Consider the following 67,630-nt stretch of genomic DNA (forward strand, 5'->3'; position numbering starts at 1 on the left):
ATTTAATAATAAAGATGGAATATACTTTATTAGCATTATCTTTCACTATAAAAACCATTTGAAGCCTCTTTACATTTCAATCAAAAGGCTCATTATATACTTCAATAGCTTTCCTTCAATTGTTGTATTAGGAAAATGGAAGGTAGCAAAATGGCTATGGTTTTGGTTGCTTATATCACTGTTCTTGTTGTTTTTGCCACCGGAGTGGCGGCCACCAGTGTGAGGGAAGATCAAGGGGCAGTTGCACCGTCGCCAATGGAAAGCGCTGGGGTGGCTTTGGGTGCTCCCGCTGTGTTTGTCGCAGTAGTTTCAATGCTTGCATGGTTCTTTTGAAACTTTAATTTATTTTGTATTTCTTTTTATGCTCTCCAATTTCGTTCTTGCTTGAGATGTTTTTTCTTTAAATTAACATTAATAAAACCTCTTTAAAGAAATCATTCATAGTATTAATAAAATCCAATCGACCCAAAAAATGGTATCAAATCAATTGAACCAACTAAAACCCAATTGAATAGATTTTTTTTATTATAATTTTTTATTAACTTTTTAATTGAACCAATCGTTCCAATCAAATTAACAAACGGATGATTGAACCGATCCAACCATCTATCTAATTCTAATAACATTGGCATTTAACAATTATAAAAAAAAAAAAAAATGCTCCCACAGTATAACACTTTGGTTCTTACAATTTAACTCGTGATTACTTCAATAGCAATTGTGAGAAGTTACAAGATATTGTCTGGTTTGGTAAAAAGTATGTCATGTTAGTTTTATGGAACCAAAAAGATCCTTGTAAGAACGTTTGGGAGCATCAGTACGAGAAACAATCTCCACTACTTTGAAACATGATTCAGGATGAACCAATGACTCCACTGCAACCTCTGCAACTTGGTCCCTGGATATGCTCCCTTCATAAAGTGTGTCCTAAATTAGGAAACAATACCCAAATGTTACTCGGGTGTATGTCAAATACGAGTATGTGTCAAATACCTAAATTAGGAAACCGGTACACGATGAACAATTCGAAAACAAATATGAATTGTAGTGCTTGGGTTTGGATAAAAGTAAATGAATGTGGTTAGGTTTAGGATTTTTTATTTATAAGTTTAAAAAACTACGATAATTTTAGTTTTTTTAAATTATAATATAATAAAGATTGATATATGATGCACTACGGATTAATAATAAGATGACACTTCGTGTAAAATAAAAATATAGAAGGACTTGAAAAATAAATGCTATTTTTATTTTACACCAATGATGATGTGTCATTTTATTATTAACTGATGATGTATGAGACCTATGCAGTGACAATGCATCAAATATTCACCTTAAAAATAAACATTTTATTTCTGAGAAGTGAAAAACAATTAAAAATACTATATAAAAAAGTATTTTTAAAATTTCAAAAACTTGATTGAACCAAAACAAGCCAAACCAATATCACCTTTATTAGGGGGTCATGGACTCATATCTCCGTACACATATTTTGATATGAACCTCAAACACGAGTATTTCAATAAAAATGAAGAGTCGGAGCAATATAATGGTCGTAAGGGCAAGGTTTTTTTCCCTTTGAAGAACGGGCTCAAGAGGGGTAAGTTTTTTTTTCGTTAAAATTTTTGGGGTAGAAGTAAGCAAAAAACACATCCCATCCCACCTCATACCGGTCCCTATGTGTTCATACTATGAATCAAACGGAAAAAATGAAGAGTCGGAGCAAACATAGAATGCCAACCTACATGAGAAAAGATGAAAAGAAAGTTGAAAACGAAACTGAAATGGTTTACCTCAGGTTCCATCACAACATTTCCGGTTGGCGGATCATTTCTCAACCCGCCAGGCCTTATGATTGTGTAGTTAATCCCAGATTTCTTGATATATTGCTCAGCCTGGAGTTTTGCTATCAAGGTGAGTCCGAAAACATTGAGAAAAATATAAGCGGGATTAAAAACCTGCCCCATTGCAGCTCCATTGACCAAAATTGAGCTGATAAGAATGAACCGGTTTACACCAAGTTTTCGGCATGCTTCGACGAGGTTTACCGTGCCAAAGTTATCAACCTGTGTGACATAATAAAACTTACATAATTGAAACTATCGAAGGATGGTGGCACAAAATTCACAATCATACAACTTTTAACACTATCAATATATAATAGGAAACAAGAATCAAGGCACTAATGAGGACAAATCAAATGGCAAAACAGGATAGAATCACAATATCCATAAACACGAAATCTGTCGAGGTCAGATTAAGGTCGTCATTATTTAGGTGGTCAGAGTGGCTGAAAAGTGACAAGGGAAGAAAGGGGTTCAAATGGTGCTGGAGATAGACATCAGCATGCACCCCAGAGACCTAACTCCGGTGCTGTAAATGCCTACATCATTCACAAGCCTAGACAAATCATGCTAGTAAAATACAAACAAATGATCAAACAGCAATGAACTTGCAGACGTTATCCGAACATCATCAAAAAGTAGGCTTAAGAAATTGTTTCCCTAATGAAGATAGCTACGTTATGGTTCCGTCCAAGCTCGGTCAATCTAGACTCAGAAAATGGTATCACGAGTCAAAAGTAAACTCAGGCTAAGGGGTTAATTGGTCTCAATATCTAAAGAAGTGAGTGTACTTCAATACATTAAGGAAATCATATCCAAAATGCATACACAGATTTTATGAACAACAATCAACAAACAAGAGAATCATCATACAACTCCATTTTAAAGCTCAAACTTCGGAAAAGGAAACCGGAAGAAAGCAGCGAGGATATGGATATATGTTAACCATGTCATTCCAACTCGGATGTGAGTTTAGGAAATGTATATATTTGGAGGATCGTAGCCCGTATCAATAATGAAAATTGCTATATGTTCAAATGAAACCTGACCTTCCAAGGAGCAAATAAGTCCCATCCTGGTCGAAATCCAGTGGCACATATTACAGCATCTGAATCTTCACCAATGGCTTCTGCTAGCTTTGCTGATCCCTCAGTCACATCTGCTTGCACCTGCAAAACCAGCCATTCACAGTTTCTAAAACCAAATAAACTCGAATAATCTCCTTCAACTTTAATGTAAGTAACCGGTACGGATATCCAAAATTTTCATGCATTTCAAACATTCTCAAAGGATCATACTATCGAATACATGGTAGACACTAGTTACGAACACGAATAACATAGCTATAAACACCCAAATTTCTCTCAAGCAACAAAGATCACGGAAGCTGAAGAACCTTTGATTCTTTAGTAAATTTCCCTTAACTTTATCCAAAAAATAAATAGCCTACCATTTGTAGCCATCCATTGAAGTTTCAGTATTATATCAAGGTTAAAACACATTCAAAACTTTAAAGAAGAGAAAAGAACTAACAATATGAAGAGATGGGTTGTCGTTAGAAAGCAAAGTTTTAGCTTTCCCCAAATCACGAACCCCGGCTTTGACTGAAAATCCCTTAGAAAGTAGCTGTTCAACGACCCTTTTCCCAGTACTACCCGTTGCTCCAGCTACAAATATAGTTTTCTTCTTTGTATCCACATTTACTGCCTCTTTGGTTTCAGAAACTTCCTCTGTTATTTCACTTCCTCTCATCTAACAGAAACATTAAAAAAGCAAATTCAAGAAGGGATATCACAAAAGGTAATGAAAAGGGAAAAGTGGGAACTTGTTATGGGGATTACCATGGTAGAAGTTAGAGGCCTTGATTTAATGGAGGAGGGAAATGAAGGGAAAGAATATTTGGGGAAGGGAAGAAAGGAATGGTGGAGAGGAGGGAATAGAGAGTTTCTGAGGAACAGAGGAGTGGCCATAAGATTAGAGAGAAACGGTGACTGGTGAGTCCACCTTCGCCACAAGTTTACCTTTCTTTTTCTCTTTAAATCTTTGCTCAGTTGATGAAGGTAAGTTGTAATTCTGCCATCTGCCGAATTCTCTTTTCATTAATTTATTCATTTTTTTTAGTATTATATTTAGCTCTTTCTATTATAAAAACTGGAGGAAATTAGTTTGTATTATTGATTCTTTGTTAAGTAATAAATATTAATTATTTTTATATTTATTCCGTGAAAAACAACTTAGCCAACGAAAAATAGTTTATAACTCAATAGGAAATAAGTGTTTTTTTAAATGACTTTCCAAGCACAAATCTTTTAAAATAAAAACTTATTTACGAATGATTTTATTTTATACAAAAATTAACTTAAGTCAAGCTTAATTATTATATTAATAATTTATTTTTAAAACCATATAAAATTAATAAAATATTAATATAAAATATTATAATTTTCAATATTATTAAACATACCTATTTAATTATCTATATATGATCATATAATAAATTATTAATAAATTATTTTTTAATAATAAATATTTATTACAATTATAAATATATTAATAATAAATATTTTGTAGCATAAAGGTTAAAATATGTCATAAGTCTATTTACTATTCACAAATTTTGAATTTAGTCCTTATACTTTTATTTTTAATAATTTAGTCTTTCTATTTTTAGATTTAAAAATCAAGTCCAATTGTTAACATTTTTTTTCAATTTTGTTGATGTCGCACTTTTAAATAAAAAACTCGGTATTAATGTAACTAAGAAATGACGTTACAATGAATATGAACTTAACAAATTATTTTTAATAATGCTAACAACTAAACCTAAATTTTGATATTTAAAAAATAGGACTAACCCAAAAATAAAAGTACATTGACTGAATTTCAAATTTACAAAGAGTATAAAGTCTTATAACATATTTTAACCTAGTATAAAAATATGGATATTTTAATTATATAAATATGAGTATTTGTTTAAATAATGCTTAGCTTCATTTGTCCCTTACAACTGTAATGTGTCAATATGTACTCTCATATATATAATATATGTAATTTAAATTAAGTTTTAATTAAGCATTATTTATTAATAAATTTATATATGACATTGATTATTACAAAATATTTTCTTATTGTAACACCCCTAACCCTTATCCGTCGCCAGAACAGGGTTACGGAGCATTATTGGGCATTTCAGATCATTTACGAACATTTCATATTATTTAACATACATATCAAAAACTAATCATAAATCACTCATATTGTCTCTTATATGAGTCATCGAGGCCCAAAATACTCTTTAGAAATAAACCGGACTTAACCGGAAACTCAAAGAATTTTTTACAAAACTTAAAAATTTAACTTAGGTGCAGGGGACACACGCTAGTGTGGCCAGACCATGTGGCTCACACAATCAAGAGACACGCCCGTGTCTCAGGCCGTGTAGGCATTCGAAATGAGGCACACGGCTGTGTCCCAGCCTGTGTCCATACTCGTGTAACTCTCTGACTTGGGTCACACGGCCAAGCCACACGCCCGTGTGCTAGGCAATGTGAGCATATTAATTTGTGAAATTAAGGTGCAGGGGTCACACGGCCTAGCACACGGGCCAAGCCACACGCTCGTGTGCTAGGCCATGTAAAAATACTTGAGCATTCTGTTTCTCAATTTTAAAGATGCAGAGGACACACGGCCAGACCACATGCCCATGTGATAGGCTGTGTGTCACATACGGCTCAGACACACGCCCGTGTCTCTGCCTGTGTGGATGAAAATAGGCTCTTTTCAAGCCATATCCCTTACCCATTTTTTATTTCAACCTAAACACTTCATTTAGCACACTCATGGGCCATAACAAGGCCTTCAATACAACCAACTCAAGCTCTAACACATGTCATATTATCTTATATATATTATAGCATTTAAAACTTATCATATTGATCAAAACACATAATTTCTACCTATTGTACAATTATCTTATTTACCAACATGCCTATAAACTATCACTTAACCACATCAATCATATGTCAAGCATGAGAAGACCACACATACATATATAAGTTGTTTACAAATATAAACAAAATGTAATTCATAATAATATTTACACAAACCAACTTTGATTAATTCCATACCAACCCTATACATTCCATATAAACTATAATGTTCGTTGCAAAAACCACCGGAATAAGCTGGATAGTGTGACTAGATGTGTTGATCCGATCTTCCAACTTCACGAGAATCTACAAGGGCATTAAACAACACAAATAAGTTTAATGAAGCTTAGTAAGTTCATTAAGTTAAACATAAATCTTATCGAACCTAATATAACAAATCAATAAGTAAATTATTCATGCAATCTCCCTGTCAATCACAACTTTAATCGATGAACACACTTATTTCAAATCAATACCAATAATAACAATAAGTATTTCAATTTCAATTATATAAGTCACTTACTAAATCTTACCAAATCGAAGAACGGTTTACGGATAAGAGTACATTGTTTACAAAAGCCCGAAGGCTAAACAAAAGCACATAAGTGCTAAACAGAAACTCATAAGGATTGAACGGAAGCTCATAAGAGCTGAACGGAAACCTATAAGGGTTAAACAGAAACTCATATGAGTTGAACGGAAGCTCGTAAAAGCTAAACGAAAAGTAAACACGAAATTTGCAACAAATGCTAAACCTCGGTTTACTTGGGTAACTTTCCATCAACTCCTCCTTTGTTGTCTTGCTCCACACGACGATTGTACTCAAATCCCGAGTTCCATTTATCTCGGATATTCACTTCAATTTTATAACTTAGCAATAATTCCATTTTCAACAATATACTAAATACATAATACCATTCATAAATTTAATAGAAATATTAATTTTTAACCATACGAACTTACCTGGGTTAAATTGTAAGATTTGTAGAAGTTCAGGGGCTATTCTGCTAATTTTCCTTTTTCACGAGTATCTACGGCTCTTGATCTAAAATATAAAATTACTCATTCATTAGCATATATTTCAGTTCCATTCTACTTCACAATTAATACACCTCAATTTTTCAAATTTACACAATTACCCCAACTTTTACAACTTTTGCAATTTAGTCCCTTAACTAATTTGTCTATCAAATGAACTATTTTTCTCAATTGATAATTTATCTAAATATTCTAGCCTATCATATATCCCTTGATAAACAAAAATTTAATACCAAACCCTAATATTTAACCTTTTCACGATTTGGTCCTAAAATTAATATCTAAAAAAATTACTATGTAAAATCATCATACAACAAAATTAAAGCTCTAAATCCATGTTATTTCATAAAAAATATATGGTATTCATCAATGGTAACTTTCAAATTTTCCAATAAAATAAAAACTAATGAAATAGCTAGTTGGACCTAATTGTAAAACTCTCATAAACATAAAAATTACAAGAAAAGGGCAAGAATTAAACTCACATGAAGCTAAAATATGAAAATCAGCCTTAAGAGCTCTTAAATGGTGTTTTTTGGACAAAAAAATTGGAGAAGAAATGGTCTAGAAACTTTTAGATTTTCAATTTGATATTTTAATTTCATTTATTTCCAATTTTGCCCTTGAATCACATCATTTTATTATTATTATTGTGCTTATGCGGCCTCAACCATTTCCTTTAGGCTAATTTACTCTTTAAGTCCTCCCTATTTGCCATTTAAGCCATTTAATCACTATTTCTTTTAATTAGCATGTTTTGCATATTTTTTAATTGTCCTTTTTAATTAATTAACTATCAAAATGTTAAACTTTAATACTACCTTAATGACACTCCGTAAATATTTATATAAATATTTAAGGCTCGGTTTATAAAATTAAGGTCTCGATACCTCGTTTTCTAAACCACTTAACCTAATAAATCCTTATAAAACACAAATTACTAATTCAAAAATATTTTTAAAATCACATTTAACTCATAAATACTAAATAATAAAATTTACGAGCTTACTCGTCGGATTTGGTGGTCTCGAACCCTTTATTTGACAAGATCTTGAAAATCGAGTTGTTACACTTATTATAAAATAAATTTTAATTGTTAAAAGTAAATTGCACTATAATATTTTATAAAAAATATGTTTATGTTGTGCTTGTTTTACAAAAAAATGTAAAGTATAAATTTATAAATATAAAATAAATTCAATTAAACAATGAAAAAATAAGAAAATCTCAAATATATGTTTGTTTCATTAAAACAGCTTTTATAAAATATTTTCAGGAAATCTATCAAATAATAGGAATTATTTTACACAAATTCATCTAAACATTAAAAATATTAATTTTTTCAAAGAAATAAATTATTTTCCAAAACCATTTTAAATGAAATAAAAGGAGCCTAAATTAATTCATAATTAACCAGCTATTTTCATCCTACCAAGCGCGCTAAGGTTTAAAATGTCCATATAAAAATTAGAATTCTCCCAACAGCGAGTCATGAAATTTATATACTTTAGGGATTAAAAGGAATTATTATTGTTTTATGCTGCACCCTTCAAAAGAGACTCCATGGCCCAATGGATAAGGCGCTGGTCTACGGAACCAGAGATTCTGGGTTCGATCCCCAGTGGAGTCGTTTATTATTTCTGTGTTCCAGGATTCATTTTTTCTTCAATCATTGATTTAAAATATAAAATTTATATTAATGTTTGTTGCAATTAAGAAATATTATAAAATAAAAAAATTTGTGACATGTCACATAAAGTCAAAGTCGGGTATAGTTTTGAGTTTTTGAGCGGGTAATTTCAGGTGGGATCGGTGAGTATAAAAATGAGATTCTAGGTACAATTACCCCGGTTTAATAATCCGGCTATCTGTTCTGACTTCAATAAAATCATTACCCTCATAAATCAACTAATTTAAATAGGGGTTCACAATTTTCTTAGGGTAGCTAATATCCAAGTCAAAATTATAACAAAACTAATGATGAAAAAATGGCTCTCATGAAATGTTACAAAGATTGAAGCAGTCCCTCAGCTGTAATGAACAAAGATTCTATCTTTTCCCTAATAAATGATGAAACTTTCATGGCTTGAATGCAGAAAATGCCACCACAGAGTTGTGTCCACCAAATCCGAAAGAATTCGATATTGCTGAATCATATAGAGATCAATTAGAACTTTGGGTTCAAGGTCGAAATCAACTAATATTTAAGTAAAAGAGGAGAAAGAAATGTGATATGAACTTGTCACTGAACAAGTATATCTGATCCCATCCAGATATGTCCTCCGAGGATTATCCGAATACTCAAACAAATTGTGATAGGAATTTATCATTGAACAAGTATATCTAACCCGTATCCAGATACGGGTATGAGGATATATCCTCCGAGGACTCTCCAAATACGTAAAAGAGGAGAGACAAATAAATTGTAATAGGAACTTGTCATCTAGCACGTGTCTGACACATATCTAGATATGAATATGATATGATCTTCTGAGGACCTTAAATATTATAATAAAATTGAATATACCAGTGCCAGAGTCACATACACCTATATCTGAGTAACATAGGTCGAGAGTCTTACCAACGTTAACCTCATGCTGCTGCTTTTCATTGGCAACAGTGTCGAACTCAACTGAAGGCTCTGGATTCTGCATTGAAAAAAGGAGGCACTTCAAGCATTTACCGAGTACATATACAAGAAAACTTTATGTTAAAAAGGCAACTAGAAGTACATACAAATTGATTAATGGTTGGATGAACCCATCCTGTTGTAATGGCTTTCACAGTGGCAATGGCTTCTAAACCACCTGCTGCACCCAGACAATGGCCGATCATAGACTGCAAAAAAGAAACAAAACAATTAGCAATCAGCAAACGAGCAACATTACACATGTTCATCTTCAGTTTTGCGAAATTCTTGAGAGAAAAAAGGAAGGTACCTTTGTTGCATTGATTTTGATCTCTGATGTATTCTTGAATACCTTCTTAATAGCGTTTATCTCGGCCAGGTCACCAGCAAGAGTTGAAGTCGCGTGTGCATTGATGTAATTAACCTGAAATGAGAAAAAACTTGCTTAGTTTGCTACTGTGTCGCCTTTTTAGGTAATGAGAAGCTAATTAGATATGTATTTGTACGAGATTCACCGGAGAATTCATTGGTGATATTGAAATTATTTTTTGGAAACAAAAGTTTCTAAAGTTAGCAGCAAACCGGGAAGAAATAATTGAAGATACAACATAACACGGGAAATGAGAAATATCCTAGATACCAGACCAAGCTGGGTTACTCCTACTGTATTCGTAAAGAAAATCAAGTTAAAAGGCAGAAAGAATCACCTCCTCAGGGGACACACCGGCATCTTCAAGGCTTCTCTCGATGCATGAAGACACCCCGAGACCGTCGGCTCTTGGATCAGTCATATGATAAGCATCACAATTAACAGCTCCACCTAAGTACTCGGCGATAATTGGTGCACCTCTTTTCATTGCATGTTCCAAGCTTTCCATCACCTGGAAAGCAGAAGAAATAACTCGTTATAAAAGGCCAACCAAGTATGAATTAAACCAAGAATCATTATGCAAAAGTACCAATCCATTAACTCAAGACTAAGTCGCATTAACCACGTAGTTCAATGCGATAAAAGAGAGCAAAGTATGTATGCATAACTTGAAACCTTTTCTCCATTCCCATATCGGTGATTATTTATACTTACATTCCACCAAACATCAAATAATAGTTAGGCTCCATCTGTATCAAACAACATGCTTCGAGGGAAAAAATTTCGATATTACAAAGGAGATAGTCACCCGTGGAAACAAAACAAGACGCTAACCAGAAATAGGCAACATAATAACCAAAAAGAAGTTAAACAATGCATATATAGGATTAGTGTGTAACGAATGCAAGCTTACCAATACTCCAGCACCTTCACCCATAACAAAGCCATCCCGCTCTTTGTCCCATGGCCTTGAAGCAGTTTGTGGATCTTCGTTTCTTTGAGACAATGCCCTACAGGCGACAAAACCCCCCAACCCAATAGGAATAATTGCAGCTTCAGTTCCACCAGCAATCATCAAATCAGCCTCACCTCGACGGATGTGATTGGCAGCAGCATAGAAGCAATAATTGGACGTTGCACAAGCGGTAGAAATCGAATAATTGGGACCCATGAAACCAAGCTCAATTGCAAGCAAGGCAGATCCCATGTTTGTTATAGCATAAGGAATGAAAAATGGTGTTATTTTTCTATGACCCTTCTCTATTAGATTTTGAACACCATCAGAGAACACAGTAAGACCGCCCATACCAGTTCCAACAAGCACTCCGGTTCGCTCTTTATCAATCTGCAAGACATAAGCAACCATCCATTCCATTGACATCATAAATTTAACCGATGATGTTAAATCTTTGTAAACTTTCTTTTGAAGGCATATTTCTGGTGGATACGTCACATGATCAATGTAAAAGTCGTAATCTAATGAGTCCGGAGCTTAGTTCAATTGGTTCATGTAACAAGGTGGCATCCAACTGGTCTGGTGTTCATATTATAAATATAACCAATAATTTATCTTTCTAAATACATTTTTAAAAGGCATACTTCTGGTGGATGCATCACAAATTGAATGTTTAGTAATATAAGAAACCCAAAGCTTAATCAGGGGCAGACCGAAATGGAAGCTAAGGGGCTTGGTCCCCCCCCCCCTCAAATTTTTTGAAAATTTCATTCTTTTCCTTGAAATTTGTTGAAAATTTTAATTTGACCCCCCAAATTTTTGAAAGTTTTCATTATGCCTTTTATGTCTTTGAAAATTTTAATAAACTCTTCTAGTTTTTTTTTTTTTCCAAATTCTCATTAATCTCATAAAATTTTTAAATATATTAATTAGACCCCCCCCCCCCCAATTTTGTTGATAAAATATCTCATTAACCTCCTAAAATATTTTGAAAGTTTTAGTTAGGTCCCCCAGACTCAAGATCCGCCACTGAGCTTAAGTCAATTGGTTCATACAATCATCCTTAAGAGAGAGCCTCCAAGCAGTCTAGAGTTATGCAGCAATCATTTCTAGGTTTAATCTACAACCTAGGTTGCTTGTACTCTTCATTCTTTTTCTACTTGTGACATAGATACAAAGGTATGACCTTCAACTATAATACATATTATGCTTACACCCGAATCCGAGTAACACAAACAAGCTAAGATTCAAAATATTTTCAATAATTCAATAACAAAACATGAAAAATTACAAGCAAAACAATCCAATCAAACAAAACCCAGAATCTAAAAACATTACCTTAGATAATTTATCACCCCCAAGATCAGCATCTTCAAGTGCCTTCTTACCAGCAACAATGCAATACCTCAAGCAATCATCGAGTCGCCTATCGTTCTTTCCATCAATATACCCTTCAGAAGTAAACCCCCGGATCTGACCGGCGAACCGAGTCGGAAACTTGGAAGCATCGAACCGGTCGATGAGTCCAATCCCACTTTCCCCAGACAACAATTTATCGTAATAAACATCAACGTCGTTCCCAAAAACGGATACCAAGCCCATACCCGTAACAACGACCCGTTTTTTTGGGTCCTTCTCCCGCTTGGGAGCCGAAACGGTGGTGGATGAAGCGGTGATGGAAGTGAATCTCTTGGTTGGCCGATGTGGGAGAGTGAATACATAGCGAAAATGGGGATTTGGGTTGGGTTTTTTGAGAGGGTTTAATGGGGAAGCTCGAAGGGTAGGAGCTTGAAGAGCTTGCATTGTTGATAATGGCGGAAAGAGCTAAGCTAAAGGGCGATGATAACTAAGTACAGAAGAGCAAAGTACACAAGTTAGAAGACAAAATAAGAGGATTAAATTCAATACTTATAATCAAAAATCAAAGTTAGGCAAAAAGAAAATTGCAGTAAAGCATAATTGTTTGGTGGTAATTGTTCAATAATATAATGATGGTTGAGATAATTTTGACGTTAATTATCAAATTCAACAAAAAATCTAAACAATTTATAAGAACTAAACGTGAAATTATATTTGGTTTTGCAGATTTTCTTTGAGTAATTTCATGTTTCACACTTATCCTCCAAAAAGTGAAACTTTTAATCATAAAAGTGGAAGCTTTAACTTCAACTCAAAATAAATAACTTAAGTAATGCGATTATTTGGCAAAGTTGAGTTTAGAGTTAAATTTATAAATTTTCGAGATCACTCCTAATGAAATCTTAAAAATGTTACAATAAAATAAAGTTAGTCTGTTTTATTTTTGATTAAATCTTTGATGTAATTTTATTTTATCATTCAAAATAAATTATTAATTAATCTGACTTCGTAATATTTAAGTTTAAAATTAAAATTTTAATATTAAATTAATTAAATTTAAAATGATACGATTAAATAACTCAAATTTAGAGTTAATCATCACTCGAATTTATATTGACTTAAACTAATCTCATTTAACTTGTCTAATTGATATGTAAGTCGCACGTGAATGTATATACTTATAACAATTTTATTTATTTAATATTTTTTATTTCATATAATTAATATAAGTAATTATTGGTATTGGTTATTATTCAAATCTTCATTTTTTATATAAAATTTACATAAATAAATTAATTTTATTATTAATGTATTAAATAATAATGTTATTTTAAGTTAAAATAAATTATTTACATGTATTTTTTATAGTTAAATCTTCGGGGAATTTACCAATAAAAGCCCTATTTTTTTAAAAATTACCGAAATGAGCTCATTATTTTATTATTTACCGGAATGGTCCAAATACCGCGAAATCGAGTCCACGTCAGCGCGATGTCAGTGCACGCGCCAGGAAATCGCGTCCACGTCAATTTCGAGTTGACGTTTCTGATAAAATAATATAAAATCGCTTCTACCAGGATGGTATTTGAGAAGAATTTGTGAAATCGCTACCGTGGGCGCGCTTTTACTCTGATGAGTCACGGAAGAAATAATTATTTTTTGACATTTCTGAGCAAATAGTATAAAATCGCTTCTAGCATGATGCTATTTGAGAAGAATTTGTGAAATTGCGGCCTCGTCAGCGCGCTTTTGCTACAGTAGGTCATGTAAGAAATAATTTTTTTGACGTTTCTGAGCAAATAATATAAAATCGCTTATACCAGGATGCTATTTGGGAAGAATTTGTGAAATCGCGCCCTCGTGGACGCGATTTTGGTACAGTAGCATGTTTGGGCTGAGGCTATAAATTAGGCAGAAAATGTTCTCAGAATGCATAAGTCACAGCAGAAACAATTTAGAGAGGCTAAGAAGGTTAGAGTTTCAAATATGAGTGAACGTATTAGAGCTGTTATTTACTACGATGGTGAGGTTTGCCACACTGAGAATGGTGTTGTTTTTTTGTCGAAGAATACGGTGCAACTGGTTTTTAACCAGAACATGATTTGACAGAACTCCGTAGAAGGATTAAGCGTAAAATTTTTGGAATGACGCCAATGAAAGTTCTGTCTATCACGTATCGATTTTGTTCTTCTGTTGATCCGGTTACATATGCCTCGTTCGACATAAAAGGTGCTCGTAGCTTAGAGGCAATGGTGCAGACTCATCTTGCTAGTGGAGCAGCTTATATTGAGTTATATGTACAATTTACATCGCCAACTGATGTACCAGCGACATGTGTTCGAGATGTATACACCACCCCTGGCCGACACACGGTCAGCGGGTTACAAAATACGGAACAGCCCATGTTCGATAGCGGTGTCGATTGCACATCCCCTACAAGACACTCTGTCGGTGGATGGGACATGTACGTCGGTGGCTCGATGTTTGATGCTGGAAATACATACTGGGGAGCAGCATCAAGTTCTAGCGGGTGGCAATCTACATCCAATTGGGGACGTCATCAAATGCCCAGAATAAGGGATGATGTACTCCCTACGACGTCAACCGGTGAGGGGACCTCGTACACTGCAGATGATTGTGGGTTAGAAGATGACTCGGATGTGGATCCACCTCGAGAGCTCGAGCCGGATGGTGCAGAAGTTGGCTTATTTTCTGAACCGGAGCCTATTCCAACAGAGGCTAAAGATGCTGACAGGAGTTCAGATGAGGAAGAAAATCCACGATTCAGAGCATACTCACCTCCAGCCCACATGCATAATGTCGATCTGTCAGCAGATGATGCGTTAGAGTTTCCAGATCTACCACACCGGTTGCGTGATCGTACAAGTTCGGGGGTAGATTTATGTGAACTTGAAGTTGGTAATCAGTTTACCAACAAGGATAGTTTTATTGGTGCTTTGAAACAACATAGCATCAAAAACGGCGTTAACTACCACGTCGTTAAATCAAAATCTGATAAGTTTGAGGCGAAGTGTGCGGTGTAAGACGGCACATGTTCATGGAAAATCTACGCCTCGTTAAGGAAAAGGACAGGGTTGTGGGAGATAAAAAAGTACAAAGGTCCACATACATGCGCTGCAGGTACAGTATTGATTGTATCTGAATAATACTTTTATTATGCAATTATTAATTATTTAATGTACTCCATTTGTAGGTGTTTCACAAGATCATCCGAAAATAGATTCAGCTATGTTAGCTAGCTTGATACTACCAACGATAAAGACAGATCCTAGGACTTCAGTGCTGGTGTTAATTGCCAATATCCGTAGCCAAATGGGGTACACGCCCTCTTACCGCAAGGCTTGGATAGCTAAGCAAAAGGCGTTGGAGAAGATGTATAGTGGGTGGGACGCCTCATATAATGAAATATGACAGTGGTGTCAGGTGCTAGAGAGATACGTCCCCGGTGCCATCACAGACCTTGAAACGGAACATGCGTACTACAACGCCCGATTGCTACGTGGATGCCAAGTGTTCAAACGCTTGTTTTAGACCTTTAAGCAATGCCGAGACGCATTTCCACACTGTAAGCCGTTGGTACAAATTAACGATACCTTCATGTTCGGTAGGTATACTCATCAGCTATTGCTTGCAGTGGTACAGGATGGCGGTGGGAGAATTCTTCCAATTGCTTTTGCAAAAACACCGGGGGAGTCGTCTGATGACTAGGATTTCTTTCTCTCTAGGTTAAAGAGGAATGTATGCCCCCAACCTGATATCTGTGTTATTTCAGATCGGGGCGCCGGTATCAAGTGACCAACATTGATATTTAGTCTATATCTGTGTTATTTCGTTTGTCAATTTGAATTAGTTTTATTGGTAGAAGTGGTATAAATTATTCGCTATGATATTATATTGGCAGGGTATGAAATAAATAAAGATCGTTTTCACGAGATGTTGGCAATTTTACGATCCCAAAACGGCGAAGGGGTGGACTACATTTGTAACATACGTTTCGAACAGTGGGCACAAGCATACGACGGCAGCCTACGATATGGCTATATGATGTCGAACCTGGCAGAATGCATAAATTTTATTCTTAAAGGAATGCGCCATCTACCGATAACATTGATAGTGCAAGAGACATATTTTCGTTTGGCGGCGCTATTTCCAAAGCGAGCAGCAAGTTATGCAGGCCAGATGCAGGAAGGCCATGTATGGTGCAGTAATGTAGTTCAAGAAATTAACAAGGCCAAGGCGAGGGCAAACACCATGCACACAGTGTGTCACGATCGAGACAATTTATGGTTTCGCGTGATAGAGTTTGACAGACTGCACCAAGGTGTTGTTGGCGGGCAATATCGTGTACACTTGCGAAATAGGACTTGTGACTGTGGGATGTTTGATGCACTTCGGTATCCATGCGCTCATGTTATTGCAGATTGTCAGAAACTCCGTCTGGATCCGATGAGTTATGTGGACGAAGTGTACAAATTAGAAAACATGTACAACGTGTGGAACACGTTTTCCCACGGTCCCAGATGAGCGTAAGTGGCGCCGTATCTCTTGCTCCTTTTAAGTCATTGCGGATAGAGAATTACGTCAAGAAACCAAAGGGTCGACCTTGCTCGACTGGAATACGTAACAATATGGATATCCGAGAAACAACCAGTCAAACGAAGTTGTGCAGATGGTGTAGGAATCCAAGCCATACAAGTCGATCATGCCCTAATCGCAATAGTTGAATGTAATTGTAAAAAAATTAAGTTTGTGAAATTATTAAATTGATAAATTGTATTAAGTCAAAATATTGTATTAATGGTTAGTAAAATTATCAAATTATGTAAAATTATTATTTGTTAGTACCAATCAAAACATTTTTCCAAATCTAACATTATGTGAATGTAAAATTATTAAGTCAAAAAATTGTATTAATGATTAGTAAAATTATCAAATTATGTAAAATTATTATTTGTTAGTACCACTCAAAACATTTTTCCAAATCTAACATTACTTTAAGGTTAGGGTTTTTAATTAAATTAGGTTAGGGTTATGGTTTTTATTTAAGGGTTTAGGACTTTTAATTAAATTAGGCTAGGGTTAGGGTTTAGGGTTTTTAATGAATTAAGTTAGGGTTAGGATTTTTAATTGAATTATGTTAGGGTTACGGTTTTTTAAGGGTTTAGGGCTTTTAATTAAATTAGGCTAGGGTTACGGTTTAAGGTTTAGGGTTTAAGATTTTTAAATGAATTAGGTTAGGGTTAGGGTTTTTAATTAAATTAGGTTAGGGTTTTTAATTAAGGGTTCAGGGTTTTTAAATGAATTAAATTAGGCTAGGGTTTTTAATTAAATTAGGTTAGGATTTTTAATTAAGGGTTGAGGGTTTTAAATGAATTAAATTAGGCTAGGGTTTTTAATTAAGGGTTTAGGGTTTTTAATTGAATTAGGTTAGGGTTGGGTTTTAATTAAATTAGGTTAGGGTTTTTAATTAAGGGTTTAGGGTTTTAAATGAATTAAATTAGGTTAGGATTTTTAATTAAATTAGGTTAGGGTTTTTAATTAAGGGTTTAGGGTTTTAAATAAATTAAATTAGGTTAGGGTTTTTAATTAAATTAGGTTAGAGTTTTTAATTAAATTAGGTTAGGGTTTTTAATTAAATTAGGTTAGGGTTTTTAATTAAGGATTTAGGGTTTTAAATGAATTAAATTAGGTTAGGGTTTTAAATTGAATTAGGTTAGGGCTAGGGTTTTTATTTAAGGGTTTAGGGCTTTTAATTAAATTAGGCTAGGGTTTTTAAGACAATTAGGCTAGGGTTTTTAATTAAATTAGGTTAGGGTTTTTATTTAAGGGTTTAGGGTTTTTAATTGAATTAGGTTAGGGTTAGGGTTTTTATTTAAGGGTTTGGAAAAATTAATTAAATCAGGCTAGGGTTAGGGTTTTTAATTAAGGGTTTAGGGTTTTTAAATGAATTAGGTTAGGCTAGGGTTTTTATTAAATGTCATAAACTTATATTTTATTACATCAAATAATATCAAAATAACTCAACAAATTTATACTTTTTCACATATAGTAATATCAAAATATTCAAAATATTTGTACAAAAATATTAGGCTAAGCCATCAATGTCTATGCCCGGGATTCGATTGCCACATGGCGGCCGATAAATGATTCTGTATTGGATTCCTCCTTTCTCTAGCTTTAATTGCGATTGTTCTTCCTCCGGTGGGGATTCTGGCTCTTCCAGTTCGGCAGCTGGTTGTCGGACTTGAGACGATGATCCACCTTCAAAGAATAGTATATGTGGAGGTGTTTGCATCAGGAACGACGACAGTGTTTGAAACTCATACTTTGGTGGAGATTGGTAAAAAGGAAAGCTCCCCGATGTATCAGAAAAGGATACATATAAGGGTTAGGGTACATATAAGGGCTAGGAAACGCACCTGGCATCATCTAAAAAGGCGGTTGCGTGGGTATCATCGCTGCAACTGCTGTGTCAGGTGGGGGCGTCGGTGCTCTCATTGGGCCTGGTGATTGCATGGCCGCTGATGATGAGTCAGGTGAATGTCTGGGCCTCGTTGAGGGGCTGCCTTCGTCTTGGATTTAGAGGCCCGCGCCTTACCCTTTCGACACGTATTTGCCGCTGCCTCTCCTCTGACGTCAATAAATACGACTTGCAATGGATCCTAAACCATGACATGTATTCTGGAACGCACGATAACTCCTGAACGATGATTGGTTCCCGAGTAGGTAGATATTCATACCGATCTTCCCACATTTCCGTGTACTCAGACCAGTATCTCGACCAATTCGTATTCAATTGCCGAAGGTCGATTTTGTGTTGATTGTCAAACACCTCAGGATCCACCGGAATCGGTTGTCTACATCCAAACTGTCGTAGCACTCTGTCTGTCTGGTGCGGCTCCACGGTTGCGTAGTTGACCAACACGACTTTCACGTGCCAAGCTTGAGGATTTTGTAAAAACTCTTCCGGGATTACTGCTCGAATTGCCGGATCCTCGTATGGTGTCCATTGAAACTATATGAATATGATAGAAATATTAGTTATATACATACATAATACTAAATACTAAATATCAATCGAATAGCGAATGTATGGAAATATCTATTTGTAATAATACTTACTTAGCGAATGTATGGAAATATCTATTTGTAATAATACTTACTTCTGCTTCCAACCGTTAGTCTAATAGAAGCCGTATATCTTCAAGACAGGACGGTAATCGAGCATAACTTACCGGATGGTTTCACCTAATTAAACAAATTTTTAGCATACTTTTATTTTTAAAAATCTACCTAATAATTGTAAAATGTAATATAATAAAATTTACCTCGTTATGAGTGGGAATGTATATGGGTGGTTCACTCGAGGACGTAGAAATGGAAACCAAAATCGTGCCCATGACTACAGTAGTGACAGGCAACCTCTGATGTTTGCTCTCCTTGGTCGCGTCGCCCCACACATGTCCCGATATAATGTTGCCAAGACGGCAGACCCCCAACTAAATTCACCGCCAGCTCTAAAATCAACGAGTTTTAGCAGCCATCTTAGATGTACGCGGCTCCGTGACGTGTCAGGCATCAGATAACCTCCAATTAATTGAAGAATGTATGCCCGAGCATATCGAATTCTTTCAATTTCGGTTGAATCTTCATCCGTATCAGGGAATGTGTCACGTAACTAGCCCATCTCGACCTTACCTCCTTCCATTTTCTCCGGAATAGCGCCCAAAAGCTCGTACCACACCGCCTCCCAATTGCTAGATTGGGCAGACCCAGTGACTAGGTACCCGTCCACGGCAATCCCAACTGCAGACTAACATCTTCTAAAGTGATAGTGCACTCTCCACATGGAAGATAGAATGTGTGCGTCTCGGGTCTCCACCTCTCGACCAACGCACTGATCAGTTTCGGGTCCAACTTGCATCCCCGGCCCACCGTCGCCACGTGCTAGAAACCCGCTTCCTGCAGGTAGTTCTCTACCAACGGTGATGGAGGAGCATGCATATTCCGGATATTGCATTCCAATACCCGATCTACAGCCTTTTATAACAAATAATAAATTAATAATTATCTAAAAATGCATAAATAAAAAATTCTTAAATAATATTTAAAATTTAAATTTAATACTTACCATTGTCATTTGTTCCACCGATATGTGATGCCTATCCAAATGAGTCAATGATACGGCCATTGATGAAATCGGACAAATTTTTACCGTTGGGGGGCAACGGTCAAATTTTTATAGTTACCATTGTCATTTATAGTTTTTTTTACCGTTGGGGGGCAATGGTCAAATTTTTGACCATTAGGCACTATTCACGCGCGGGTGACATCGCGTCCACGTCAGAGCGAGTTGCTGACGTGGAAGCAAATCGCGTCGCGATGTTCTGGCGCGTGCACTGACATCGCGCTGACGTGGACGTGATTTTCAGGAAAAGGACTATTCCGGTAAATAATAAAATAATAGGCCCATTTTGGTAATTTTTTAAAAAATAGGGCTTTTATTGGTAATTTACCCTAAATCTTCATGTACGTCTCGTTTTCTATATTTTTGTTGTCTAAATCGATTAATATTGATCCCTTTAGATAATACAATGTATAGTTGTTTATGATAGATAACATAGTATATCAAATACACTTTTACTATTGATATTGTTTATCCTAATTCTATAAAGATATCATCACAAATTTTTAAAGTGAAACTACTCTATCTATTATTATTTTCGTTGTACTTATTAAAAGATGTAAAATTTTATAAATCAATAGTTAGAGTGTGTGACCCAAATTTTAAGAGATTGCTTGCAAGTCAAGTTAAACAAAATATATTTGCTTTGTAGAAGATTTAGTATTTATTAGTACAATATATTTAGCATTTATTAGCATAATTTATTTGACATACTAATTTAACTTATAAACAAGTTCTTTTACAACCCTAGAAAATACACCTATTAGAGATTAGAACTCATAACATATTTAGAGAATTTTGCGTTTATGTTTTGAGAGTTCTTTGTTTTTTAGGGTTTAGTTTTTTATCTCCATCTTTTGTACTCTTCGTTCTTTTGCCATTATAGTAAAATTATATTTGCCCGTTGTTTTTTTATCCTCTTTGGAAGGGTTTTTCCACATTAAATTTGTGTGTTCAATTTTTCAATTTATTCCGCTATTTTTATTACTTGTTGCTTAATCGGATCGATCCTAATAAGTGGTATCAGAGCTAGTTCAATTTTCATAGATCAGCCCATTCAAAGATGGCAGCAACAAGGTTTGAAATTGAAAAGTTCGATGGTGAGACAAATTTCAATTTGTGACAAGTTTAGATTATGGCAGTTCTAGTTCAAACCGGATTAAAAAGGTTGTTACCGGGAAAAAGCCTGAGAATCTAAATCAAATAGAATGGGATGAGCTTGATGAAAAGGCCTTATCTACAATCCATTTGTGCCTCACGAATACGATATTGCAAGAGGTATTGATGGAGAAGACCTCATATGCCTTGTGGAAAAGGTTAGAAATTCTTTATGCGACTAAGTCTCTGACTAACTGTTTAGTGTTGAAACAATGTCTATTTACGTTTCACTTGAACGAATGTGAGCTTCTTAGAGGTTACAATAGTTAATTCATTACTCTTTTAAATGATTTAAAGAACTTTGATGTTCATATTGACGATGAAGATCAGACAATGCTATTATTGTGCTCTTTACCCCATTCATACAAGTCTTTCAGGGAGACCCTGATTTATGGCAGAGACAAACTCTCATTCGAAGATGTGAAGGGTCATTTGTTGAGTAGAGACAAACTTGACAATGAGTTTGGTTTGGATAGCAAGGCAAATAGACAAGCTTCCGTTTTGGTAACATCAAAGAAACGAGGCAAAAAGGTGTCACTATTGTAAAAAGTTAGGCCACATCAAAGTAGATTGTTATAAACCGCGAAATAAAAGAGCTACTGAGAGTAACGAGGAAGATATAGCTGGTGCGAATTTGGCCGATGAAAGCGGTGATAATTTCTTGTTAGTGTCAACGAGCGATAACTTCAAGCTCACATCCTAGTGAATCCTAGATTCGAGATGTTCTTTCCACATGTGTCCCAATAGAGAATGGTTCTCCACATACAGTTCGGTTGAAGGTGGAGTTGTGCGCATGAGAAACGATTCATCTAGTAAGGTAATTGGTATTGGTACTGTTAAAATTAGAATACACGATAGGACGATTAGGACACTCTCAGATGTCAAGTATGTACCTGATTTACGAAAGAACCTCATCTTCTTGAGTATTTTAGACTTGAAAGGATGCAGAATCAACATCGAGTTGAGCGACATTAAAGTATCTCGTAGAGCTCTCATTTTATTAAAAGGTAAAATAACCGACAGTCTTTATATTCTGGAAGGTTCTACAGTGACTGGTGAAATCGGATGTCCCTCGTCCATTACGGAGCGGAGACAACTTGGTCATAGGAGGGAAAAATGTATGACTGTTTCGTTGAAGAGAGGTTCTCTTTTGGATGCAAGTTTGAAAAGTTAGGGTACTGTGTTTGTGAAAATCAGATCTAGGTTAGTTTTGATTTGGCAGTGCACAAGTCGAAGGATAGAAGTCTTTCAGCTTCTAAGCACAGATTCGACTCAGTTAATTCCCTGTATAGTTCAAGATAGGCCCTTGGCGGGCTTTGGCAAAGATGGCGTTGTAAGAATTCGTGTCAAGGTGGAGATTGTTAGAGTTGTGTGACCCAAATTCTAAGAGATTGCTTGCAAGTCAAGTTAAACAAAATATATTTTTTTTCTAGAAGATTTAGTATTTATTACTATAATATATTTAGCATTTATTAGCATAGTTTATTTGACCTACTAATTTAGCCTATAAATAGGTTCTTTTACAACCTTAGAAAATACACCCATTAGAGATTAGAACTCATAACATATTTAGAGAATTTTGTGTTTACGTTTTGAGGGTTATTTGTTTTTTGGGGTTTAGTTTTTTTATCTCCATCTTTTGTACTCTTCGTTCTTTTGCCATTATAGTAAAATTATCTTTGCCCGTGGTTTTTTTATCCTATTTGGAGGGGTTTTTCCACATTAAATTTGTGTGTTCAATTTCTCAATTTATTCTGCTATTTTTATTACTTGTTGCTTAATCAGGTCAATCTTAACATCAATAGTATACCTTATACCATACTAAAGAAAATTACCACATCTGGTAAAGCACATTGAACTTTTAAAGGAGAATACATGTTCGAACTTTAAAGACGATATTGTTAAAAATTTAAAAATGTAAAATAATTCCTATATTTAAACAAGAATAAATCAATTATGTAAAATAATTTATTTTTATTATATATATTTAGTTATGTATCAACTATAGCTTTCAAATTAATTTGGGATGCATTTATAAACTTTGTTGAAGGTTAACAAATTCATTTATATTCATTTAAAGAAATGAAATAGAAAATAAAATAATATACGGTGTTTATATATACATATATATTAGATTGTTGATCTAAAAAGCGCTGCATAAGTATATGTATTGTTCTAAGTAGTATAAAATATCAATCCTACGTAGATTTATTATTAATTGAAACGGCAATCATCAAATATTACTCTAGAACCTATCTAAATTAATCGATAATAAAAATTTCTAATTAATTTAAAAGTAAATAAAATAAGCAATGCAAATTAGATCAAATAAAAAATCTATAGTAAACCCTAATATTACAATTTCATCCAATGCGTTAGCTAATTGATCTATTTGTTCCCGATTTATCCTAATAGAGTTGATTATTAACTTGGAGAACTAAAATTCCCTTAATTCTCTTCTGAGCAATTAAATAACTAATTTAACCCAACTATTGAGTTATATGATCCAATTTCTCAAGCTTGGATGTCCGAAAAATAGCTCAATATGAAGAATCATCTTGAAATGGTTCAAACAGTGGAAACGTTGACTTGAAGTATTTGAATTCTTTAAGGAACCGTAGCTATTTTAAACCTACGACCCACTTAAACTTGACAAAATACCCGAACCTTGGTGTATTAAAGTCGCCACACCCCAGGATGGAAAACGAATTGATAAGACAATTTTGAACGTCACAAACTTAGAAAGTTTGATAAAGTCAAAAATAGTTGAATGAAGAACCTTAGAGAAAATTTTCTTACAAAAATTCTAATTTTTAAATTCAAGCAAAAAGTCCTTTACAAATGTTCAAATTCTAGTTTATATTTTCTTATAGATGACCTTTTACATTCGGCACCATTACGAGCCATTAACACATTCATCTAATGCAATTAAATTGAGCCCATAACTTATGGTGAATAATTGAAAAAGCATGTCTCTTCACTTAACCATGTGTAATTGAAATGTTATGTTTCTTTACTATTCCATGTGTAGCTTAAAAGTCATCTTATTCATGAGTCTTTAATGCTCATTTATTGTGCTAGTTATGACCCTTTCATTTTCCACTAAACTGAATGTTTTAATGCTTGTGTTTTTCTCCCTTTAATTGGTGTCATGAATAAGCTTTAAGTAAACCAAAAAATCGAACAGAATTTAAAGAGCCCTCCTTAGTCCTTTCACTAGTCACCTAAACAATAATAAATGAATATTTAAACTCTATCAACAATAAAAAGAGATGGAAATAGATAGCATTCAATTAGCTAAGCATGACCTCTATTCTAACTTTAGAGAAGAGATTTAGTTGATGGAAAACTTGGGAAACATGTTAAAATTAAAACAATAACTAAACATAATAAAAGGAAACAGGAAGGAAAAGCAATGAAAAAACTTTGTCTTCTCATTGAAATCCATCGATTCTTTATGCGTGAAAATTTGGCTAGCTCCTTCTTTTTTTTTCCTATTCTCTCCCATTTTTTGATTTCTTTTTACCCCTTTAATAACCCCTAAAAATTGTAACTTTTAAAAAATTATCATATATATGCGTCGCTCTTTCCATTGGCGTAGAAAGTCATCTATTTGCTTTCATTGGGGCAGAGACATTTTCCGTTGAAATGGAGAGCTGTATGCCTGCTTTTGTTGAGGTGGAGACATTTTCCATTGAAATAGAAATCTGTTTATGTCAAGTTATTTTTCCCATGTTTTGTTGAACCTATATTAGATAATAACACATTGAAAATTAGTCTAATTTAACACTATAAATATATAATTAACTTAAAAAATTAATGAAATAAAATTCTTAAAATCTAATAAAATTAACTTATAAAATAAACTAAAAATCATACTAAAATAAACAACAAATAATTTTAAGATATTAGAGTTATCATAAATAATAAACAATATTTATACAAATATGATAAATATAAAATTATTTTTACTTAGGTTCTATTCAAGTTATCCACTTTTAATATGTTTAAATTAATTTGCAGAATAATTATCGAATTATTTTGGTGTTGCAAATGAACTAAACAACTACAAAATTAGTATAATAAATGATGAGAACTTGTCATTATAAATTGAATATATTTATAAAATTATAATAAAAGTAAAATTATTTATAAAATTATAATTATAATAGTAATTAAAAATAAAGGTTAATTTTGTTATTAGTCCTGTACTTTACAAAAGTTGTGGATTTAATCCTATACTTTTTTTGGTATTTTTAGTCTCTATACTTTTTAGATTGTAAAATTTCCGTCCTCGAAAACGATAACTATTAAATTAATTAAATTTTACTATTTTCAAAGCCCGATGCGATAAATATGTTATCATATGTATAATGCCATGCCAACTTGTTGTTTCAACATATTATTCAATAAAACTTAATTAATAAATTAACGGTTGTCATTTGCGTAAAGATTAAAATTTCACAATTCGAAAAAGTATAATAGCTTAGACTAAAATGTAACCATACGCATAGTAATTGAATTTAACCAAAAGAATTTAATTGTTACGATTGAGTGAAGTCTAAATTTTCAAATTTCAAAAGTATAAAAATTAATATCAATTAATTCAAAAATATTAAGACTAAAATTAATAAAATTAAAATATAGAAATTGAATCTACAACTTCTATAAAAAATATGAACTAATACTAGAATTCCACCTAAAGTAAATTAAAATTAATAAAAACATATTATTGTAAAGTGAAAATTTGATATTATAGATTTTCATCAAAATCATTTTCAAAAATTAATCATTTTCAATAAGATTTTCACATTACAACATTCTAGATTCAAAATTTATATAAAGTCTAAACAAATGATTAATCATTACAATAATAAATTCTCTTTTATTCACTTTGATTTCGTTTTTTTCAATAAAATAATATATAAATATTTAAGACTAAATTTGTTAAAATTTTTAAAATATTATTAAATTAATTAAATATATAACCATTAAGAACTAAATTTATTATAATATAATAGACATAATGTACAATTAAAGGAAAACATAAATATTATAGTTAACTATCTTCAATTATTCACTTTTAAAATATATAAAATTATTTTTACAAAAACTGATTTATTTAATATTAGACTTGAGAGACATTCGAGAGATTTTTTACCTTCAATTTAATCAAGTGCAAATGTAAAAAAAGGCTTATTTAAAAGATTTAAGTATAATAAACATACTTTGGCAGAAAAAAGTATAAATTTAGTAAAATACCTCTTATTGTTATAGAAAATTTAATAAAACAATAATAATAAGTAAAAGTGGATGAAAAATACGGAGAATTTTCATTATTTAATTTTCACTTACAAGGTGCTATTTATAAGCTCATTTACATTCAATTAATAAATGTATTGCATTCAATCAATAAATGTGAATTAAGCTTTCTTAATTACTCCGTTTTCATCTCTTGATTATAAATAAAGTAAAGAGTTTTATCTCATTACTTTAATATGTTTAAAGGGTTATAGACATCCATTTATATTTTCAACACTTATTAATATGTTAGTTAAGTTAACGAGGTAGTGTTGGCAAAGATTTAGATAATAGGATTAAGTATTTAGATTTGAGTTTTATTATGCAAAAATACAATATTAGATGAACTGGATCGAATCAACTAGGGTACTCGTCGTGTGACACCCTACATTTAATTTGATTTTTGGATTTGAATGTTTGATATCACATTACGTTGCCAAAACAATTCAAACTTTTTCAAAACAATACAACAAGAATATTGACATTCAAACATATATAATTCCATACATACATTCAAACATGTTTATTCAATACTAAAGGATCTCACATAATGTATTTTAAAATTAAATGGGATCAGCTATGGAGCTAGGATTCGAATCTGAACTCAATTTATCCAATTCAACAGTGTGTCTTAAGACATGCTCTCTAATTTCAATTTTTTTTTACTTCGATGAACAAATGTCTCGACACTACAGGTTTATGTCTCGAGACTCAACTTGCAACACTCTGATTTTTAGGGTTAGAAGTTTGAGATTCTAAGTAAGGGTCATGAGTAGGTCATGCATTTGGGATCGTGTCTGTGCTTTAGTGTTAGAATGGACTTGTTGTCTTGGTGGTTGGTTGAGTGTTAATGTACTTTTGGGTTCTGGGTTTTATTTCTCATGTGCGTGTGTTTTGGAGAGGTATTTTTATTTTGTAACTATTAGATTTGTTTAAAAAATAAATAATTTTTTATTTTTATTTTTCTTAATGTTTATATTATTTTCTTTTTCTTTTTTTTTTCTTTTTGTCTTTTCTTGTGTCTTTTGAAAAGAAAAAAGAAGAGAACGATTTTGTTTTTGGTTTTGAAAAGCATCGGGTTCGTATCGAGGTCGTCAACATGTGTCGATTGGTTTCTAAGCGTCTTGATTGCGAATCAGGTGTGGGATTCGAAACTTCTCATTTTCTTTTATGATTTTTTTAAAATTTAATTCAGTGTAATTTGGTACGGGTTTGCTGTGAAAACTAGTCAATCTCTTTGGGTGTGTTTGGTTAATTGAGCATTTGAGGTTTGTGTTGGTTTGCAATTATCTGAAAGTGGGTAGGTTATGAATGGGTTCTAAAATACTTTGATTAGGGGTCATTTTAGTGATAGGAAAACGGTACTTTTAGTCAATTTCGGTGTGACCACACGAGTGGCCACACGGGTGGTTCACACGGCCGTGTGCAATTGGAATTTAGGGTTTTTGGGATAAATTGGGTGCCACACGACCATGTGGTTGATTTGGGGAAATTAGTCTATTTTCACATGGTCATGTCCCCTGGGCATACGGGCGTGTGTGCTTGGGAATTAGGGTTTTAGTGATTTGGTACCACACAGCCGTGTGGCTAATTTAGGGATCTAGGGATCCTACACGGGCGTGTGTTTTGGAGACACGGCTGAGTCTGGTGGGCACATGGGCATATGAGACCCTCACACGGCCGTGTCTGCCCTGTACTCTATTTTAGCAAAAATGGACAAAGAGTTACATGGCCTATTCACACGGTCATGTCCTTGCCTTACATGGGCATGTGCCTCCTCCCACACGGGTGTGTTGACCCCCCACATGACCTAGGCTTTTCCAAACGGCTAGAGCACACGACCGTGTAGCCCTAAGCCACCAATTTTAGTTATGTGTATGTTTTTTATCTGAAAATGTGTCTGTGTGTTTCGACCCTTAACTAGGCTTTAGTAGGGGTAGTTAAGACTCTGATCTGGGGTTCGGGTTATGTGTTATTTGTAACTGTTGTGCGAGATATCTGATTCTGAACCCGGTTAGTTGAGTGTGTGCATGCCTGATTCTATCTGACTATCTGTCGATGTGTTCATTGTTTCCGTGAGGTTGTAAGCATACATGCACTTGTATAAAGTAATTTTGGGTTGGTTGTAAAGAGAAGGAAGACTGATTTTGATCTGATCTGCCAGTTTAACTGCAACTTATGGGTATAGCGGTTTACCGTACTGTACCACTTGTATGTCAGCTTTGCTGCATACTATTATATGATTTGGCAATTTAACTATAACTTATCGGTATAGCGGTTTACCGCACTGAACCACTTGTACGTCAGCTTTGCTGCGTACTATTATCTGATCTAGTAGTTTAATTGTAACTTATCGGTATAGCAGTTTACTGCACTGTACCGTATGTACATAGCTTTGCTGCGTACTATTATCTAATCTAGCAATTTAAACTGTAACATGTTTGTGCAACGGTTTATCGCAATGCACTGTATTGTACTATATATACGCCAGCCTTGCTGTGTATTATTATCTAAGTGGCTTAGTCCACATACATGGTGTGTAGGATTAGATGGGCCTTTCGAAGTCCTATGTGGTGTGTTTGGTTGGATGAGCTTAAAAAACTCTTTTGGGGTGTGATCAGGGGACGGAGAGATGTTTTGGCTAGATGAGTGAGTTTTTAACACTTGACTGCATTCATATGCATTTGGTTGTGAGCTACTTTTCTGTAATCTATCTGTTCATCATAACATTTATGATTGATTCTGCGCGTATTGAGGTGTTAGCGTAGTGACATTTTGGATTGTGATGATAAGTATTATTGTATCGACCCGTTGACAGGTTTATCTGTTGAGTATTCTGTGTGTGATTTGGTGTGCTTTGACTGTTGTGTATTTTTGGGATATTGTTTCCGAGTTTACTTTCTATTTCTGCGTATCTCTGTAAGCACTTTTCAGTATCGAACTACTGTTTGGTTTCTGATATGTAATTCCATTGTTAAATGCATCTTGACCTCACACGAAGCTTGTGTAGCTCACCCCTTAGTGTTTTCCCTTGTAGGTACATTTTTGAATTTTGATGCTAGATTCGATATGCAAGGTCTAGGACAGTCACGGTTAAAAACAAGCTTTAATTGTATTTTAATAATTTCTGAGTTTATAATTAAACACCTTGAATTGTAAGTACTGTTTTGAAAACTATGGTACGAAATTTTGTGTTTTACGCACGTAAGTGTCATTGGGACTATATTTTTTTTGAAATATCAGGATTTTATAACTAAGAATTTTACGTAACTTAAATACTGCAATGTTTTTCTATTTGTTAAACTAAAACTTTTCTACGATCACTTCGATGATCAATGTGACCTCCGAAATTCGGCCAAAACTTTTGGGCCGATTTTGGGGCGTTACACAACTCCCTTGTTTTAGATCTCTAGCATCAATGTTGATGTGTCTCCAGACAAAGGGAGACCTAAAATAGGGCAAAACTATTTTAGGTTTGATGTTTGTTAGTCTTGAGACCTAGCAATGTATGTCTCAAGACATGCTCACTATGTCCTAAGACAATTGATCATAATCACTTTAAATAACCAATTTGTTCTTGGTGTCTCGAGACAATGACCTTTTTATCTCGAGATCAAATGGTAAAATATCAATATATACAACGAGTCAAGCATGGAAATAAGGCCTATGATGAACCTAATTCATACCCATACGATGCGCACCAAATGTACTTCAAATTGATTTATAATAACAAAATCAACCATCTCAAAATTCATAGCATTCCATGCATTATCAATTACTTAAACTAGCATATAACTAAGTAAGTTGAACATATACTTCTAATAATTTCAACCAAACATCATAATTATCATTACTAACACAAGCGCCATAATAACATTTACAATCCAAAATACCATAAAGACGCCAAAATACTACTTGACATCTTAGGTACATGTCAATTATAACTAATCAAAATTAACACATTACAAATATTGTTGAGCTGTAAGTGTTGAAGACTTGGATGTTATAGAACTTACAAACACTTCAAGAACCAAAATATAACTCGTGCACGGAAGTAAACAAAATTGTACGCTAAGTACTAACATAATTTGGAGTTCAAACATAAGATCATGAAAATAACAAGCATGCTACTAATGCTTTATATCAATTTACAAACAATTTCATGATATCATTTCATTTAATCAATCGCAATGTCAAGAACATTCCACATTCATCTCAGTATGACCATTATCATATTTTATAATTAGAATAACATTTCATTATCAGAACTGGGATGACATTTGATTATTAGAGTCAGAGTGACATTTTATTATCAAATCAAAATGACATATCATATTCAGAATCAAGATGATATTTATTCATTAAAATAAGAATAACATTTCATTATCAAATCAGAATGTCATATCATAATTTACTTTTAGCCCTTATTAATTGGATGCAGACACAAGTATGGGTATGCAGATTAATCCTCTAACACTCTATAATAAACACCAAAACTCTGATCAAGTATAAATGCACTGATCCCTCTAACACTCCACAAAATGAATCACACCAAGGTGCTAGAATGTATTGCACTAATGTGACAGAATGCTCCCACCAACAACATATACAAATCCTATGACAGGCCAACTATACCCTGACTATATCTAGCATTGTTTAATAGGACGGTTTCATAATTCCATAGTACCATTACATGCAATATTCATAGTTTCGATCTTTTATACCAACCATACACATATAATTTTTCTCAATATCATTCTATAACATTTAATCAACAAGAACACATAATTTCACATATTACTCGTCATAATGCCATAGTGTTTAACATTATAATTTCATAGTAAATTCTACATGCACATACCTAGCAAAATTACCAAATGTGTCGAAGGCCACCAAAGCATAATCAAACATACTCAGAGTATCATTTATCACTAGCAAATCAACAGACTTAATTACTTAATTAAATTCATGAAAAATAAAACAAATTACGAAAGTACAGACATTACTTCATTCATTTCATTATACTTTCATAGTGTCAATCATATCTTATACATCTACTTAACCGTCTTAATAGTAAATGATATTATAGTCAACTAAATTTATCATGGTACAACTTATTTTATAATACAAATATGATTTAAGCCTTCATTTATAATTAAGTCCATTTATAGTTTATCACCAATTAATCATTCATGTTCATTTTTCAATAATAAACACTTAATTATTATTTATTATTTATTAAAATCATCACGAATAAATAACACACCCATCATTACTATAAGATTAGATACTTAGTAGATATGTAAAGAAGGCAAATTATGTTAGCACAAACCAATTTCGCTATCCTAGGCCCGTTTTACAATTTAGTCATGATTCTAAAAATATTGAGCTTAAATTTGTTGAATTTTTAGAATTAAGATCAAGTTGATAAAATATGTACACATAATTGGCTAAATTTATTATTTTACTAATAGAAATTATGTACAATTGACCTTGATTAATTGTCCTTGTTCACTTTTGAAATCGGGAGGATTAATTTGTTACATTTGTTTTATAAGAGATCAATTTGCTCAATATCAAAATTAAGAAGGGCTGGAGAGGTGTTTTTACCTTAAATAACCATTAAAAAATAAAAACGCCGTGGAATCGCGGTAAGACCAGGTCTCCACCCAGGGGCGGCGGAGCTTTTGTATCGTTGAATGCAACTTTATAAGCATTTTTTTCTCTTCTCATTTTCTGTCAAAATATTATTCTTAATTGAAATAATATAATTTAGAATAATATTTTCAATTTCACTATATATATTTCAATTCCTTAATCTCGGTTCACAGTTCATCCAGCACGTAATTTCATTGAGAAAGATCAAGAAATGGAGAAGAACAGTAGCTTTTGCTTTGCAAATTTATCTTCAAATCTTCCGATCACTTGTTTGATCACTTTCATCACCATTTTCCTACACCGAGTTCTTAACGTCATTTACCGAACCGGCAAGCCACTAGGCAAAAGAGTTTCTCCGCAGCGGCCTCTCAGCACTCTCATTGTTTTAGGTTCAGGTGCGCTTTTTTGTTTTTTCTTATTTGCTTTTGATTTTACGATGTTTGATTATGATCTTCAGATCGTATGATTTCTCGGTATAGGAGGTCATACAGCGGAGATGATTAATCTCTTGTTAGTTTTGCGAAAGGAAAGGTTTACACCGAGGTTCTATATCGCCGCTGCTACTGATAATATGAGTCTTCAAAAAGCTCGTGTATTGGAGAATTCTTTGGCTGATTCGGTAACTTCATTTTTCTCTTCATTCTCTCATAAATTGCTATTAAGATTTTGTTCATTGCCTTTTGTTCTTTTATTCGTTGGATTTCGATTTGTTTAATGTGATTTTGTGTTTGTATGATTACTATTTATATATTATAGTTCAATGAAATCATCTGTCATCTTATGTCTGGAATCATGAGTTTGGAAATTTGGATTTGGATTGCATTTGCTTATATGAATTCTGAGAATGAGATGCATGCATTATGAATAAATTATATATGTAAAAGATAGAAAACATTTATTTCAATTTCATAATCCTCTATAGGAGTTTCAAATTCACAACTAAGTTGACATCCAGCAAATATATGTACTTGGTGAAGTAATCATGAATGTTACATTTATATGTCTTTTACCACACAACTTACGATATTTTTGAAATTCAAGTTCTCAAAAGCCATCTTGAACCATTTATCTATTATTTAGATTTTCTTGTTACTTCCTTTTTTGCCCCCTTGTATGTGAATGTAGTTAACTTTTTACCTCTTTTCTTGGAAAAATCACAATTTAATTTCCATTGATAAGCAATGTTCTAAATCTTTCACAACAGAGAGCCTAATTTCAGACTTTCATGTATGATTTATTGGACAATCACCGACCCTAGACTGTCCAAGAAACTAGATCCAATAATTTCTTCCTGGCATAAGTATTTTTCAGAACTTCTTTTTTGCTCTTATGTCTTCGTTTTGAATGATCTTGCCAGATTTCTTATATTAGTAGTACTACTATTTTGCTGTTTTTCTATCTATTTTACTCTTACACTTCATTTTTGTTGAGGCACCTGCATTCAACACCTGTGTTTGTCGCTTATATTGATGAGGATACAGGGACATAGCCTTCCAAATACAAAGAAAATCTTGAACAAAAAATTGAACTTACCTGTGTTTGTCACTTATATGGATGAGGAGATAATTGCTGCAGTTCTGCTTCTTAAGAAGCAGAACTGTGGTTCATAATCATGTTCCTGTTTTTTCTGTTCATAAAAGAGGTTTCCTTAACTTTATTTCAATCACAGAGTGAGACCAAGGGACTCTCTGCAGAATTTATGGAGATCTATAGAAGCAGGGAAGTTGGTCAATCATATGTAACTTCTGTTTGGACAACTTTAGTTGCCATGGCTCATGCATTGTGGCTGATGATTAAAATCAGACCTCAAGTGGTATTTTTCTGCCTCTGTTCTGTTTTTCTTCTCTTCCAATTTTGTTGCATTTGCTTAAAAGCGATGTTTGCGCTCAAGTTTCTTTCTAAAAACTTTGTTCTTCATTACAGGTTCTTTGCAATGGCCCTGGTACTTGTATTCCTCTATGTGTAATTGCATTCTTTTTCAAGGTTTGCATTTTCCTTCCTAACCCATTTTATTTTGTATTCCCTTTCTCCGTTGGGATTTTTCCAAATAGGAAAAAAGAAGATAAGTTCAATGCATACATTTCTACTTCTAAGAAAATTGGAGGTTAGCCATTTTTCTTTCGAATTTTGCTTGCAGGTGGTTGGAATTCGATGGTCATCCATTTTTTATGTTGAGAGCATTGCAAGAGTAAAAAGACTCTCTTTAAGTGGTTTGTTGCTTTACAAGTTAAGGATTGCTGATCAGTTCTTTGTGCAATGGCCGCAACTGCAGAGAAAATACCCTCGGACTCATTATGTAGGTTGCCTGATGTAGATAATTAAGTCAGCTGCTGATGGGTACTCTCACTTAACTTCTTAGATTATTTTCTTATTATCATATTCTACTATATAAAGTTTCTTTCCCTCCACTAAGATTTTTGTATTTTTGTGTTGAGTTGGGTTCATTACTACAACATGATTTAATGTAGACTCTGATATTTGGCAAAAAGAACAATAGGATGTTATATAAATCAGCTCAAAATTTCAGTAGTAACATTACAATTGATCTTTTAACAAAGACCATATATATTAAGAGACTTCCAGCTTATTATTTCACAGCCTGAATGTGAAGTCTTTAGGAATAAGTTTTTTAGGCATGCAGGTCCTAGGGTCTATACCCGGGTGTAAATAAGGCCTAATTTAACTCTGTTATTTTATTATTTATTATGTATTTGTATTTACATTATTGTCCCTAGCATTTGAGGATGGTTTTTGACTTTTTGTGTGTTATTTGTATTTAAATTATTGTCCCTAGTAGTTAATGACAGTTATTGTGTGATATTTGTATTAAAGAAAGGTTTACTATTTGATGTATTAACAGTGTATATAATTCTACACCATCAATGAACCAGATGATACTGCATCATTAGAAATGAAATTAATTGATTCTAGTTCATTGATAGTGTATACAATATTAGTGCATCAAATATAAATCCTTAAAAATAAGTGAAGACAGGGGTGGCCTGATGGTTTGTAGGAAAGGTCCTAGGTACCTTGGGAGTCACTGTATTTCCAGTATTGTTAATGCGCTTTAAGATTTACAAAATCTGTTGATGGCAATAAAGATTATTAGATTGTGTTCAGTGTTCTGTTTGGTTTTTGTGTTTGAAGGGTTCATGTGATAAAGTTAGGAAAGAGTTTCTGGTTTCCTAACAAAGTTCTGGATCAACTTCTGTTTCTGTGATTTTGTAAAGTAGATTAGTTAATATGATTAAATTCCTACATAGCTTGGTCCAAATTTCCTATCCTTTTTCTACTATTTTTGCCTCTAACTTTATATCATTTTTTGGATGAGAGCAAGCAACATTGCATTATTTGTTTAGGTTCTTGAGCTATCTTGGAGATTTGGCTTGAATAATCATATATATTTTTTAAGCTTGGATTGAACATTGAGAATTCTTACGTATATGTCACAAACCAGCCAGCAAGGAACTAGTGTGTATGACTCACTGAAGTTTGACTCATTTCCAAGCATTCTCTCTCTAGTTTGTGATATAGTACCTATATTCAGGGCGAATGCACCAGTTTCTAAGATTTAAAATAAACCTGATAAAGAGCCTTGACTTGGCTTATTAACTATGAGCTTCAATGAACCCTATTGACATGTTGATCATTAATGGCTGTTCATTTAGCCGAACATAAACATGTTTCTTTCTTTCTTTTTTGCACATCAGTAATGGGTTGATTCTTAGATTCATTTGTCTAATCTTCCCTGTTGTTTTTGAACACACCATTGTTTTATGGCATCTTTCTTTTCTCTGTTTTTACTCCCTCCTGCTTTTGCTTTTATACACACTGTTACAGAATGGGGCTAGTGGAAACCAATTAGATAATTATTTTCTTCTCCTATACCAACTAGCATGGTCTAGCTTGGTGCTTTAGTTAAGCTGTATCACTAGCCATTTCGGATGAAGTTATATCCAAAACAGAGAATACGTGGGCATTACTGAATTGTATTTAGTTTGCTAGAGCTATTTTAGAGTTTGGTTATCTATGACTCTGCATTGAGAAGGATGAAGAAAGATTACTTTTGGGGTTGTATTTCTTGTTTTGCAGAAAATGACAATCTCATATAGAACTGTGGAAGCCATACTTAATCTGTTAACTAGCCTCTTCGAGTAAAGGACTCTTCGAAACTTCACTACCGTTTCGATATTCATTCTTAGAGCTTTGATTGTCAAGATAACACTGGTAAACATATGAAACAAAGCCCCATATCGCCAAGACCATGGCAATTGCCTTCACTGCATCCATTTTGTCATGGAAAAAGATCACAGCTAGAATTGGAATAACAGGCAAACCCAAGACACTTATGGCATTGGAGAAGAGCGAAGAAACTTTGAAAATCAATCCCATTGCGCCGATGACAAAAAGCTGTGAAGCTATAGCTGTTTCAATCAGGGTCATTGCATAGGAAAACTTACCGAGTTCAAACTCTTCTACTTCTATTGACAAACCTTTCCATTCTCCGCTGATGAAAAGTCCCAGAATGGCAGCAGAAGTCGCAACTAGTGACTGATATATAACCATTTCGAACACCTTTGCGTGTGTTTCTCCTTTTAGAAGCTTTCTGAAGGTGAGTTGTGTTAGAGAAAGCATCAAACCGTACCCAGCAGAAGCACCAATGGTGCAAATGAATCCGATTGCATATTTTCCTTTAGGGACTTCAACATGGCTTGCTGGATTGGTTTGAAATATCAGGAGGGAGGAGGATATTGTTAGTAGAACTAGTGAATTGATTATAAATGGAGTGAACTTTTGTGAATGTAGGAAGAATGAGAAGAGAGCATTGAAGGCCAATTGGGATGCACAAATGAGGGAAAAAGTCGATACCGGAAGGTGTAAGAGTCCAATAGAATACATCAAGCTGTATGCCACTAGGCAAATACCGAAAGAGAAATAGACCAATGCCAGTATGACCGCTGATGGCTGCCGTATCTGCTCATTTTTGGTGCAACTTTTTGGTGGTGCTAAGCAGTAACATAGTATGACAATTGGGAAGCCTGCGAGTTGTGCGAGTGTAGCAACCCATACGCTCTTCCCGCCTTTGTCATAGTATAGGCGCCCCAAGAGTGTTGATGCCGACTGACCGAAGATTACAAAGAATGCATACATGATGATGTTGATCCACCACTTATAGTTCCTTGGTTCATGGCTTGCCAGTTTCTTGCTATTCTGATATTGAGGTGAGTTTTCTTCCTTTACTTCTTGAACTGTTAGAAAAACATTTGAATAATTGTCAAATGGGTTTCTTTATCTGTTATATTTTGCAAACCTAAAATGTCTGCTTTTTCTCTATGTCGTTTCGACTCATCATTTTTCTTGAAGAATTAATATCTAACATTCATTCCGACATTGCAAACCTAAATGCATGAATATAACATGAAAAAAATAATAAAAGCATAATACGACATGACAACAAAACAAATCTATAATATGTATAAAAACATAAATGTAAATAATCTTTTGAACTGATGAAAATTATTTTTATTGCTTATTGTTTACTAAATCGATATCAGGATAAAATTTTAATATCATTAAAATTTAATATAGGTTCAATTATGCTTGGTATATATGTTAAATTATACTTTCAATGTAATTTAAAATTATTCAATGTTGAATTAAAATTTTGATGGGTATTTTAAATATATACTATAAAATTAAAATTTATTACTATAAAATAGATGCATTGCATTTGGGCATTTTCATTCAAGTGGTAGCTTAAAAAATCACTAAAATGGTTTGGCTTTCATTATTTTTATTCTATTGTTTGAAAATTTTTCATTCTATAATATTTTAATTATCAAAATAATTTATAAATTTTGATCATTTTGGCAATTTGAATGAAGTAAAAATATATCATTTAATGAAATAAAAATTAAGAATGTAAAATCACATGCTAACATGTATGATATTAAAACTTATATAACACATGAATTTGCCAATATCTATATAAAACAAACTATTAATATATTGAAAAGAATTATATAAACATTACTACTTTAAATGCTAATATTATATGAAAAATAATATCAATTGTCAGATTTGTTAGAAACAAAAGCCTAGATATGCAAATTAAACATATAACTTCATCATTGTAATGAGTAAGAAAATTATTTTGATAACACTTTTAAAATAAAACATCATAACGCTTAAAAAGTAAAATTAAGTTGTAAAAAGCAAAGTGATAATCAGATAATAATTCTAATTAATCATGTTGCATTATTTCTTGGCATCTCTCTACATCCATAAAAGGAAAAAATAAAGAAACAAAAAGCCGTAAAAATGATCAATTCCTTCTAAACTCTATAATATTAAGGCTTAACTACAAATTGGTCCCTAAACCATATCATTTTTTCCACTTAGGTACTTAAGGCCTTTTTTAGTCTAAAGTGGTACCTAAACCATCAATTTTGTTTCATTCTATCCCACATACGAAGTCAAAGAACATGCCACATGCCATGTTCTTATTGGCTGGTATAATGTTTTGGGTAAAATGAGACGTTCATTTTTTTTACTATAACGAGATTCATAGTTTAGGTACCACTTTTGATGATAAAGAACTTTTAGGTTACTAACTGAGAAAAGTGGTAAAGTGGTATAATTTGAGGTTTAATTTTATATTTAAGTCTAATATTAATTGTAAAATGAATCAAATAGGCAAAAAAAAATGTTATGTTCAAAATTCAATCCATTTTTCAATCAGATCTTATTTTTTGTTTAAGCCTTTCTCTAAGCCTAATAAATTGTTAATCTTCTCAAATATCGGACAATTTTTTAGCATAGGCAAAAAAATCCGACCCTCAAAAAGCTGTAGTGCTGTTAGAGACATATTTGATTGGCCGATTGAAACAGAAAATAGTAGTTTGACCGGTGTCATATGATCGAATAGGGAGAATCATTGTGAGCCAGTAAAAATTGGAAAGTGAAATAAAAAAACCGGTCTGATTCTTACAACATTGCTTCTAGAGGTAGAGATTGTTGCTTTGACTTTGAAACCTAAAACATAGTGATAGAGCATAGAGATTAAACAAGAGAGTTGGCTTGATTGCTATCTTTCTGTAAATAACAACAGAAATATAGAGAACTCTAAAATCCATTTTGTAGTTTGCTTCTCTGATATTCATGTGTGCTTTTTCTATGTTGGTCCCTTTATTTATATTTGGTATTTGTGTTCGACTTATATGACATGAGAATATGATCCCATAAAATATACTAGAAGAACTTTTATATAAGATACGTACCCGTATTTGATATATGAATTTGAGTAAACATAGGAGTCTACTTACCAATGATGTGGAGTTGAACTTCTTGAGTTTTTCCCATATTCAAAACATGAAGAGGTTCGAAAAAGCAGCCCCCGGTTAGAGAAGGAGAGAAAAGAGGAGATAGTTTAACAAAATAGGGATGTATGTATGTATGTAAAGTATAGCAGCTAATTGTGAATGGCAATTTAAGTATCCAACGGAAGAAAAAGAAAGGTATCCAGTTCCATCCATATGAAGCATGAGGACGATGACGACCGCATCTTGTTTCTTTCTTTTTTGTCTTGTCGTCTTTATTGTTTGTGATTGAGTATGTGTTCAATACATGCATGTTCAAAATTCATTACATATTTTTCGATTTATTTGAAGGGTTATATTTCTTCACTCATGTCCGAATGTGTGTCGTATTTCAAAGGAGGAAGCAACATAAAGCATAACCATATTATCATCTGTCATGAATCTTTTTTTACAAATTTGAGAATGGTGGGTATGTATATGTACATTGACCTTGTGCAGAAATGAAACATGTGCATGGTTTGAGTTTGATGGGGGCTTCTTAGTTTGCAATAAATAGTTTAGTTTATATATCAATTGCAATATCTACATCTTCAATAACAGGAAATGCACATGGCTTATCAAATGCATCACTCATGATCACGCAATTTAGTGCCTTGGATTTTGACCATTTTGTAAAATGATGATGATGCTTTCTTTTTGGTGCTAAACTTGAACTATCTCATTTACACTAGATCTCCATCACAAAGGAGATGGCTTTTTTCTTTGCTCTTGCGGCTTCCTCAGGCCTTAGAGCGCAGCATCGCCTGGGATGCTATGCGTCGAGTCTTAAGTGTATTTGGGTTTTATGACAATAACAATGTATCTTTGCTTGGTCCTACCTTGGAAATTATCCACATTAAAATGGATCTTGTCATAATGGCCAAAAGCCCAAGTTACCGGCTTGATTCCTTCTTTGCTCTATTGTTGGATAACAGAAATTTTGATGTTCCAAAGTGACGATTTGGATGTCCTTTTACCTGGTTAGGCGGCTTCGCCGTGCCTTGGTCGTCGACCCTTTGCTATTTCCGGATTCTCCGACTCAGTTTATTAATAAAAAAAAAAATCTATATGAACATTGATAAAATAAAGGTTAAATTGTGCTATTAGTCCATGTATAAAGGCTTAATATAGTAGAATTTGACCTTAAATGAACTTTTGCTTTGGTCGACTGAACCAAAAACTGAAATAATAATTGAAAAAGAAAATCACCAATGGATTAACAGAATAAACAGATTTAATAAATTATGATTTTTTTATTAATTCAAATACAGCTAAAATAAAACATGACTTAATTTGTTTAAATACAAACTTATGATTAAACTAGAATTACTTATTTCTATTTATATAAACATGACTTAAATTTGTACACGTAAACTTATAAAACAACACGATTTAGGTTTAAATAAAAAAATTAAAATTTATAATAATAATAATAATAATAATAATAAAAAGAATTACATTTAAACCAACGTTAACTATAGCTCCCACTAATTTAATTTAATCGAAATTCTGATTTATGTAAATTACTTGCTCTATAAATATATATCTCAGCTTCATTCTTCAATTACTGTTTCTTTAACTGTTATATATTTTAATTCTTTGCTTAATTCAATGATGATGAATTCATTCAAGTTTTTGTTTCTTATGTTTTGCTTCGTTTTCATCAATCAATCTTATCAGAGTCGTACTGTTATTCCAAAAAGTTATAATCAACTTAATCTTACTGATGTTGCAGGACTCGAGAGCATCGCCTTCGATTGTAAAGGCGAAGGGCCATACGTTGGTGTATCCGACGAGAGAATACTTAAGCATGAACCGAATTTTGGTTGGAAAGAATTTGCTATTCCTTCATTAACCAAGTATTAATTTATCATCATCTTTTTTTTTTATCATTTTGTTGACATAATAGTGAACTAATTGACAGGTTTTTTTTCTTTGTTGGATCAGGGAAAGGAGGTTATGTGACGGGTCGACAAATCCCATGCTTGAACCTATATGCGGAAGGACTTTGGGTTTAAATTTTAACAAAGCAACATGCAATCTTTATATTGCAGGCGCATACTTTGGTTTGCTAATGGTTGGGCCCAAAGGGGGCGTAGCACAAGTTCTTGCCAATTCATCCTAGGGAATCCCATTTAGATTTACAAATGGGTTAGACATCGATATCAACACGGGAGTTGTTTATTTTATAGATACCAATATTATTTTTCAAATGAGGTTTTTCTTATATTTTATTTAATTTAAGGTTGCTCTTGATACAAGTATTGTTTGTTATTTAAAACTCATGAATACTTGCATGTGTGTGTAGGTATGCGGACCTTTTATCGAGATCATCAACTGACTGAACTGGAAGATTGCTCAGATATGATCCGCGTGCAAAAAGGGCATCTGTAATGTACAAAGATGTTTCCGAATGGGGTAGCTTTGAGACAAAATCGTTGGCAGAAACTATACGAAAGAGAATATTGAAATTCAACCTTGAAGATGTTAATGGACTAAACAAAACAAGCCAAAAGTGTTTGCCGAGTTACCTAGAGTTCCCGATAACAGTAAGATGAATGAAAAAGTGGAATTCTGGGTGGCTTTGAACACAGGAAGGCTGGGAGAAACTAGTAATGATGGGCCGAATCCTATAGGAGTCAAATACGATGGAGAAGGTTCTATTTTACAAGAATTGGATAGGAATGGAGGAACTATATTTAATTCTATTAGTGAAGTGAACAAGGTGAATTGAACATTATATATAACATATATCTTAGCAAAGATCACCACATCGTAAGATAGCTTTAATGAATATAGCATATAAGCATACATACGTTTCATAAACATGACTATATACACACTTTGATCATCAACAATTCGTACCTTTCCATGAATTCATGACATTATCAATCGAAACATTTACCGTTCCTTCCCTTTACATGTCGTTGAACCACTTAGAATAATATCAGATACGCAGGAAATCTCACACAATGTGTGCTAACATATGGTTGAAACCATTCCTTTCATTTTCCTTTACATAAATGCTCTCTTGAGCCATAAATGGGTCTACTCACACAAGCTGTCTGTCAGAACGTAGCCATGCGATGCTGTTCACACAAGTTGTCGAGTATCCACAACAAATGCCAGAACTCAGCCACCGCTAGAACATTCAGGACCAGCACCCAAAACTTGATAACACTAATGACATGTCATTTGTATCCTATATATTCCTAAGGTTCAAACAGGACTCGATAGTCGTAACATCGTTGGATTTTCCGTCATGACATGATATGATAAACAATATAATAACATTTAAATCAAATACATTAAAATGCTATTTAAACATACGAACTTACCTCGATCACAAAACGGTGAAATAAGATCGACTAGTCCGACACTTTATCTTTCCCTCGATCTATATTCGTACGAGGCTTAACTTGATTTAAATAATCAAATTCAATCCATTCAATAACCATTCTATTCAATTCAATTCATAAATCATATTTTGCAAAAATTATGCTTTTACCCTTATTGTTTTTATTTTTTACAATTTAGTCTTTAAGCTCGTAAATTAAAATTCATACAATTTTATCCCTACCCAAGCTAGCTGAATTCCATATAAGTCCATATTAACTCATACAATTCATTATTTCACAATTTTCACCTTGTATTTTACAAAATTTACAAATACAACCCTAATTGACAAATTCAACAAAAATCACTTTACAAAAGTTGTTTATATACCAATAAGGATTCATTTTCTTCCATCAAACATCAAAAGTCACATGAATGCATTCATGGCAAGACCCTAACCTTTTAAATTTTTTGCAAATTAGTCCCTGAGCTAGCTAGATTAAGCTACAACGACTTCAAAAACATAGAAATCATTAAAAACGGGACGAAATCAGACTTAAATGCACAAAGGAGACTTGGCTAAACCTTGAAACCTCTTCAATAGAGTTTCTAAGTTTTATTTTCTGTGGATGAAAGCTTGTTTGGAAGATGACATTTTGTTATTCTTTATTTTACTTAGCTTATTTTTTAATTTACTTATTTAACCTTTGATCTTTAACTTAAAAATTATATAATTCATGCCCATAAATGTCCACTCATATTTCAAATGGTATAATTACCATTTAAGTACTCTTAATTTGAGGTTCTATAGCTATTTGTTACTTTTATCTTATAGAACTTAAAATTTGCACCTTTTGCAATTTAGTCCTTTTTACCAAATTAAGCATGCAAACGATAAAATTTCTTAACGAAATTTTTACGACCTTGCTAATATTTCGTAGACATTAAAATAATAATAAAATAAATATTTTCATATCAGATTTGTGGTCCTGAAACTACTGTTCCGATTTTACTGAAAACAGGTTGTTACAATTGTACTACCAATTTCAAATTAATTTCATATCAACATATCATTTCATGCTTTATATCCACCTATCAAATTCAATTTCCAATTAATTTCATCATCTACACAAATATATATACCAATTTGATGTCCAATTTCATATGGTAATTCATGTGAACATTTAACATTATGCTTTCAGTTAGTAAAGTCTAATTCACTTTCATGTAATATCAAATTTGAGTATTCATTTTACTATCTCATCTATTGAATCATTCATATTCAAACCGGTCCTCAGTGCTCGTTTTTAACCGCTTCGCATGATTTTTCACATGCTATCAATTATCACATTTCACATAAATAACCGTTTAGCCAGTTTACGTTTTATAACCCCTATTAGTTGGACATGGACCAAGGACGGATACACGGATCATCCGACCACCACGTCAATCTGGCAGTCAGTGCCTCATCGAAACGATCGAAGTATAATTTGTGCCTAACACTCATCGGTATAGTTATCGGGCAGCCAGTTTACGTTTTATAACCCCTATTAGATGAGCACGGACCAAGGACAGATACACGGATCATCAAAACATCATGTCAATCTGGCAATCAGTGCCTCATCAAAACGACTGAAGTAAAATTTACGCCTAACACTCATCAATATATCCAATGTAAAATGTGTGCCTAGCAGTTATCAGAAAGTCAGAAGTAATATACGCCTAGAGCTCATCGGTATATAACGAAGTATAACTTGTACATAATCTAATCTTATGGCATGCCAACTATATTCGACTATGCCCGAACAGTTAATAAGGTAACTAATGTTTCAATTGCATATTATAAACCGATTCAAATTACATGATCCCATACCATTTTCATCATCAATACGTATCATATATCACATATCATTTATCAATTCATATCATGCTTGTTCTATTGTATTCAATTCAATCCAATTCTTGACATTCGATATTATCATGTATAAACCGAGTCAGGAAACAGTAGTACGCTTACTTCAATAGGTAGATTTGCGACAATCACATGCATGTATATTATCCATATGTATATGTATTTATGCATTGAACTTGAACTACGACTCTCGTCTTTCCCTTCTCACTTGACAGCCTGATGCCACCTTAATTGCTCACTTTCATAAAAGATAGGGATTAAATTGCTCCAAAATTTTTGAGAGGGAATGGAGAGATCATTTTACCCTTATTTTTACATTGGTTAAATATAATTATTTGTGTACAATATATAAATATAAAATGACGTTATATAATTTTTTGTATAACATTGCACAAAATAAAAGTTCATGAATAAAATTGCACATTAAACTAAAGTTCATGTATTGCTTTGAGATTTGTCCTTATTTAATTTAATAGTTAGAAATTTTAAGGACTCATTTGAGTATCAATTAAAGTTTGAGGGCTTATTAGAATGTAACAAAAATATAAGGGCTTATTTAACTACAATACTAAAGTTCAAAGGCTTATCAAATATATATTATCCCTTATATAAATTGGTACAATTTGCCCTTAATAAAAAATAAAAAATTGCATTTATCAATTTCGTCCCTTGTCTTGATTTTCCTCGTAGACGGTCGTAGCTCAATAAAACATGGGTCAATAAAAATTTCAAGAAATTTTTTTCCCGAGAAAATCTTTCCAGACTAGAAAAACAAAAATGGTCAGCTTTCTTTCTCATTTTCAACCATGTAGTCTTTCAAGTTTGGATTTTAAGAAAACAAATATATAATTTTGCGTTTTAATAATCGTTGGATTATCTAAACTTATTTACATCAACTTTGATTTTTTTTATTAATCCAAATACAACTAAGACTTAATTTCTCAAATATAGACTTATGATTAAACTAAAACTACATTTAAACCAACGTTAACTATACCTCCCACTAATTTAATTTCATCCAAATTCTAATGTAACAGGCCAATTCTACCCAGGCCCAAAACCAAATAAAAATAATAAATAAAAAGTCCAAATATCAAAAGTCCATTTACAATACTTACAAGCCCAAATTATATTCAACCCAAACAACCCAATTTACAAACTCAAAATTAACTTAAACCTAACCCAAAGTCTAAAGGCCCAAAACACTTAAAAATTTTCTGTAAAACCTAAACCCTAATTTCTTTCTGCCGTCGCACCCCTCCCCTCGATCACGCCTCCTGTGCCTCATCCTAAGGCTTGACCCCTCCTTTGCTGCCTTGCTCCAAAACGACAAAGGCGCCTCTTCTCCACCTCCGTCAACGCCTGCAAAAATTACAGGCAAAAATGTGGGTGTTTGCAGAACATAGGTTGATTTTGGGTCTAGTCAGAACAGTGGTTTCGGGACCACAAATCCGACAAGGAAAAAAAAATTTAAATTATGACATGGGTTGCATTATGATAAGAAGGTTGCATGAAAATACTGATATAAAAATTTTATCGATTTAGTGATAAATTAAGGAAATGAGAAATTTGTATAAAATGTAGAAATTGAATTCTAGAAGCTAGAAGGGGCTAAATAGCTATGAAATTCAAAACTACAGGTCCTTAAATGGTAAATACACTATGTAATAATCGATTTTTAGAAATGTCGAAAATAGTGGTACGAGATCACCAAATTTGGAAAATAAGCTTGTAAATTTTATTATTAATAAGTATGAGCCAAATATGATTTTAAAAGATTTTTGAATTAGTAATTTGTGTTTTATAAAAATTTATTAAGTCAAGAAATTGAGGAAAAGAGGTATCAAGACCTCGATGTCATAAATCAAGCCGTAAATATTTTTATAAATATTTACGAAGTGTCAATATGGTTGTGTTAAAGTTTCGTCAGAAAATTTTAATGTTTCGGCAGTTAATTAATTAAAAAGGACTAAATTGAAAAGATGCAAAACTTGCTAAAGTGATTAAATAGCTTAAAAATTAAATAAGGAAGGACTAAAAGAGTAAATGGACCAATATAAGTGGCCGAGATGGCATACCGTTAAAAAAATCAAAGATTTTTATGTATTTAAAGACAAAATTGGAATTACGATAAAGTTTATATGGCCAAATTTTATTTTAAGGATTTCAATACCATTTCTTCTTGAAATTTCGGTGGGAAACAACCATGGAAGAGGGTTTAGAGCTGGTCTTCCATATTTTAGCTTCAAGTAAGTTTAATTCTTGCTTTTTCCTTGAAATTTTTATATTTTTAGGCTTTTACAATTAGGTCCAACTTAGTATTCTACTAGTTTCTCAATTTGTTGAAAGTTTTGGAAGATACCGATGATAAGTTCATATAATTTTTGTTATTTTATGATGAAATTGAGATGTTAATGGATGTTTAAAGGTGTTTTATTAAAGAATTTTGGATGAAAAACATGTTTTAGGGATTAAATTGAAAAGTATTGAAATTATGGAAAAAATTCTAATTTTTCATGGAATCCATGGGTTTTTATTGATATGTATGAGAATTATTAGGCTTGAATCAAGGATTATATTGCAAGAATTTCATTTTTCGAGCTTAGGGACAAAATTGTCATGTATTAAAAGTTTAGGGTCAAATTGGTAATCAACATTTTACACTAAAACAGTTTTGGGCAGCAGCAGTGATCTAACTTTGAAAAATCACCAAAAATTATGGGAATTGAATTAGAAGATGAATAAAATATGAAATTAAAGGTTATTGAGTCTAGTTTCTCACAGAAGAAATGGTGTATGGTGAAATATATTTATTGTTGAAATGAAAATAAAATAAATATGCGAAAACCGAATAAATGATCAAATTGAGAGGAACGTCGGATTTGAGTACTTTTGATCAGTGATAAGTGATAAGCAGTAGCTTTAGCTACACTTATCTGATCAGTGACAAGTGACAAGTGACAAGTGATAAGTGGTAGCTTTAGCTACACTTATTTGATCAATGACAAGTGGCAAGTGACAAGTGATAGTTTTAGCTACACTTATCTAATCAGTGACAAGTGGCAAGTGATAAGTGATAGCTTCAGCTACACTTATCTGATCAGTGACAAGTGACAAGTGATAAATGGTAGCTTTAGCTACACTTATCTGATCAGTGATAAATGGCAAGTGATAAGTGGTAGCTTAGCTACACTTATCTGATCAGGGATAAGTGATAAGTGATCATACGTAAGACCATAGTTATACTATGGCAAAGTGGAAGTGAAGTACTCAATTTTCCGTAACCGTTCCCTAATTTGATTAAGGATGGTAAGGGACAAATGGGCCCAAAAGAATTAAAGTAAATGGATAAGTGGTAGTGTATTTATATCAGGATGATGTTGTTATTTAAGCTAAAGTGATATTTTCATTGCAAAATTGAGAATTTCATAAATGTGTTAATGAATGGTATAATCGATAAACGTTGAGTTAAATGGTAAATACGTATTAGTGTTAAACTTAATGACATTGAATGGTATGTGGATTAAATGGAAATTGCTAGTGATATGATTTAAATTGTTAGCATGAGAAATTGCGAATTGAATGAAATGGAAATGAAGCATTGAATTGCATGAGTATGTATCGGGTCTCGTAGGCCCTATTTATTAAGATTATAATATTTTGAGGATATATTGTGAAGAGTTATAAAAGCATGTTAATAATTTTGAAAGTTTTAATTTAGATGAAATTTTATAACTTGGTTAAATACGTTTACAAGTGTATGTGTTCTGGTAATGCCCCGTACCCTATTACGGTGTTGGATACGGGTAAGGGGTGTTACAGAATACATGCTAATGGTTTTATAATGGCCAGACAAATTATGAGATTCGGGTATTATTGGTCTTCCATGGAAGGGGATTGCATCAGTTATGCCAAGAAATGGCATAAGTGCCAAATTTATGGAGATAAAATTCATGTACCTTCTTCAGCTCTTCATGTTATGACTTCTCCATGGCCTTTCTCTATGTAGGGCATGGATGTCATTGGGTCAATCTCACCAGAAGCTTCCAATGGGCATCGATTCATCTTTGTGGTCATCGATTACTTTACCAAATGGGTAGAGGCCACTTCCTACACCAATGTCACAAAATTGGTAGTCAGCAAATTCTTGAAGAAAGAGATCACATGTCGGTATGGAATGCCAGAAAGGATCATATCTGACAATGCATTAAACTTGAACAACAGTACGATAGCGGAGGTCTGTAGTCAATTCAAGATCAAACACCATAATTCGCCACCATATCGCTCAAAAATGAATGGTGCAGTAGAAGCGGGCAATAAGAACATTAAGAAGATTGTGGAGAAAATGACTCAGACTTATAAAGATTGGCATGAGAAGTTACCATTTGCCCTCTATGCTTATTGAACATATGTCAGGACCTCCACCGGGGCAACACCTTTCTCATTGGTTTATAAAATGGAGGCAGTTTTGCCCATTGAAGTCAAGATTCCTTCTCTCCGAGTTTTGTCAGAGTTGAAGTTAAATGAAGCAAAATGGATCCAATCTCGATATGATTAGATGAATTTGATTGAAGAAAAGAAGTTGAAAGTTATCCGTCATGGTCAAATGTACCAAAAATAAATTATACGGGCTTACAATAAAAAGGTTCACCTTAGAGAATTCCACGATGAGGGCCTGGTATTGAAAAATATCTGTCTCATACAAAAAGATTCAAAGGAAAGTGGATGCCAAACTGGGAAGAACCTTATGTGGTAAAGAAGGTCTTTTCTGGAGGAGCATTGATTTTGACCGAGATGGATGGCAAAAACCTACCTAATCCTATGAATTCAGATTTAGTCAAGAAATACTTCACTTAAAAAAAAAGAGGCCAAGGCAAAAACTCGTAAAATGGCGCCTTGAAACCAAAGGAGTTTTGAGTTAAAAACGTAAGAAAGGGAAATTCAAATTTTGATCGAAGATGGGGCATGTGGTAGTTTTGTCTTCTCCGAATTAATAAGAAGGAGGGATGCTACATCTTGAGGCATCAACAAAGTATTCTAGGTCTTCTAAACATGTATCAAGTTCAAAGGGTCCTAGAGAAGTTAGTGCGAATAAGCTCATGCTACGATATCTGGGGCACCTAGTTTCATCTTATTCATTTTGTATTTTAGCAAAATTTGCTATTTTGATTAATTTATTCATTTCAAGCTTTGCTCTCAATAAATTTCAATCTTGTCCACTATTATGATCTTTTTCAAGCATTTTCATTGAAATAACGATTAATGGACTAATAATATTCAAGTAAAAGGAGTTATGGATATTACTCTGAGAGGTTTTCTAAATAGTACGAGGACTTGAAACAGGACCATTAGTCAGAACTAACCAAACTTAAGAGTTGGAAACATTTGGGAAAGAGTAGCCCAAATTGGGATTATTTCTTCGGGTTTTCTGTCAAAGATACCAGCTGAGCAAGAATGCAGGGTAATGCGTTAGTGATAGAACCTTAATCAACAACGAGCAATTTCAACCTAAGTATTAAAAGGGGATCATTCTCGAAAAATTACATTCTGCATTCATGTAAATATCATTCATACACATCTAGTTAGGAGCATTTGATTCATTCTGATCATGACATCCTAATCACTTGGCATAAATAGACCCATAAAATGGATTCTACAGGTAATGTTCCCCAGAGAATGGTGTAACAGATTAGAGAAACCATAAATCCTATACCCCTGAAGTTGCAGTGGAACGAATTGAGGTTACCATGACAAATCTTATCTCCCTGAAATTGTAGTGGAGCAAATTGAAGAACTAATCTTATCTCCCTAAAATTGTAGTGGAGCAGATTGAAAATAGAAAATCTTATCTCTCTAAAGTTGCAGTAAGGCAGATTAAAGCTACAAATCTTATCTCCCTGAAGTTGTAGTGGAGCAGAATTGAAGATAGGGAACCTTATCTCTCTGAAGAGGCAGTAGAGCAGATTAAAGCTACAAACCTTATCTCTCTGAAGTTGCAGTGGAGTAGGTTAAAGATAACAAATCTTATCTCCCTGAAGATGCAGTGGGGCAGATTGAAAATAGTGAATCTTATTTCCCTAAAGTTGCAGTGGAATAGATTAAGGCTACAAACCACAAAACCTATACCGCTAAAGTTGCAATGGGACGGATTGAAGTCATCGTGGCGAATCTTATCTCCTTGAAGTTGCAGTGGAGCAGATTCAAGCCATAAATTTTCTCCCTGAGGTTGCAGTGGAGTAGACTGAAGATGTTAATATTATCTCCTTGAAATTGCATTGGAGTAGATTGAAAACACAAATCTTATCTCCCTGAAGTCGCAGTGGAGTAGATTGAAGTTACAAATCTCATCTTCCTAAAGTTACAGTGGAGGAGATTGAAGATAGTGAATCTTATCTCTCTGAAGTTACAGTAGAGCAGATTAAAGTTATAAACCTTATCTCCCTGAAGTTGTAGTGGAGCAAATTAAAGTTATAAATCTCATTTCCCTGAAGTTGCAGTGGAACAGATTGAAGCTATAAGTTACAAATTTTATCTCCCTGAAGTTGCAGTGGAGCAGATTAAAGCCACAAATCTTATCTCCCTAAAGTTGTAGTGCAGTAGATAGAGGATACATATCTTATTTCCCTAAAGTTGTAGTAGAATAGATTAAAACGAAAAATTACAAATCTCATCTCCTTGAAGTTGCAGTGGAGCAGATTAAAGTTATAAGTCTAATCTCCATGAAATTGCAGTGGAGTAGATTGAAGCAACACATCATATACCTCTGAAGTTGCAATGGGCTAGAATGAAGCTACTTGAAGAAAGGAAACACCAAAGAAGTTGAAATTCGGTAAGACCAGACAAAATTGGTTTGTTTAAAGTCTTTGCTCCATTCTCGTTACACGACAATGAGCAAAAAATGGCAGCTGTAATAGGTCAATTTTGTCCTGGCCCAAGACCAAATAAAAATAATAAATAAAACCAAAAAAATAATAAATAAAGTCCAAATATCAAAAATCCATTTACAACACTTACAAGCCCAATTTACATTAAACCCAAAAAGCCCAATTTACAAACCCAAAATTAACCTAAACTTAACCCAAAGTCTAAAGGCCCAAAACACTTAAAAATTTTCAGAAAAACCTAAACCCTAATTTCTTTCTGGCACCGCACCCCTCCCCTCGATCACGCCGCCCGCGCCTCGTCCCGAGGCTTAACCCCTCCTTTGCTTCCTTGCACCAAAATGGCAAAGGCGCCTCTTCTTTGCCTCCGTCAACGTCTGCAAAAATGACAGAAAAGAAAACAGAAGCAGCGCAAGAAACGGAAAAGAAGCAAAGGCAAACAGTAGCATAAAAAAAAGTAGAACATGTATCAATCGGCTATAAAAAGCCACGACTCCATGTAATATTTTTTTGAGGAGGAGAAAATATACAAAAAAGATCGAATACAAAAGAATTTTAAAAAGGTGATTCCTTTATTGTTTTTTTTATTTTTTTATATTTTACATGTAAAAAATAAAAAGAAAATAAAGAAACTCACCTGTGCCGCTTCACGTACTCGCCGTCAGACACTTTTTCTGGCATTGAAATCGATAGAGAAGGCCAAAGGCCGAATCTTTTCCATTCTTTTTCTTTTTTAGGGCATTTGCCTTCTTGATCTAAAACCTAGGTTTAAAACAGGCTAAAAAAGGGTATTTTCGGTATTTTCCAGCCATCGAAAATGGCGGAGCCCGTGGTCGACAACTGGTGGCCGCCGTGGGCTCGCCGGACCCTTAGGCCGGAATAGGGGTTGGCTTCAGAGAAAAAGGAAGGACGTTTTTCAGATTTTTTTTATTTTCAAGGGCTGAAATGATTTTTTTTAAAAAAAATTAACTTAAATAGTAGTAGTGAAACGACGACGTTTCACCTAGACCCCAAGCGCCCCAAAACGGCATCGTTTTGGGGCCAACCTGATAACCGAACTGACCCATTTTAGGATTCGCGTGTTTTCGCAACCAATAGGATATTTGCACTCATGGTCCTTCCGCCTTTTTGGATTGTTTTAATTTAGTCCTAATTTCACTATTTTTTATTTTTAAAGATTTTACCATTCAATTTTATCCCGCTTTCAATTATGTCCTTGGTTCCCTGATCTCCTGGAAAAAGGACGCGTGTCTTGAGGATTGGGATAATTGCTCATTTGGTCCTCGTTCGTTTTCGCGCCTTTCATTTTAGTCTTTTGTTTATTTATTTTATCTTAATTTATCCTTTTAATCTAATTTAGGTGACAATTAGGTCTTTTATTTATTTTAATTCTTTTATTTATTTATTTGTTTGTTTATTTATTTAGTATTTTTTACTTTTGTTATATTCAAATCTTTTCTTTATTTTTTCATCGGGCATCTATTTATTTTATTTATTTATTTATCTATTATTATTATCTATTTATGTATTTTATTACAAATTGCACCCTAATTTCATTTACATTTTAATTTGGTCCTTTATTTTCAATATTTTATAAACTATTTTCCTCTATATTCATTTATTTATGTATTTATTTATTTCATCGTCCTTATTATATTTAAAATTGGTATTGCCGTTTTTTATGTGCACATTTTGTCACTATTATTATTGTTATTATTTATTTTATTTTTCTTTGATTATTCATATTAGTATTAGAGTAATATATATTATGTGATTATCAACATTATATTTATTATGAATTTTTTATTAGTATATTCATATTATTGTCATTTACTAGCGTAACATTTTTATTCAGTATATCATTGTTCCATTTTCTACATTACCATTTTATCTTATTTCATTAAAATCACGTCATGAATCACATTTAGACATATTTACCCATTGTTGTATTATGCCCAAATAAGATAGATACACATTGTTTTAAATATTACATTTGTCGTTACTCAATGAAGGAAATTTTAAAATTAAGGCAATGTTCTGTATTTGGAGATTTGAGAAGTCGTGCCCTAACTTACGGGGTTTAACTTTCTCCTTGAATCTAGATAATCGAACATACATTTTAAAACTAAAACACATGAGATTTAAACAATAATTATATGATGAGCGATTTTATTTCTGAGAATACAGGATGTCATGTCCTAACTTACGGGACATGACATTTTCGTTAACTCGAAATAAGAAAGCTTCTTATATAAGTTTGGATTTAACTAAATGATTTCAAATAAAAATATTATTATGCAAAAAGGGATCGTGTTTTAAACTTCCTTCAAATTTTCAAATTTCGGCACTAAGACTTTAATTATTCAACTAGTTACCAATTTTGGGCGCTACAAGAGTGTTAATCCTTCCTCGTGTGTAACCGACTCCCAAACCCATTTCCTGAATTCTGTAGACCAGAAATCTTTGTTTTAGTAAATCAAACCGTTTATTAAAGCAATCAATTTACGAGGTGACCCGATCACACCTCATAAAAAAAGATTGGTGGCGACTCCCATTTTTTCATTTTTTTTAAAATAAAAGTCAATTTCAAAAAATTGGTTTCGACATCTAATTTATGTAAATTACTTGCTCTATAAATATATATCTCAGCTTTATTCTTTAATTACTGTTTCTTTAACTGTTATATATTTTAATTCTTTGCTTAATTCAATGATGATGAATTCGTTAAAGTTTTTGTTTTTTTATCTTTTGCTTCGCTTTCATCAAATAATCTTATCAGAGTCGTATTGTTATTCCAAAAAGTTATAATCAATTTAATCTTATTGATGTTGCAGGACTCGAGAGCATCACCTTCGATTGTAAAGGCGAAAGGCCATACGTTGGTGTATTCGACGACAGAATACTTAGGCATGAACCAAATTTTGGTTGGAAAGAATTTGCTATTCCTTCATTAACCAGGTATTAATTTATCATCATCTTTTTTTATCATTTTGTTGACATAATAGTGAACTAATTGACAGGTTTTTTTCTTTGTTGGATCAGGGAAAGTAGGTTATGTGACGGGTCGACAAATCCCATGCTTGAACCTGTATGTGGAAGTGCTTTTGGTTTAAAATTTAACGACGCAACATGCGATCTTTATATTGCAGACGTATACTTTGGTTTGCTAATGGTTGGACCCAAAGGGGGCGTAGCACAAGTTCTTGTCAATTCATTCGAGGGAATCCTATTTAGATTTATAAATGGGTTAGACATCGATATCAACACGGGAGTTGTTTATTTTACAGATATCAACATTATTTTACAAAGGAGGTATTTCTTTTCTTTACGGTTGCTCTTGATACAAATATTGTTTGTTATTTAAAACTCATGAATACTTGCATGTGTGTAGGTATGCGGACTTTTTATTGAGATCATCAACTGATCGAACTGGAAGATTGTTTAGATATGATCCGCGTACAAAAAAGGCATCTGTAATGTACAAAGGTTTAATGTTTCCGAATGGGGTGGCTTTGAGCCAAAATCGTTCTTTTCTGCTAGTAGCAGAAACTATACGAATGAGAATATTAAAATTCAACCTTAGAGATAAAGGTGGATTAAATAATAACTAGCCAAAAGTGATTGCTGAGTTACCTAGAATTCCTGATAACATTAAGATGAATGATAAAGGAGAATTCTGGGTTAAAAACTAGTAATGATGGGTCGAATCCTATAGGAGTCAAATACGATGGAGAAGGTTCTATTTTACAAGAATTGGACGGGAATGGAGGAGCTATATTTAATTCTATTAGTGAAGTGAACGAGGTGAATCAAACATTATACATCCGTTCGATCGTAAAACCTTATGTTGGGATTTTAAAATTTTAAATTCAGTTATTTAGTTATTTTAATTAGATTTCATTTAGTTTATAGTTGTATTCAAATTTATAGACGAATCAATTGAAGTTTTATTATTATTATTTTGCTTGGGTTATACATCAGCAACACTTGAAGTGCATGAAATTACATACATACCCCTAATTGTGCATCAAATTACATATATAATTATTTAAATTCCTCAGGCAGGTTGCTGCTTGCGTACAAACAAATTTGTATAGGTTAAAATATGCCATTGGTCCCTGTACTATTAACAAATTGGGATTTAGTCCTTATACTTTAATTTTTAGGAATTTAGTCTTTTAATTTTCAAATTTCAAAATTTAAGCCCGTTTGTTAACACTATTAAATTTTTTGTTAAATTTGTTGATCTGACATTTTGAAATTAAAAAAACTCACTTGAAAGAAATATTATTAAAAATAACATTATAATGAATATGAATTTAATAAAATAATTTTAACATCTAAAAGATTAAATTCCTTTAAATAAAGTATACTAAAAACAAAAATTACACAATACTCATTTTTGTCTTGACTGATGAATTCTCTCTAGTCATGTTGGACTTTATAACTGTGGCATTTTATCATGTCAATATTATTACACTTGGCATATCACATGTTGCTATTTACTTGCTCTGATAATCACATCAACAAAAAGAAAAGTAATGATCAAACTTGACTTTTTTTACGAGACTTAATTGATTTTACCCTTAAATAATAACCACCTCTAAGATATCGCAGAAAGATAAAAAATCATGGGAATTATCCAATTTGATTACCTATTAAAGTTTGAGGGCTTATTTGAATACAATAATAAAGTTGAAGGGCTTATTTAATATATTACCCATTTTATAATTAGTATAGTTTGGCCTTAATAAGAACTAATAAATTACATTTATCAATTTCGTCCCTCGTCCCGTTTTTTCCTCGTACCTTACAAAACAGTCACAGCTCAGAAAAACATCAGTCAATAAAAATTCCTAGAAATTTCTTTCCCGAGAAAATCTTTGCCAAACGAGAAAAAAAATGGTCAGCTTTCCTTCTCTTTTTCAACTATTTTGTCTTTCAATTTTGCATTTTAAGAACCTTTAAGAAAACAATTCTCTAATTTTTGCGTTTTAATGATCACTTTTGTTTGTGTTCGATTATCTGTAACGCAGATCTAAACTTATTTACATCAAATTTGAATTGAACTTTGTTCGTAATGTTAATTTTTCTAAGAGTTAGACTCAGATCCAATATATTTCTTTTAGAGTTCAATTATCAGAAAAACGATAGAAAATTGTATGTTGAAGATAATTTTTACATTATAATTTTAGCTGAATCCAGTTTTAAAAGTTCGATTTTTCTTGTTTGTAGGAATTGTGTCCTTTAATTAAAAACATTCTTCTTTTGGATTCCGAAGGTAAACGTATAGCTGTTAAGTATTATTCAGATGATTGGCCTACCAATTCTGCTAAGGAAGCTTTTGAGAAAGCTGTGTTTGCTAAAACCCAAAAGACTAATGCCCGTACAGATGGTAAAATTTTGCTTCTGCACTATGATTTTTCTGTTAATGTGTGCTCAACATTTCGTTTGATCTGATTGTTTAGGTGTGAATCATGTAGATTTGTTAACAAAGGTTAATGCTGATGGTGAGTTAATCAAGTCATTAGATTTGAGAATTTGAAATGTTGCATGCTTGTTCATAAAGGGTTTTCCTTCAATTGTATTTGTTGAGGGGAGGTCGGTCTCGCTCTGGGAGACATCTTCAGGGAGTGTTGCCCGGGGAGTTGGTGAACCCTTCAACGGTGGAGGTATTGTGCTTGGGGTATCTCTATGCTTGATGGTGAGGCGCTCCCCAAACTCTGGGAACCCGTTGGGCTCTCCTTGGAACCAAAAGATAAAACCCGGGGCTAAAACCTAGCATAAACACCCCGGGCACAATACTTCCACCATTGAGGGGTTCGCCGGCTCCCTGGATGACACTCCAAGAAGATGTCTCCCAAAGGGAGACCAACCTCCCATCAACAGTATTGTTTTGAACATTGTTTTCGTTTGTGTTAGTGCTTTCTTAGCATTTTGTTTGATCTGATTGTTTACATGTAAAATCATGTAGATTTAAATCAATCAAGTCATTAGATTTGAGAATTTTGAAGGTTGTTTGCTTGTTCATAGAGGGTTTTCCTTGGATGTATTGTTTTTGACATTGTTTTTCATTTCTGTTAATGCTTTCTTAATATTTCATCTGATCTGATTGTTTACACGTAAAATAATGTAGGTTTAAGTTAATCAAGTCATTAGATTTGAGAATTTGGAGTTGTTTGCTTGTTCAAAAAGGGGTTTTACTTTTCCTTTGATGTATCGTTTTGAACCCTTTTTTTAGTTTTTGTTAATGTTTACTTGATGTTTCATTTGATCTGTTTGTCTGTATACATGTAAATCATATTGATTTATGAGGAAGGTTGATGATGGTGAGTTAATCAAGTTATAATATTTGAGAAATTCACCGTTTGCTTGTTCATACGATGTTCTAAACATAGTTTTCATTGTTTCTGTGTGGGTGAATTGCGGAAATATCCTAGGTTGGCATTGCTTTAAGTATTTCAGATTGCTAGTTTAACATGGTTTTTTTTTCCGCTCTCTTACAGCTGAGATAACAATGTTTGATAATTATGTTGTCGTATACAAGTTTGTTCAAGACCTTCACTTTTTTGTTACCGGAGGTGAAAATGAAAATGAGATTATCTTGGCTGCAGTACTCCAGGGTTTCTTTGATGCAGTTGGACTTCTCCTCAGGTTTTTCATAATGTTTCCTACTATTACAATCTTTCTACATGTGTGAGATATCATCGTGCTATGTTACTTGGACTCAGGTGTATGTGTTGGACATGGATATGTGTCTGATATGGTGTATGTTTTTACAAGATTTTCATGTAAATGAACAGTTTGGGCATAGGCATAGGTACTTCATGAAGAGTCGGAACAACGTAGTCATCATGCCTAATTTTGGTTTTGCACCCCTTGTTTTCACTACCCTTTGTTTCAGAGGCACTGTGGACAAGAAGGAAGCACTGGAGAACTTGGATCTTATTTTGTTATGCCTCGATGAGATTGTTGACGGCGGGTATGAATAAACGTTCTTTGCGTAGTGAATTTGATTTGTCTTTACCTTTTTTAATCTTTTAGAAGATATCTTTCTTTGCTTATATGATTCTTTTCAAGTGTCTCTGGTATTTATCTGGGTTTGTTTGGTGAAAGTTTAAAGATGTTGTATCATTATTTCAACTGAAGTTGGTTTTTTGCAAATATTTCATTATACCAATACAATTCTTGGCTGGAAATGTCTCTTGATTCTTCTTCCGCACCTCTGTAAAATACTGGCAAACATGGTGATGGTAGACTAGGTTAAACAAACGGATGCTGCACTAATCAGCTATTGTACCTTATAGCGGTTTAGTTGAGAAGATTGGTAGAACAAGAAAAAGAACGATAAGGGGCAGTCACCCGAGGCAACTGCCCCATGACAATGCTTGCCTCTCATCCCTGTTTGACTGTTCTTTATCTTTTGGCAGCATCATTCTCGAAACTGATGCAAATGTTATCGCCGGAAAGGTTGCTAGTCATAGCATGGATGCCGGAGCTTCTTTGTCTGAACAGGTACTACGATCCTTGTTCCAAAACAAGCAATGCTCAACTCCCTCCCTCTTTTTCAATCTTCTTCCAATTTCCCCCTTGAAAAGAGGACCTGAATTCTTTTAACTAGTAAAATATTGATGACCATCGCCACCATACTAAAACATTCGATGTTTGTTTTTACAGACGATAACTCAAGCATTGGCAACCGCACGGGAACATCTTACAAGATCCCTCCTCAAGTAATGGCATATACACCGGGCTGGAAGGTGAGAAAGGCAGAGAATTTATCCTTTTTTGTAATGATACTATGATATTATACCTGATTATGATATACTATATGTATAGCTAGCTGCATTAGGAGAATAATATTCAAGGAATTGATGTTAGAAGATACAAGACAAAGGTATATATGTGTGTGTGTGTGTGTGTGTTGGGTTTCACAAAAGAGTACAATTTTTACATAAAGGTTTACATGCTTTGTTTAGTGGTTTTTTTCTCTTTTGGGAATTTTCATATGAAAAGAAATAAAAATGTTTGTTGTTCAGCTTTATAAACAGGGACTAAATTTGCATAATTTTGTCCATAGATTCAAGGTCAAATTAGGTTTTGGCCCCTGTACTGTATTCAAATTGAGGATTCAGTCTCTATACTTTAATTTAACATATTTTTTTACTATTCCAATTAATGTAATTTTGACGGTATTACTTATTTAAATTAAGGAATAAGAAGAAGAAGGTGGAATTATGTTAAATTAAAATCAAAGATGACGATAAATCTCGATTCTCATGCAATATTTCAAGGTTGTAATAATTTGACTGAATTTAATTTTTTTAAAATAACAAAATTCGAATAATTTGTGTGTACGTGAATATTCAAACAAATATTTATTTATCATAACCGAAGTCACTTGGATATAAATGGCAATGGGATGGAGATTTTGATTATTTCGGATAATATAAGAAAAACAATTAAAATATAATATAAAATTAAAAATTACTATAAAGGTTAAAATAAGCTCCAAGCCCTATACCTTTTGTATTATTGAAATGTAATCTCTATATTTATATTTTTAGGAAATTAGTCCCTATATTTTTCAAATTTCAAAATTTAAGTCCAATAGTTAACAGCATTAAAATTATTTTGTTAAAAACAATGTTGATGAACCTCAATTTAATAGAAGGAATTTAACTATGTTAATAATTGGACTTGCATTCTTATACTCGAAAAGTAGAGACTAAATTCTTTGGAATAAAAATAGGAAGAATAAATTTCAAATATACAAAGATACATAGACATGAACATAACATAAAATACATTAAACATAAGGTTAAAATATGCTATTAGTCCATGTACTTCTATAGAACTTGAGATTTAGTCCCTATACTAAATCCCTATACTTTAAAAGTTAAAATTCAATCCCTTATTTTTTCAATTTAATAATCATAGTCTAATCATTATTGTCGTTGGTAGTTTCGTTTAAAATTTATTTAGTTTCCGTCAATCATATAACACGTCACGAGAAGGTAGCTTAATCAACATGTCAAATTGATAAATTTTAACAAAAAATATTTGCGATTTTAATTATTGGGTTGATTTTAAATCATAAAAGTTTAAATTTTAAATTTTAACTTTTAACTTTTTAAGCATAATGATTAAATCTCAAATATTATCAAACTACAAAGACTAACCACATATCTTAACCTAAACATCAATATAATATAGAATAAAAGAATAAACACAATACAAATACTTCAGGTATAAGATATAGATCCCAACAAACTTCTCACATAATTAATTACTTCTTAAGAGGCTTGTTTGCCATGAAAAGAATCCAAAAGAAGTGTTTTTTTTTTTTGTGTGTGTATTATGTGGTTAATCGGTATCTTTAACAATTATTTTACGGTTTATGAAATTTAACACTTTTTAAAATTATATCTTTTCAAAATCTGAAATTAAATTCTCTCATAAAAATACAATAGATATTTATCATTGTACCGAATATTTGTTAATATTACGAGATAAGTGTAACTCTTGTAAATGGAATCTAATACGGTTTGATTCTTTTTATTAAAGAAATCTACCTTTACTAATCTACATTTATAAAAAATGAATTATCAAATTCAATCCAAATGTTATTAAATTAACAGTGGAATTATAAAATATTTGTATTTATATTTTTACTGAATTATGATTTTTGTCACTTAATTATGATTTTTTATCACTCAACTATAAAAAGTTACAAAATGATCATATAAGTATTCATTTTGTTTTTTTGTCATTCAACAATCTTTAATTTTTGGCGTTTCAATTTTTATGATAACAAAAAAAATGACTTAATGAAAATTTGACTACTAACGTTTGCATGTTTTGTCAAAATGACCCTAATTTATTTTTTAGTCTTTTTGGCCATCAATTTTTGTTCTTTTTTTCAATCGCTTTTCTAACAAATGTAATGAATAAATTCAAGGTTTCAAATTTTCTTTTCTTTTAAAAGGTTTACATCTTTCATATGTTTGTATATTGAGAAGTTTTTATACTAAGTTAATATTTTTAGATAATTACATCTATTTTCTTTAAATTAAGAGTTTTTGAATTTAATGTATTATTTATTTATTTTATTATTTTCACATGTAATTATCTCAATGATCGTTATCTAAGTAATAAGTTACACCACATTAAAAAATTCTACATATGAAATTCCACATATCCTATTAACTTTTTAACAGACTTTCATTAAATTTATTTAAAAAAGCGATTGAAAAAAATAAAGGTTGATAGCCAAAAAAGGTACAAAAATACAATTAGGGCCATTTTGACAAAAACATAAAAACATTATCATTAAGCAAAAAAGAAAAAGAAATGGAATTTCAAGGTTTCCTATAATTAAGCTAAACCTAGTTAAGAAGGTAGTTCTTCCCTTAGCTTATAGGCAAACTGAAATGAACAATAAAGTTAGATTCTATTCTAAGTCCCTACAAACTTTTTATTTTTAGGTTAAGTCATATTTAAGGCAGCAAAATCACAAACATTAATTAATCAGAACAAGGAATCAGTATGTTCTTATTATTATTATTTTTCCTTTAGACAAATTGAATCAATACCCTTTCAATAGTGAATTGTAAAGCCTCCAAGTATCATCCCTTTTGCATCAAATCATGAAAATCTCTCTTTATCTATCTTACACTTTAACTTTTTTGATTCAGTCCCATAAAACAGTTACAAAAGATTCACTCATAACTAATAAATATATTATTTTATGGACCACTTAGTTTATATTATTTGTAATTAAGTGTAACCATAATTCAAGAAATTGTCACTAATCTAAAACCGGTGGATTGATTTTATAATTTTTAGGACGGTCCAATATGGTTCGTGGTTGACTCTACAAAATTAAAATAAAAATAAAACGTTTCAAAAATACTAAATCGTCAAATTTATTTAAATACATCGGTTTGAAATGATTTTTAAGTGACACCAACTCATTACTCACCCTTATTTCTAATTTTTTCTCTATTTCAAGATTATATACTCTTTATATACAAATAATAATTATTATTCTAAAGAATCTAAACCCTAAAATTAATCGGAATATATCAATTGGAGACATTCCATAACCAACCTTAAATCGTTACTCTTTGAAGTAAAACAAATCCACAAACAAATTTAGGATGATGTCATATTTTTAGGGTGTAATAAAATAATAAAACTACTTGACAATATCCTAGACCCGCTTCCGAAGTTCTTTTTTTACTCCACTAACAATGGGTAGAATAATTACCCTATATTAATGTTGTAAAAATCGAACCAGTGGTTGAACCGATCAAATCATTTACTCTCAATTCGACGGTTGATCTAACAGTAATTAAATAAACAATCAAATTTTCAGAAAAGTTTACAAATACATCAATCAATTTTTTTTTACTGATTTGCTCGGATGTCGGTCCAATCCCTTTATCCGAACCGATATATCAACCGTTCCAACAATATATATATAATATATCAAAAACCCAAAGATTTAAAATCCTAGCAGACAACTCTTTTGCCTTTACTTTCCCCATTCCATACACTTTTTGAGGGTTTTCTCCTTTTTTGGCACCTTACACCTTGCTTGCTAATTCCGATAACCAAATTGCCTCTTTTCTCAAGTTTTCTTATATTCTCCTTTTCTCTCTGTTTTCAATCTATCTTCTATCCAAGGCAGCTTTGATTCTTTTCAATTCCCCCCCCCCCTCCCCTTCTTTTTTTTGTGGGTTTATTTATAGACACCAAATATATGTAATAAAGGAGTGATAATAAAATAGAAACACACACCTTCTTTGCCATTGGTCTTTCTCTTTGTTTTCTCATATATATATATATACATACATACATAAATATTAGCTTGTATATAATTGTTCCTATTAAAGATTTTTTTTTTTTTGAAGAACTGCTTGCTTGCAATTTATTCAAGCAGATGCAAGACATGGGTTGTAGGCTTCTTCAGTTTCTATCAATCTTTCTCTTCCATATTTTCCTCTGTTCAGGTGATTCATTCATTCACATGCACATATAAATATATAGACAGATGGATAGATTATTAAGCCAAAATGCACATTAAGTTGACTTCATGTTATTTTTTATGTAACCAAACTCGAGGTAAGTGTCAGGTATGATTTTTTCTAATACGGATATGTTCCAATTTGTCTTTTTAATATATTTCAAAAATCATATAATATATGTCAAAGCACAAATGTTTTTGAGTATAATTTAACTCAAATGTCAATCTTTTGATAATATCATGCGGGAATAAAGATGGAAACTAAGTGTCATATGAATGAGAGAGCAATTGCTTCTGAAGAAAATTTCCTAGAAAGACTAAAATACAATTACACCATTTTATTTAAAACCAATACCCTGTTTGCCTTTATTTCAATTTAACCCTATGGTCTCGATTTAATCTAATATCAATTATATATATATAGGCAGGGTCTTGGTCTCAAAAAGGATAGTTCAATTCCTTTAAAAATTAAAAGTTGTTGCATTTTAACCCTTTAAAAGTTTATAATTTAATTTTGACCCTCGAAATTCATATATTTCTTCATGAAAAAGAAAACTGATAAAAGAACTTACCTTTGCTTTTAATCTCTTCAGGTTCAAGTGTTTCAGGCAGACCTCCTCCGCAAGAAATCAATCAAAAACCAAAACAAAGCATTCGGATGCTCTTTGCCCCTTCAATATCCACAACAATACTAGACGGTGTCCCCATTGTTAACCCAACAACTCCGGGAACCACTCCAAACCCAACATCCCCCTCGACCGAGCCGATTACAAACCCTACTACCCCGACATCACCGGACACAAATCCGACTCCAACATTACCAGACACCAATCCGACTCCAACATTACCGGACACAAATCCGGCTCCCACCGGCCCTACCACGACTCCTCCGACTGGCCCTACCACAACTCCTCCGACTGGCCCTACCATGACTCCTCCAACTGGGACAACCACAACTCCTCCAACAGGGACAACCACAACTCCTCCAACAGGGACAACCACGAGTCCAGGAACATCGGGAGGGAGTTGGTGTGTTGCAAACCAAGGTGCTTCACCAACTGCATTACAAGTAGCTCTAGATTATGCTTGTGGCTATGGTGGTGCAGATTGCTCTGCAATTCAAACTGGCGGAAGTTGTTATGAACCTAACACAATTCAAAATCATGCTTCCTATGCTTTCAATGATTATTACCAGAAGCACCCAGATCCGACAAGCTGTGTTTTCGGAGGGGCAGCACAGCTTAGTAACACTGATCCAAGTAAGATATCATCTATGGGTACTAATGGTTCGGTTCAGTTTCGAATAAAATTTACTATTAATATACAGTATTCTGATTTTTGAAAAACCAAGCTAAAGCTGGACTGAATGCTATAGTAATCGACTTGAACTGAGCCATATCGATTAGGATTGGTTCGCTTCATTGATTTTCGATTTTTTTTTCTCAACCCTAAGTAATGCAATCCAAATATTTCTATTGAAATTCGTCTCTGTATTGCTTCAGGTACTGGAAATTGTCATTTCTCGGCATCCTCGTCGACAGGGTAATAATCTTACAACCAATTATCATGGTGTTTTAAATTGGTTAAATTATCTAGTGAGCCCCTATAATATAGGCTGAAAAGTAAATTAGTCTCTTTAATATAAAAAGTAAGCATTTTATTCACTATAAATTTAACTTGAAGCGAATAGGTAAATTATAAAGGTTAAAAATGCTGACTTGCAGTGTAGGAAAAGAAAGAAAAAAATCAACACTTTCTAGAACACGGACAATAACTAAATTGTTTTTTTTTCACCTCACTTTAAAACATAACAAATCAGCATTTTTAACATACTTTATTGTCATTTGTGATTTTACCTATTTACTTTAAAATTAAATATGCAAGGACTAGATTGCTCACTTTTATAGTAGGACTAATTTGCTCCTAAGCTTATAGTATAAGGACCTGTCAGATAATTTAATCTTTTAAATTTCCAGACTAAGAGAAAAGAGTAGCTTACTGTCTTTTCTTCTCAACATGTGAACACAGTGGGAGTCCACCCTCCAACACGACACCACCAACCACCATGTCTCCACCAAGTACTACCACCATGGCTCCACCCTTTGGCATGACCCCGCCAACATTTACTGGAACAGGTGGAGACACGGGTTTCGAACCGACCGGACTCCCGAACTCAGCCATCTCTGTGTCATTCCGATTTTGGCCAATCGTCGCGACGATAAGTCTGGTGTGGTCGTTCATCACTGCAAACAAACTCTAGGCAAAGAATGAATCAAATTTCAGATATAAGATTGCAATTCCATTGTTCCTTAGCAAAGTTCATAAACTTACCAGCAATCTTTGAGGATCAACAATGAGATGTCTATCTCAGAGGCCTAGAAACATTAAAGATCTATAGCTATAGTTCTCGATCTATGTATGCATAGAAGCTGAAGGATGGGGAAAAAAAATGAAGAACATCATAGAATATCTTAGGTTCTTGTATCCATAGATATGTTATGATAGCTGCTTTATCAGAATTACAGTTAGAACAATAAGTTATTGAGATCTAGGAATGCTATTTAAGAAAACTGGAAATTGTCACAGGTGTAGCTAGTGCATTAATAAATACATACATACATTTATACTTTCATTTATAAAGGCAATACTAAATTATACTTATTCATCAGCTCAGCATTGCAATATTTTTTTCACATATTTGGATTTGAATGTGAATGTTGGATACGGTATGCATCTGGCACATGGATATCTTCAAAATTTTCTAAAGTTTTCCATGTCTTTGGAGGGTCATATCCTTATACCCATTTCGTACATTGGTGTTAGACATGAGTACTCCAAGAAACATGAAGTCAATATGACTTCCGAAGATCCGCTGTATACAGAGAAACACTTCCAAAAATTTACCATACTTGAATGGGACACACACCCGACACAGGGTAATATAGGTTTTCATTTTTCCTAAAATACTTCTATCTGCTACATATTCAGATAGAGATATGAAGTATAATTCTATGAATATATGAAAATACTTAGAAAAGATTGAGCATATTCATGTCAAACATATATCCATATGGGACATGAACTCCCGAATTTGGATAACATGAGTAAAAATTGTTTAATAGATGCATTAGTTAAAAGAGAAGCATCCAGAAGCAAGAATGAGCTTTGGCAATGTCAATGGCATACATGATTAAGAAGAACAATGAAACAATAAGAGCCAATAAAGTGTCCAAAGACTATAATCATTAATCATTCCACTGCAAACTAAACTTGTATTATTTCAACAACGATTCCCAATATTACACTAAGACAACATATAGCAAAGTGAAAGGAACATACACATTCTACATATATAAAATTTCATCTAGAAGTCTTATTTTTCTCAGCATAAAATGGACTTATCATGCTAACACAAGAACATAGGTCTGGAAAATATGTTATTCTTACAGTACTCTCTCCTTCTACGAGTCTTCAATAACTTGGAAGACGTCTTGATTCTTCATTAAATTCATATCAAAAGCAAGCAGGAGACAACAGTGATGCAAACAATGCCAACAGTGGCAATAATTGAACCTTGGTCAAATGCTCTCTGCAAGCTGCCAGCACCTGAGAAATGCTGGTAAGCCAAATACGCTGCAATCACCAAGGAAATGATAGCGCCT

At 32.9% G+C, this 67,630-nt stretch overlaps 8 protein-coding genes, 1 non-coding gene and 1 pseudogene across 16 annotated transcripts in view; 6 read left to right on the top strand and 4 right to left on the bottom strand.

Moving 5' to 3' along the window:
• Window positions 1-487: 487 nt before the first annotated feature.
• On the bottom strand, window positions 488-3,914 carry LOC105799026 (uncharacterized protein At2g34460, chloroplastic). The gene is made up of 5 exons (XM_012629344.2): window positions 3,686-3,914; window positions 3,378-3,596; window positions 2,894-3,013; window positions 1,794-2,066; window positions 488-927 (listed from the first exon to the last, which is right to left on the bottom strand). The coding sequence occupies exons 1-5, from the start codon at window positions 3,812-3,814 to the stop codon at window positions 763-765; spliced, it is 906 nt and encodes a 301-aa protein (XP_012484798.1). The 5' UTR covers window positions 3,815-3,914; the 3' UTR covers window positions 488-762.
• Window positions 3,915-8,368: 4,454 nt separating this feature from the next.
• On the top strand, window positions 8,369-8,441 carry TRNAR-ACG (transfer RNA arginine (anticodon ACG)). The gene has a single exon. It is a non-coding gene; the product is annotated as a tRNA-Arg (tRNA).
• A 241-nt stretch (window positions 8,442-8,682) lies between these two features.
• On the bottom strand, window positions 8,683-12,730 carry LOC105799024 (3-oxoacyl-[acyl-carrier-protein] synthase I, chloroplastic). The gene is made up of 7 exons (XM_012629342.2): window positions 12,104-12,730; window positions 10,724-11,155; window positions 10,148-10,321; window positions 9,751-9,864; window positions 9,548-9,649; window positions 9,393-9,459; window positions 8,683-8,958 (listed from the first exon to the last, which is right to left on the bottom strand). The coding sequence occupies exons 1-7, from the start codon at window positions 12,566-12,568 to the stop codon at window positions 8,891-8,893; spliced, it is 1,422 nt and encodes a 473-aa protein (XP_012484796.1). The 5' UTR covers window positions 12,569-12,730; the 3' UTR covers window positions 8,683-8,890.
• A 19,723-nt stretch (window positions 12,731-32,453) lies between these two features.
• LOC105799028 (UDP-N-acetylglucosamine transferase subunit ALG14) lies at window positions 32,454-40,139 on the top strand. Of its 5 annotated transcripts, none has more exons than XM_052621078.1 (7): window positions 32,454-32,842; window positions 32,927-33,066; window positions 34,117-34,260; window positions 34,371-34,430; window positions 34,585-34,635; window positions 34,720-34,784; window positions 36,543-40,139. In XM_052621078.1, exons 1-6 carry the CDS (start codon window positions 32,659-32,661, stop codon window positions 34,759-34,761), a joined length of 621 nt encoding a protein of 206 aa, XP_052477038.1. In that variant the 5' UTR covers window positions 32,454-32,658; the 3' UTR covers window positions 34,762-34,784; window positions 36,543-40,139. The 5 variants fall into 5 exon arrangements, 4 of the variants coding, with proteins under 4 accessions (XP_052477038.1, XP_052477039.1, XP_012484801.1 ...); XM_052621079.1 differs by having other exon boundaries at window positions 37,257-40,139; XR_008188852.1 differs by having other exon boundaries at window positions 34,585-37,062; window positions 37,257-40,139.
• LOC105799025 (probable purine permease 10) lies at window positions 36,588-39,812 on the bottom strand. Its single transcript, XM_012629343.2, has 2 exons — window positions 39,776-39,812; window positions 36,588-37,699 (listed from the first exon to the last, which is right to left on the bottom strand). Exons 1-2 carry the CDS (start codon window positions 39,810-39,812, stop codon window positions 36,588-36,590), a joined length of 1,149 nt encoding a protein of 382 aa, XP_012484797.2.
• LOC105797636 (protein STRICTOSIDINE SYNTHASE-LIKE 10-like) lies at window positions 39,822-42,682 on the top strand (annotated as a pseudogene).
• Window positions 42,683-50,702: 8,020 nt separating this feature from the next.
• Window positions 50,703-55,804, top strand: LOC105797637 (protein STRICTOSIDINE SYNTHASE-LIKE 10). Its single transcript, XM_052621225.1, is given in 5 exon segments — window positions 50,703-50,715; window positions 54,772-54,895; window positions 54,980-55,267; window positions 55,350-55,619; window positions 55,621-55,804. Coding segments are annotated over 5 exon segments (879 nt in total).
• A 917-nt stretch (window positions 55,805-56,721) lies between these two features.
• Window positions 56,722-59,985, top strand: LOC105799036 (coatomer subunit zeta-2). 3 transcript variants are annotated; one of them, XM_052620420.1, is made up of 8 exons: window positions 56,722-56,842; window positions 57,173-57,332; window positions 57,406-57,447; window positions 58,444-58,591; window positions 58,842-58,919; window positions 59,368-59,452; window positions 59,615-59,697; window positions 59,777-59,985. In XM_052620420.1, exons 1-7 carry the CDS (start codon window positions 56,840-56,842, stop codon window positions 59,672-59,674), a joined length of 576 nt encoding a protein of 191 aa, XP_052476380.1. In that variant the 5' UTR covers window positions 56,722-56,839; the 3' UTR covers window positions 59,675-59,697; window positions 59,777-59,985. The 3 variants fall into 3 exon arrangements, with proteins under 3 accessions (XP_052476380.1, XP_052476379.1, XP_012484819.1); XM_052620419.1 differs by having other exon boundaries at window positions 59,615-59,985; XM_012629365.2 differs by lacking the exon at window positions 57,406-57,447 and having other exon boundaries at window positions 59,615-59,985.
• Window positions 59,986-63,737: 3,752 nt separating this feature from the next.
• Window positions 63,738-66,636, top strand: LOC105799033 (uncharacterized). Its single transcript, XM_012629360.2, has 4 exons — window positions 63,738-63,954; window positions 64,562-65,227; window positions 65,471-65,510; window positions 65,997-66,636. Exons 1-4 carry the CDS (start codon window positions 63,885-63,887, stop codon window positions 66,226-66,228), a joined length of 1,008 nt encoding a protein of 335 aa, XP_012484814.1. The 5' UTR covers window positions 63,738-63,884; the 3' UTR covers window positions 66,229-66,636.
• Window positions 66,637-67,194: 558 nt separating this feature from the next.
• LOC105799034 (cold-regulated 413 inner membrane protein 2, chloroplastic) overlaps window positions 67,195-67,630 on the bottom strand; it is a 2,628-nt gene continuing 2,192 nt past the window's right edge. For both annotated transcript variants that reach the window (XM_052621407.1, XM_012629361.2), the window contains one exon: window positions 67,195-67,630. This exon is cut by the window's right edge and continues 12 nt beyond it. In XM_052621407.1, the coding sequence (XP_052477367.1) occupies window positions 67,477-67,630 (154 nt within the window). In that variant the 3' untranslated portion in view covers window positions 67,195-67,476.

The sequence above is a fragment of the Gossypium raimondii genome, chromosome 9, assembly GCF_025698545.1.
Source record: "Gossypium raimondii isolate GPD5lz chromosome 9, ASM2569854v1, whole genome shotgun sequence".
In the NCBI taxonomy this organism is placed as follows: Eukaryota; Viridiplantae; Streptophyta; class Magnoliopsida; order Malvales; family Malvaceae; genus Gossypium; species Gossypium raimondii.

Bases quoted from the DNA above. Each gene is read 5' to 3' on its own strand.
- LOC105799024 (XM_012629342.2), bottom strand. From the start codon at position 12,568: ATGCAAGCTCTTCAAGCTCCTACCCTTCGAGCTTCCCCATTAAACCCT. The intron at 9,865-10,147 runs GTGATTCTTTCT...TTCTCATTTCAG, and splicing joins CCGGTGTGTCCCCTGAGGAG to GTTAATTACATCAATGCACA. The intron at 9,460-9,547 runs GTATGTACTTCT...TTTTCAATGCAG, and splicing joins ATCCAACCATTAATCAATTT to AATCCAGAGCCTTCAGTTGA.
- LOC105799028 (XM_012629347.2), top strand. From the start codon at position 32,659: ATGGAGAAGAACAGTAGCTTTTGCTTTGCAAATTTATCTTCAAATCTT. The intron at 32,843-32,926 runs GTGCGCTTTTTT...TTCTCGGTATAG, and splicing joins TCTCATTGTTTTAGGTTCAG to GAGGTCATACAGCGGAGATG. The intron at 34,261-34,370 runs GTATTTTTCTGC...TCTTCATTACAG, and splicing joins TTAAAATCAGACCTCAAGTG to GTTCTTTGCAATGGCCCTGG.
- LOC105799033 (XM_012629360.2), top strand. From the start codon at position 63,885: ATGCAAGACATGGGTTGTAGGCTTCTTCAGTTTCTATCAATCTTTCTC. The intron at 65,228-65,470 runs GTAAGATATCAT...GTATTGCTTCAG, and splicing joins GCTTAGTAACACTGATCCAA to GTACTGGAAATTGTCATTTC. The intron at 65,511-65,996 runs GTAATAATCTTA...ATGTGAACACAG, and splicing joins TCGGCATCCTCGTCGACAGG to TGGGAGTCCACCCTCCAACA.
- LOC105799026 (XM_012629344.2), bottom strand. From the start codon at position 3,814: ATGGCCACTCCTCTGTTCCTCAGAAACTCTCTATTCCCTCCTCTCCAC. The intron at 3,597-3,685 runs GTAATCCCCATA...TGTTTCTGTTAG, and splicing joins GGCCTCTAACTTCTACCATG to ATGAGAGGAAGTGAAATAAC. The intron at 928-1,793 runs GTAAACCATTTC...TTCCTAATTTAG, and splicing joins ATGTTGTGATGGAACCTGAG to GACACACTTTATGAAGGGAG.
- LOC105799025 (XM_012629343.2), bottom strand. From the start codon at position 39,812: ATGGGAAAAACTCAAGAAGTTCAACTCCACATCATTG. The intron at 37,700-39,775 runs GTAAGTAGACTC...TTTTTCTAACAG, and splicing joins AGTTCAACTCCACATCATTG to TTCAAGAAGTAAAGGAAGAA.
- LOC105799036 (XM_052620419.1), top strand. The intron at 58,592-58,841 runs GTTTTTCATAAT...CCTTTGTTTCAG, and splicing joins GCAGTTGGACTTCTCCTCAG to AGGCACTGTGGACAAGAAGG. The intron at 58,920-59,367 runs GTATGAATAAAC...ATCTTTTGGCAG, and splicing joins GATGAGATTGTTGACGGCGG to CATCATTCTCGAAACTGATG.